At 37.2% G+C, this 70,353-nt stretch overlaps 1 protein-coding gene and 1 non-coding gene across 2 annotated transcripts; one reads left to right on the plus strand and one right to left on the minus strand.

Moving 5' to 3' along the window:
• Positions 1-34,766: 34,766 nt before the first annotated feature.
• Positions 34,767-38,299, minus strand: LOC107779222 (uncharacterized). Its single transcript, XM_016599597.2, has 6 exons — positions 37,518-38,299; positions 37,272-37,425; positions 36,884-37,060; positions 36,712-36,795; positions 35,707-35,788; positions 34,767-35,389 (listed from the first exon to the last, which is right to left on the minus strand). Exons 1-6 carry the CDS (start codon positions 37,841-37,843, stop codon positions 34,935-34,937), a joined length of 1,278 nt encoding a protein of 425 aa, XP_016455083.1. The 5' UTR covers positions 37,844-38,299; the 3' UTR covers positions 34,767-34,934.
• TRNAS-AGA (transfer RNA serine (anticodon AGA)) lies at positions 37,143-37,224 on the plus strand. The gene has a single exon. It is a non-coding gene; the product is annotated as a tRNA-Ser (tRNA).
• Positions 38,300-70,353: the final 32,054 nt, after the last annotated feature.

Genomic DNA, 70,353 nt, shown 5'->3' on the forward strand with positions numbered 1-70,353 from the left:
GCCTATATTACTTCCTAACTGAACAAGACTGTTAGTTGGCTTTGCAAACACACAGGGCAAGTTCTAGACATCCGCTGACATGCACAGACAAATCTCAGACATACGGTGGCACACAACTCACTTAGGACCGGATCTATCCCGATTCTCTAGTCAAAGCAGTTAAGCAAAGTCACAATCAACAAATTTATGGCACTTATCTATGAGCTAAGGCACTTACTACTCTCAAGGCACAACAAAGTCAAGAGCAGTTATCTCCATTTAACACTATAGCACAAGATTTCCTTATTCCTAACAAAAGAAAAACTCATTACACCTGATTCAAGCAAAGCACTTGAAAATGAACCGCGGCACAAAGAAAAAACCAATGGGGATTTGTTACACTGCCTAAGTAAAACAAAATATTTTTTCTTCGACTTTGATCCCTTAAGAAGACAGCCAAGGAAATCCATCGTCGGGAAAAGTCAAAAAAAATTATTTTTTTTCAACCAAAAGAAACGGAAACAAACACACATGTACATATTTAGATCCCCACCCCACATACTAAATTGTGACATGTCCTCATGACACACAAATAAAAAAGAAAGAGGTAAAGAAAACTCCCCTAATTTACCTAGTCGACGTTTGAATCGAAGTCGAGATCTATTTTCCACGCCCGACCCAATGCACACATCAATGCTGAGAGCTTCTTTTACGCCTTCTTTGGGTACACCCCACACTTACCCATTTTACTCTCTCCAAGTTTCTCCTTTAGGCCCCCATTGATCCTTCCATCTTGAAGATCACCCTTTCCTCCCCTACTCTGAGCATGAGTGCCTTCCCTCTCCATGTTCACCACGATGAAGTCCACCGGAAACACAAATTTGTCCACCCGAACTAGCACATCTTTCACTATTCCTTCACGTATGATTATGCTCTGATCAGCCAGTTGCAAGGACACAAGTATCTACCTGAATTCTCTAATATCTCCCTTTAATTTCTTAAAAATAGACAAAGGCATAAGATTAATAGAATCACCTGAATCACACAAAGATTTTTCAAACTTAGTACTTCTCAAAGAGCAAGGTAAAGTAAAACTCCTCGGATCTCCATACTTTTGAGGGAGCTTAATTTGAAAAATGACACTACAATGCTCTGTGAGCTTGACAGTCGATGTCTCTTCCATTTTTTTCATTTTAGACAATATCTCCTTCAAAAATTTAGCATAAACTAGAATCTGTGAAATCACCTCTGCGAAAAGTATATTCATATGCACATGCTTGAGCACTTCTAGAAAGCGGCTGAATTATTTGTCCAACTTCTCTCTTCTTTGCTTCTGCGGGAAAGTTAGAGCATGCATATATTTACTTTCTTCAGTCTCCTCATTTATTACATTCTCATTTTTCTTCTTTTTTCAACTCTACTCTTCCTTTTTCATCAGACCAGCATCTACCATCCCTGCACCTTCGTGAATGTTGTTAGTTTTCTACTCCTCCATAATCTCCACATGTCTTTCAATCAACATATCCCTTTGTTTTGCCCTAGGATCCTCTAATACGTGCCTACTCCTTAAAGACACTGCATTTATTATCTCTTTTAGATTTCTTTCAGTTTCAGCAAAGAGAGTTCCTGGAACCTGTCAGACAATAGATTAGCTTGTTGCCCCACCTTTCTTTCCAAGTTTCGAATGGTCATGCCCTGTTTTCTGATAGTTGCACCATGGGTTTCAAGCCTCTCATATGTCTTAATATTAAAGGCCTTCATCAGATCTTCCATGCTAGACTGATTTGACTGTGGATGATGATATTGTTGCCTATGCTGATTTTGAAATCCTGGAGGTCCCTGTACCTAGGGTCTAGAGTTATTTTGTTCCCTTGCGTTTGCACTACCACCTAGTGAACTCCATGAAAAATCCGGGTGCCTCTACCTCTTAGAGTTAAATTGTTGCCACTTTGGTAGTTGCCTCGGTCAAAGATCTCCACAACATTTACCATTTTATCTACAGTTGAGGCCTGACACTCATGCTTGGATGAACCATTCCACAGAAGTATAAATTGATGATAGTTGGCTATGGACCTTAGCTAAGGTCAACTTTTTTATCTCTTTGGCGTCTAGCTGGGCTTGTACTGATGTGTTAGAATCCACTTGATGAACTCCAGCCAATTTTCTTCTCTCATTACTCTCAGCAAGCCATTGGTTAGCATCTTTAGAAAGCTCATCAAGAATCGTAACAATCTCCTCACGAGTCTTTTTCATTAAAGGACCTCCAACTGCAGCGCTCAGAGTTCGTTGTAAGGAAGGTGTCAGTTTCTAACACTTTCTCACTATCTCTTTGATTCTTTGCCAAGCCTCAAAAACTGTTTCAGTGTCCTTCTGGCAGAAATTGTGAATTTCCCTTCTGCATTTCACTATTTTTGCAGCTGAGAAGTATTTGTCAAGGAACTTTTTGGTCATATTTTCCCATGTCCTGATCGACCTAGAAGGTGTTCGCGATTTTCTCAAAATCCATTAAGTGAGTGTTGGGATCTTCATTCAAAATATGACTAGTCAAAGATAGTATAGTTAAATTTTCGTCTCCACAAGGATTAGATTTAAACAATGCTATAGTAATTTCTGATTTAACTGCTATTTAGGATGACCAAAACTTGACCGGATTGATTACAAACTACGATTAACTACTAAAATAAAGCAATCGACAATTGACTGCAAAGAACTAGAGATTAGCAGAATTGGTTTCTTATCAATGTGAGGAATAATGTGTTAATACCCAATTTTTCCCTCATATATTTTTCAAATAATACGCACACTTTCAAAATACTAGTTTTGCATTATTATTAATTTACAGGAATTACACAAGCATTTCTTATAATTTTTCATAATTTTAGAGTTTTTAAACTAATTTTTTCTTGCATTAATTTACATAATAATTCAGTAATTACTCTTTTAAATTAATTGTGTTGACTTAATCACCTAAAATTATTATTTGCATCCCTAATACATTTTTAAAATATTTTTACCCCATTTTTTATATAATTACAATTGTATTTTAGGCTATTTGCATAAATTTGCAATAATAGCCTATATTTTGCATTCTTATTGCAATTGACATTTTATTTAGGTCAAAATAATATTTTACATTTTTTATAGTCTCCTATTATTATTTAAAGTATTAATTTGCATAAATAGAATTTTTATATATTTATTTAGTTATTTTATTAAATTATTTTCCTATTAATTTCTATTTTTAAAAGTTGGCCCAATTTCTTATCAATTTTCGGACCAAACCAGCCAAATACACTAACCCAATAACCCCATCCCAAAGCCAACGACCCGGTCATAACCCATTTAACTAACTCGACCCAACACCCCTTTAAAATCCTGGTTATTGATCTCTAAGATCAACGGCCCACATTTAATACCCCCTTTTAAATCACCCAACCCCAAACCTTAATCTCATTCCCTCTAAACCCGCCGCCCTAGAACTCTCCCCCTCTCTGAATAACCCTAATTGCCGCCTCTTTAAACCCCTATCCTAATCCCTCTTCTAATGGGATTTTCCTCTTATCTCACCATATTTGTGTGGTTTCGCTGCTGGTTGATTCTCCATGGTATCACCTAGTACTTGCCTAAACATGGCAAGTACTACCTCTCTGATTCTGTTCGAATGAGTCATATTTCTTGAATATGGACCGTATTTCGTCTACACGTTCGATTCTACACTGTGTGAGTCCGATTTTGTTTGGATTCTGCTGATTTACACTTTCCCTAAAAGAACTAGGGTTTACAGATTTTCTCTCTTAAATTGATTTCAAATCGATTTGCATGTTTCTTTTCCTTGTTTGTTGTTTAAATTATTCTGTTTCCTTATATGTTTGCTCGATTTTTGACTATTATATAAACCCCCTCATTTTCCCTTTTGGGACAGACTTGAAAATCGATTTTTACTAAAATTTGTGGGTTTTGCTACTCTCTTGCTTGGTATTCTCTACTGGCCGGCTGAAAGCCAAGGCCATTAGCATCTTGTTACTTAACCCGTTCTTGGTGCGAGCACTACCCGGAGTTCATCGAAGCTCTTGGGAACTTTGATGCATTAGGGATTCTAGGTTATCTGTGGAAACCTATTCTTTACTGATCTTCACTTAACTAGTGAGTCACCATACTTTGCAATTTCATTCATAGGCATCTATGGTTTGTATACATTTGCACTCCTGAAATTGATCAGTTCAATATGTTTTCTGGATTGCTTTTATGTGTAATTCCGCTTGCTTTCCTCAACTCTTTAGGTCTCTTTAACCTTTAGGTTCAAGCATGCCTAGATCTGGTTCTATTAAGTTCTGACTAGTCAATGTGTTAGAAATTATTATTGTTTGGGACTCTTATACTTGTTATCATATTCTGGTGTTTAATTTAATCTTTTGTTATCAATCATGTTACTTGAATATGCCTCACTTGCATAATTTACGTCCTTTAATTGACTAGTTGATTGAGTTCAAAATCATGAATATGTACACCCACTGTATGGCACAAGCATGTTTCCCATCATATTCTGAATTTCTGTGGTAGTTTGCTTATCTAACATGTTTGACTCTCCTCTCTATCAAATGCCTTTAGAATATTTAACCCCTCCCTAATTCACCAGTAGTTAAAATCTATTTTTCTCATGTCTAAATGTTGTCTTATTGCCAAATTAGCTTGACTATTCCATAACATCAAGACTTACACTTAGCATGACCTGGACCTTCTTTAGGTAATTAGTCTACTGTGTCAATGCTAGAATACCTACACGCATTGTTTAACATGAGTTTACTTCTCACTCTGTTCTGAATTTTTGTGATGCTTATCTTGCATACATAATGTGTTTTAATGTTAAAGAACCTTTTTCCCTCAAATGTGATCCTGCTTCCCTGCTAATATGCCCCCAAGTGTGTCTTAATCCTCTATTCCTTCAGTGATTACATGGCTTGTCATAATGTGTGTTCCTATCATGTTTTAATGTAGTCTTGTCTTATGATGAGAGTTAAAATATTGTCTTACGATATTAAGATGTATATTTAGCATAAATTGGACTTCTTAGGTCTCAACTTGTTAATGTTAACTTCTGTCAAACCTATTCCTCCTCTAACTCTCTCTCAATATGTATTTGTTATGTGCTATTTTGCTAAATGTTGAAGTTCTCCTGACCAAGTCCTAGGACCTGCTTGACTGGCTATTCTGTATGCTCAACTTGGCTATGTCTACTTTAGGATATGAATGTATCTCCTAACTTCTGTCCACTCTCCTTACTTGCAACTTATGCTATTCTGAACTCGTCATTCTTAGCGGGCCGAAAGCCAAGGCTACCTAGGTTCTATTGTTGGCATCCCTAGTGTGAGCACTGCTCGGGGTCCAATTGAGACCTTGGAGAACTCTGACACACTAGGTCTTGGTCCTTAGTCACTCCCTCAATCTCAAAACTTTTCCTATCCACTCTACTCCCCATGTTATGTGCTTTGTACATGGATTGGTTGATTTAAATGGTGCAACACTTGGTGCTATGGTTGAGTAAATTAGTTCTGAACTCTTCTATGGATCCTTGAGTTGTGTATTGAATGTGGCTCTTTGTTGAAGCCTTGGGTATGTTGCGTAAGAGTTACTGAAGGCCCGGGCAATGTTGGGTATTTTTATTCAAGCCTGTTGTAGGCCTATTATCACTAGTATGTAACATTTGTACTTTTTACTCATTATTGGGCATGTAATAACCTTTTGTATAAATAATTTGGGTATTAGTAAAAAGGGAATGGGTAGAATTTGATATCTACATGCACAATGGGCAAATAACGTGCCTATAGGACTTGACAATGTGTTTGCTATATGTATTGTTCGATTACATTAGCACTGTAGAGATCATGATATTAGGAGAAGCACACACACTACTTGTTTACCATTAATCATGAGTTCAGAAGCTATGTCTACTGCTACGTTTTTATAGACAGCATGCCTATAGGAAGTGAGCATTCTGCATGACTACTTTCAAATGCATTGGACACCTGCCTATAGGAACAAATGACAACGAATTTTCTTTCAATTCACTTTAGTTATTCACTAGAAATCATGCCTATAGGATTTTGATCACTTCATTCGCTATTATATTGCATTGATCACTAGAAATCTTGTTTATAGGACTAAGCATAAATAAAGCGAGTTCTTATCATCAATTGTTAGAGATCCTGCCTATAGGAAATAATTGCTTGTTAATTGGTTAACATTATACTACTCAAACACTATTTCTGAGCGTCACTGTTAGGAAAATCTAGATAATTCTGGGACTCTTTCCGGCAGATTCTGTTATATATAATTGCGTAGATCACCTGGGTATCACATATGGGATTGGTAACTTAAAACTGTTAATAATTAGCTGGTAATCCTGCATCATTCCGCCTATAAGCAATATCCTGCATCTGAAATTCACGTGTATACTTTGATCGTCTAGAAAGAATGTCCATAGGTTTAAGATTTTGGATTCTGCCAATTCCTAATTGATATATGTGTTTGTGTGCACTTGTTGCTTAGGTGTGGAGGTCAATGTGAACCTTTAATTGCATCTATCTGAAGTCTTTGGATGTTTTGATTGTCGTCTAGCTTTTACATTTTTGAGCAACCTAGATAAGGTCTAGAACCATCCAAATAGAGGTCCAAAACCTCCTGGACCATAGGTATGGGACGAGTAATGCACGCATAGGGCATGACTTAGAATTGAATTAAAGCGCTTTTAGGTAAATAACTTTAACATAGTAATCGGGTAGCAGTAGATGATAGTCTGTGCTCACTGAACAATATGAGTTACACCCCATTTTGAGTGAGTTACGGAATATTATTTATGTTGCACGGAGTGATCCTTTAGGCTAAAAAACTTAGGACCCCCCATTTTCTTTCCTTTCTACTAGAATCAAAAATAGTTGTACCCATCTGTTCAAAATCTTTTTTTAATAAAATTCTCAAATTTTGTGCCTCTCTTCGTTTATTTGATCACATAGACTAATTCATATAATATAAGTTCAGCCAGAATGCACAGTTGTGGACCTCGAGGAGTGTCTAACACCTTCTCCTTGAGGTAACTTGAGCCCTTACCCGATCTTTGGTGATGTAAACTAGTTGAACCAGAGTCATTTGCAAACATGTGACCTAACGCATCTTAAAAATCATTAGGGGGAGACTCTTCACTTTTAATACCTTGCTTAAAAGAGTTGTCATGTGTCAAAACCTGATTTCGCGAGAAAAAGGGGCGCGACATAAGGGTCATGACAGGATATGTGCAAGATAGTTGTTTGGTATTTAACTCTAGTTTAATTCACTCTAATGTTCTGTAGTCTCACAAATTCACTTGATGATTAGTTCAAACATGTAGTCAAGACTCCTCTCTCGATTAAATCTTAACTCTACGAGGTGAACTAATATAAGCACTATAAAATATCAAGCATGTGTTAATGGATTAGTCTTCAGGAAAACGTCTCTCGGGTATTCTCCTAACTTGATTTAAGCAACAATTCAACAAGATCTTTCGATTAATTAAGAGAATCACTGAGTTAAACCAAACAAAATAATGCAAAGATAATCACTAAAATATTCCTCTTTCTATTTAAATAAACCGGTGAATAAAGTTGCAACAATTCAAAGCTCCAAAAATGAATTCAAGCAAAGAACTAGAGTTAAAATCCACAAATATTTATACAAACACCATATCTGTCAAACCCTTAGGGAAACTACTCCATAATCATAGAGGAAGTCATCACAAATATGATTAAAGAGTAAGAAAATATCAATCTACATTACAATCCAAACTCCCATATTGAATTGATGGAAAGATGATGAAATCATGTGTCTTGTAGCCTCCAATGCTATACCAAAGCTCCCAAGGTCAAAAGTCCATTCAAAAACGTCTTTTTGGTGTACTTATACCATGTAGGGTGGGCCCAGGCGAAGCTACCCTTTCCAAGTCAAAACAGGAAAATACTCTGAGAAAATTGTACAGGCGCGCCATGCCATGCGCCGCCCCATGCGGGGCGCTAGTGGGAAAGTTCAGAGAGATGATTCTGACAGAGTAGAGTTTTACATCTAGACTTGACTCTCGACCCCGAACGCGATCTCAGCTTAATTCCTTGGGCGTTTACTCAGACTTTGAAGCTTCAAATTGTTCGTTTTAGCTCCCAATTATCTTTTTAAAATCGCAATCATTTCTTGCAAGGCATAAAATACGTAATAAGTGCGAATAACAATTATTTAAGATCAACCACAAGTAAAATGCAGTGATTTGAGTGCAAACTACAAACTATGATTAAAATACGGGTTTCAGCCTACCATCAACATCTTAACTAAAAGATATGTTCAATTAGCTCGAACAAAACCCTTCGGCCCTTGGCCGCATCTTAACTAAAAGGTACGTTTGACCAGCTTGAACAAAACCCTTCGGCCCTTGGCCACACCTTAACTAAAAGGTACGTTTGACTAACTCAATCAAAACCCTTCGGCCCTTGGACGCATCTTAGCTAAGAGGTATGTTCGACTAGCTTGAACAAAACCCTCCAGCCCTCGGCCACGCTTTAACTAAAAAGATGTACATTCGACCAGTTTGAATAAAACTCCTCAGCCCATGGCCACTCAGCCCGCTTGAGTAAAATCCCCTAGCCCCAAGACCATCGCAAACCAGAGGGCAACAAAAAAGGGAAGAAGTACAGAAGCAAAATACACAACCACAGAAACAAAATATGCAAAGATTTGAAAGGTACGTATAAAGCAAAAGACAACTTTGGTATTCAGATAATGATCCTTTACAAAGGCGCATGAAGACTCCAACAAAAAAAAAGAGAAAACTACAGAAAAGTTAAAACAAAAACAAGGGCAAAAAATCTAGTGACTACACCAATTTGGTCTCCATCACCTTCATCATCCTCGTCTTGGTCATAAGCAGAGTCACACTAAGCACTATCTTCGAACTGGGGGAAGCCTCTTTCATTATCATCCTCTGCATTAGGCTGAGGCATGTCAAAGTCATAACCAGAGACCAACCGAGCTTCACGAGCTTTAACTCGAGCCTCCTCCAAAACTGCCTCGAAGACGAAGCCCGTCTAACCCAACTCTCGGATCACGTCTACTCGAGCTTCGGCAAGGATCCACTCCTCGTACTACTCATGCCGGATGGCCGGAAACTCAGAGGCATTAGAAATGGAGGGTTGTATGAGCAGTTTGGCATTCTCACCCTCCACAGAAGAAATTCGCTAAAGTATCTCTCTCTCTCTCTCTCTCTCTCTCTCTCTCTCTCTCTAGCTCACCAATTGTCTCCTAGAGCCTAGCCTCCTTAGCTTCAGCCGTCGATCGAACATTGTCCTAATCAGCACGATGACTTTTAATCGCTAACTCAACAAGAGCATCCCTTTTCTAAGCTTGTTTTTGGGAGGATTCCGCCTCCTCAATCAGTTGTTGCTTTCTAGCTAATTCTCCTCTAAGCCTATCCACTTCGAACTGACACTCAGTTAACTGATCTTGCAGTTGGTTGATCCGACTTTGGAGGTCGTGACATTGGGCTTCTATGCCCTTACTTAGCTCGAGTTCCTCATCTTTTTTCTTAAACACCCCTACAAGAGCACGGAGTCACTCCAGGAATGCGAGAAACTCTTCGTCTTTCTTCCTCAGTTCCTCTTTATACAACCCTCAGAATGCCTCATACTTTGTCCTTATTTTGTGGTAGATCTCCTTTAGCCTCTTCTCTCTCTGCACACTCTCAATCACCAGGATGACTGTTTGCATGTAAAAGGAAAAAGATTAAGCAAGGTAAGACTTGAAAGTGAGCTGAAACAAGAAAAAAAAAAGAAACAAGAAAATTGAAGAAAACAAGTTACCCTAAGAGCAAGACCGGCGATGCTCTTGGAAAGAGTACTGTCACTCAGCTCCCCGAGAGTCCGGTGAGGCATTAGAACAGAAGGGGCCAAATGCCTGAACCTCATCCTCTGTGTTCTTGAGAAAGTCATTATTCATTGTGATCGTGATTGTCCTCGATCCCACCTTCATTCTAACTTCAATTTGAGTTGTCACACTATCAATAATCTCGTGATCTTCAGGGTCGAGGTCGAAGTCGGATTCATCGCCAATAATTTCATCCCGCTCATTGTCCTACTCGACGGGCATCTTGTCTTTCCCCTTGTCAGTAGGGGAAGTTTCCTGAACTGGTTCAGAAAACAAAACCTCCCCACACTCAGGACGGAGACCATTATCAGAGGTATTCATAACGGCCTCATCCTTTCTAGGTCGCAAGGAAGCAAAAACATTGACTTTCTCTAACCTAGGCACCTCTGGGTCTGCCTCAACACCTCCCTCGATAAATGTCATCGTGGTATCTTACAAAACGACATCGTCCTCAAATAAGTCAATCGTCGCTAGCACATAAGCTCCCCCATCTGTGGCCTTCATCTTTTGGGGCCTCAGGTCCGTTCTAGGCGGGGAAGTCTCCTTGTCCTCAACATAGGAGGGAGAAAAGGGAAGAGTGGGCATAGCAGTCAAAACAGAGGTAGGAGTAGAGGAAACAACACCTATCCTTTTCCTGAAAGAAGGTGTCAGCACCATGATCCTTTTAGCAACCTCCTTAGTCAAGGCCTTAAGAAGTATAAATATGAGCATAGCAAGATTAACGAGTATAGACACAACACCGTCTAAAAAAGACGTACCGATATTATCTTTCAGAATGAGAGCCAATTTGTACTTCTGCTAGAAGCTCGACCAATCTCGGATTCCTACAGTGCAGGAAAAGATCTTCCTGACCGAATCAGCAAGGTGCGCCACTAATTGAAGACTCTGAGCAGTAGCTACAAAACAAGAAAAGTTAACTCACGAACTCAAAACGTACAATTGCATGAGAGAACAAAGATAAATGAAAATACTTACAAGCACGATTCCAAGTCTAAGGGAAGCCCGTGACATCGGCCATGACGGACTCGGTCTTGACAAAAAAGATGTCGAGACAGAATTGTCGACTACGCTTGACATCCATCTTAACAACCAGGGATTTGCTTCCATTATGTTGAATGTTCAATGTGCGCCAAGAGAAGTTGGGAATGAATAGGTGCACCAAATACTGCAGAGTGATCTCAACGTCAACCAGCTCGACAAACTTAGACAGCATCTTGATTACCTTGTAGACTAAGGGCGCGATCTTAGCCGAACAGACCCGGTAATAGCGGTAAAATTCCTCTACCAAAAGGGGGAAGATAAAATGAATAGCCAATGGTGAAGGGGTAGGCAAAAAGAATGAAGTATCCGACGGTGAGTGTACACTTCATCATCACCAGCGGGTACGAGCTCCACTTGGTTAGGAAAGCCATACTTAGCCTTGAACTTCTCCAAAAGCTTGGTCATTAGAGATGATTGGAAAACCTCAACCACCACCTCCGACTGCCATTGCAAGTCTGATTTCGCGTGGGGTTGTGAGGAATAATTTATTCTACCAAGGAAAGAGCATGTGATTCAACAGCAGTGGTGGCGTCTCCTCCGAGAATGGAGGCTGAACAGCCAGTGGGGTAGCCAGAACCTCCTCATTCGTACTAGAAACATCTCCACCACGAACATCAGAAGGCGAGTTAGACATGATTGTGAAGTTTGGAGAACTCAAATAGGGAAAGAGTTGAGAGAATGGAAGACAACTTTAGGAATAATGAGCAGAGAAGGTGTTACATCTCGCGTTTTAGTACGTTAAAAGTTTTGTCTTTGGTTAATTGACGTAGACTCGTGGATGAGATCATCTTGACGTTAACGTATTTACGCTATTTATAACAAGTGATAAATAAGTGTTATGAAGGATAAAGGGGTACACGGATTAAAGAAAATGAGTTTCGTTGAAAGTGACCTATTTGGAATAAAATATGGGTCGAGCAATAATACCCGATAATTATGAACTAGTACCATGCAAGGTACCATATGACCACGGTAGTATAATATATAAAGCATATATGAAGTATTTTAAAAAAAATAGAATTTTAAGTAATTTGTGGTAATTTTTAAATTATACGGATAATTGATTAATTACCGGGTAACATAAAATTACCCAGTTAACTAATAAACGGATAAAAATAATTAATATCCCACCCCCACCCCACATGGCAAGAAGCCACAAGATTAGAAATGACTAAATAGTTATGTTGGCCAGATGGCTAATTATCAATGTGACCAAGACATTACATTCAAGTCTTAGCAAATAAGACTTGTATCCTGTAAAACATTAATCATTATCCACAAGTAAGATACATGTCCAAGTCTTCAGAAAGGAAACAACAAGGAATTCTTTCTTAATTGGAAAGGTTAGAAGCTAAGAAGTCTTCATTCAAGACAACAAATCTGTTCTTGGTTTTGAAACCAAGAACGTTGAGCAGAAAATATTTCGTCCAAAATTTCATTTTCAATCCAAGCCAAAAACGCTAGAAGCAGAACAAATTGGTCCAAGATTTCAAGGAATTCAAGTGTAATTTCATTCATATTTCGCAGAAGCAGATTCATTCAAATAATTCAAAAGGCGGGTATGTTAAGGTCCTCCCTTCTTTCTTTTGGCATGGTCCAAATTATACTGAAGAAATAAGCAAACACACAGTTTTCATAAATTACACTATTCATAGAAATAGGAGGGGTGTTTATATTTTGATTCCCCATGAAAATATTATTATCTTCTGTTCATGGGTCTCAGAATAATACGCAGTTGGAAAAGTTTATCCGTAAAGAATATTGAGATTATTACGTATTTTTCATGCATTTCACCCATTTATATATGTGTATTGACCCATGACCAGATGGCGTTATATACGCGTATATATGTAAATATATGTATATGGGATATGGGAAAAGGTTACGGCATTATATACGTACCACCACCTGATCAGCTGGTATATGTTGATGATGTTGCCCATAGTGGCCGAGACGATATGATGGGATGCCCTCAGTGGCTTGATGATATTATGTACACCCATACCTATGCATGGCACGATATTTATACGCACGTGCATGACATTATAAACATTTCAGAATTTACAAAGTTATTCAGTTTTAAAGGTATTCACGTATTCCATGTTTCATCTATGTCTTTTATGTACTAATTTTCATGCCTTACATACTCAGTACATTTTTCGTATTGATGCTCTATTTCACAGGGCCTGTGTTCCATGCCCACAGGTGCAGGTAGGCAAGCTGACGGTCCCCCTTCTTAGGATCCCTGATCAGCGAGAGTTGGCGTGTTCCATTTGATCCGGAGCTGCTTTGATTTTGGTACGATACGTTTGTATATATATATATATATATATATATATGGGTATAACGTGGCTCGGTCCCGTCTTTGTACAGTAATGTTTCTATTAGAGGTCTGTAGATATTATGTCTAATTGGGTTGTATGTGGCCTTATCGGCTTTCAGTTTTGGATGTATAGTTGTCTATAGCAGCCTTGCCGGCTCGCCCACTATATCCTGCATGTATACGTACATATGCCTTGATGGTAGGTTTCTTTCACGTGTGTTATTTTTGTAATGCAGCAGATGTTCAGGTTCATATCTTAGACACATGCTTAGAGGTGTTTGACAGGTAGGACTCAGGCACCCGTCGCGGCCCATCGGTTTGGGTCGTGACAGAAGGAGAGTCTAAGAAGAAGATGAAGAAAACTTTGGCAATAGGAGGAAAGAAATAATTCGAGTTGCGGTGATCATCCCTACTTTTTAAGGAGGGACCTTGGGATTCGAAGTAACTGGTCATGATTATAGCCAATCCACGAGCTACACATTTCCTGATGTGATGCATCGGGAACTGACATCATCATGATGACTGATGTCACGTCCTATCCACGTCAGGTTCTCCCCAAAGGTCACCCGGGAAATTCAAAACGACAATAGTTCAAAATATGCGGCCACACCAGTCATCTGCCTCTGAAGATGACCACGACCATTATTATCCACTTATCAAGCCCGTTCCTGAGGATGATCGCGATAAGTGGAGAGACTAACTGTATGGGCAAAAAGCTTTATTTTATGTGTTTGACTCAGTCAAGACGATAAATCCTTTGAAGGCTGTGATGTGTCGACGTTATGCCAAAAGGTCGTGGTCAGGTGAGGAAGATAAATCATTGTTAAGGTCGAGATGGTTTAACAGAAGACGAGGACGATCATCCATCATCGTAGTATCTTACACAATGACCTCGTCCTCAAATAAGTCAACCGTCACTGGCACACTAGCTCCCCTATATACGACCTTCCTCTTCCGGGGCCTCGTGTCCATGCCAAGAGGGGGAATCTTCTCATCCTCAACATAGGAAGGAGCCAAGGGAGGAGCGGGCTTAGCATTCAAAACAAAGGTAGGAGTAGAGGAAACAACACCCCTTCTTCTCCAGAAAGAGGGTGTCGACACCAGGTCCCTTTTAGGAACCTCCTTGGTGGGGCCTAGAAAGAAGTATAAAGATTAGCACACTAGATTAACGAGTATAAACACAACACCGTCTAAAAATGACGTACTGATATTACGTTTCGGAGGGAGAGTGGGTTCCTTTTCCATAAGCTCGACCAATCTCGGATTCCTACAGTGTAAGGAATGACCTACTTGACCCAATCAGCAAGGTGCGCCACCAATTGAAGACTCTGAGAAGTAGCTGCAAAACAAGAAGAATTAACTCACGAAGTCAAAACGTACAATTGCATGAGAGAACAGATAAACGAAAATACTTACATGCACGATTCCAAGACTTAGGGAAGTCCGTGACATCGGCCATGACAGACTCGTTCTTTACAAAAAAAAAGAAGATAAGCCTAAATTGTCGACTACCATTGTCGTCCATCTTAACGACTAAGGATTTGCTTCCATGATGCCTAATGTTCAGCATCGTGCACCGATAGAAGTTGGGCATGAACAGGTGCACCAAATACTGCAGAGTGATCTCAACATCATCCAGCTCGGCAAACTTGGATAGCATCTTGATTACCTTGTAGACCAAGGGCGCGGGCTGAGCCGATAGACCCGGTAATAACGGCAAAATTCCTCCACCAAAGGGGGAAGATGAAATGAATAGCCAATGGTGAAAGGGTAGGAAAAAAGAACATAGTACACGACGGTGAGTGTACACTTCATCATCACCGGTGGGTACGAGCTCCACTTGGTTAGGAAGGTCATACTTAGCCATGAACTCCCTTAAATGCTTGGCCGTTAGAGAGGATTAGAAAACCTCAGCCACCACCTCCGGCTACCTTTGCAAGTTTGATTTCACTTCGGAGTTGCGAGGAATAATTTCTTCTACTGAGGGAAGAGCCTCTGCTTATAGTGGTGGCATCTCCTCCGATAACGGAGGCCGAACAACCAGTGGGGTAGCCGGAATCTCCTCATTTGTACCAGAATCTTCTCCACCAAGAACATCAGAAGGCAAGTTAGACATGATTGTGAAGTTCGGGGAATTCAGAAAGGGAAAGAGTTGAGAAAATGGAGGAAAACTTTAGGAATAATGAGCAGAGAAAAAGAGTGTGAGAAAAAGATGAAGAAAATTTTGGCAATGGGAGTAAAGAAAGAATTCGAATTGCAGTGTCATCCCTACTTTTAAAGGAGGGACCTTGGGATTCGAAGCAACTTGTCATGATTACAGCCACAGGAAAAATGGCAGCCAATCCACGAACTACACGTGTGACGTGATGCATCGGGAACCGATGTCATCATGACGAATGACATAACATCCTATCCACGTCAGGTTCTCTCCAAAGGTCACCTAAAAATTCAAGACGACATAAGTTAGAAATATGCGGCCCCGTAATGCCAAGTCATCTGCCTCTAACGATGACCACGACCATTATTATCCATTTATCAAGCTCGTCCCTGAGGATGACCTCGACAAGCGGAGGGACTAACTATATGGGTGAAAAACTTCATTTTATGTATTTGACCCGTTCAACGGCGATAAAGCCTTTGAAGGTTGTGATGTGTCAACCTGAACCCAAAAGGTCGTGGTCAGGTGAGGAAGATAAATCGTTGTCGAGGTCGAGATGGTTTAACAGAAGACGAGGACGAGCATCCGCCTTCGGTACGAAGTGATGACCAGTTATAGGATTTCGATTCCCTAGAGAATATTCTTAACGGATATTCTTTTTTGTTGTACTATCTAGGGTTTTGTGACACATGTGCTCTTATAAATAGAAAGAGATGTAGACCAAATGGGGGATCAGACCTTTTGTAAAGAATATCATCAACATTTTCGGTGCAAGATTCTCACTTTATTGAATAGAAACGAAGCTTGACTTTACACTTCTTTTCATTTACTTATCTCTCCCGATCCAATAACACTATGAATATATATTTGCTTGTCATCATCCATCATTGTTAGAGAGTATATTTGAAGACTTCATCTTTATCGGGTAATCTTTGTCTTATTTACTATCTAAAAGTCATTTATTATTATTTGTCGCTACCTTTTACATTTATTAGTCTTTATTGCTCCATCATTGCTCAAAGATAGTCTTATGTAATATTATATGCCTTGAAAGTGTTAGATCAGTCATTGAATATTGATATTGACTATAATTAATCATATTTTTCTATAAATCTAATTGCATAAAAATCAGATCTTTCTATTTTTGTATTGTATTATTATTTTAAATATTATGTTTGTTTTGATTGTTTTTTAAATTTAATTATATCGTATCGTTAAATTCGTCGTTACATAACGACTAAAGTACCACTTTATGGAACAATCGATTTGATGTGGTCGCATCGCTCCTTCTTTTTTTTCTCTTATCTTGCCCTTTCATATTATTAAATAATTATATTTTATCATTTACCCTACATTTTCTTTATAATAATTACATCTCGTACCTTATTTTTTCTCTATAATTTGGTCCGATCTTATACGCAGATCGAGAGTGAGACACTCTTTCGCTTAACAATAGCAACTAACATGCTCCAAAAAAGGGGTAAAAGGACACGCTTCCATCCTCAAACCAGGAAAAACATGACATGTTTCTATGCGTATTTCCTTTTATACCCATTATTATTAAATGAATAATAACTAGAACTAAACAACCTCCAGTTAAATCCAGAAGATATACATCATGTCATGTCGTTTAACAAATAATAATAGACCCAAAATATCAACGTGTTAGTTTTCGAAGTTCCTTGGCCTACCCACCGGCCATCTAAGTCCAAAGTTGCATACCAATTCAACGAATTGGTGAATAGTGGAAATTTTCTTTCCCTATGTCCACTTCCAGATCTTGCCAATTTTACTTGGGAAAGGATCTTCTATTTCTTTAATCCACCCCCTATATATACTCCTCCTCCTGCGTCCTCTTTTCTTCGCACACAAAGTTGAAAACACTCGTTACATAACCAAACCTACAAAACAATACTTTCAGTTTCGTCTTGTTAACTCCATTTGTTTTCCAAGTTAGAAGCAATTAAACACCAACGATGTTGATGTCTATATTCAGTTCCTTTGATGTTCTCTCTGCTGAAGTTTTTGGGCAAAAAGTGACCTCTTTTTGGGCAACTAGTACTGAAACAAAACAACAGCAAAAAGGGGTTGGCCCTCTTGTATCAGATCGCAAGACTGGTGGTGTTTCTCCGCCGTCTACTTCCTCAACCGGTGGTCTGAAGAAGGGCGGAGAGGCATCGCCGCTGCCGTCATCTTCGTGCCAACAGAAGCAGAAGAGGCAGAGGTTTGCACTGGAATTGGATGGTGTCCACTGTTTCGAGACTATCATTCCCTATTAATTTTTTTGAAAAAAAAACTAAAATTCTAAGATAGAAATTCGTTATTCTTGTCTAGTCATGCATGTACTCTGCTGCGGACCAGGATTCTGTATATGCTAATCACCAGCGATAAAATTCGGCATGTAACTCTTTGAAACTTAATGATTATGATGACTTATCATCAAGTATTAACAAAAAGAAGTTCTAAAGAAAAAGAACGCACTAAACGGGAAGATCGTTCAAACGTAAAATTATAAAAGTCTTACTAAAGGAATTAAGATTAAGAGTATGTATTACTAAAAGAATTAAAGAAAGTCTCAAACTCTTAGTTTCCATTGCCAATTCAAAGTGATTGTTAAAAAAGATTGTGGGAGAAGATTGTATTTTTCTATTTGTGGTAGGGGTGGGCATTCGATATTTAGGTTCGGTATTTAAGAATTTCGGTTCGGTATTTCGGTATTCGGTTTATCGATTGTGTATATCAAATACCATACTAAATTATTTCGGTACGGTTCGGTATTTCTTATTTTAGTTCGGTATAGTTTTGGTACGGTTTCGGTTTAACCAAGACCCATTCAGATTGTTTAATTAGGGTTTTTAAGAACCAATTGAGGCTGGTAAATTTACACTAGTAATAGTTCTGTCACTTTCTAGTTTCTAATGTAACTGCAGGTCTGCAGCTAAGCAAAAGCTAAAAAGGCTAAAGAAGCCATTAAAAATATCATTTTCTAGCCATCTATAAATAAATAAAAACCATGGCCCATTACTACTCAAGTCCACAATTATTTAGATCTTTCCAAACTAGGCTATTTTAACAAGTGCACAATTCTGTGCAATATGCACAATTCAAATTTCAAAATTCAAAGGCTCAAAGACAAAGATGCAACAGATGCAGCACCTAAATAGCTAATCTACTGGTTGCAGTCTAACCAACAGATGCAGCAGCTTAACAATATCTTTCCAACAGATGCAGTAGCAGTCTAATGTAACTGCAACTAAGCCAAAGCTAAAAAGGCTAAAGAAGCCATTAACAATATCCTTTTCTAGCCATCTATAAATAAATAAAAACCATAGTCATTACTACTCAAGTCCACAATTATTTAAATCTTTCCAAACCATGCCATTTTAACAAGTGCATAATTCTGTGCAACAGTGCAGTATGCACAATTCAAATTTCAAAATTCAAATGCTCAAAGACAAAGATGCAACAGATGCAGCACCTAAATAGCTAATCTACTGGCTGCATTACCAATTAACATATGCAAAAGCAGTCTTAACCAACAGATACAGCAGCAGTCTAATCAACAGATGCAGCAGCTTAACAATATCTTTCCAACGGATGCAGCAGCAGTCTAACCAACAGATGCAGCAACAGTCTTAACCAACAGATGCAGCAGCTTAACAATATCTTTCCAACAGATGCAGCAGCAGTCTAACCAACAGATGCAGCAGCAGTCTTAACTAACAGATGCAGCAGCTTAACAATATCTTTTCAACAGATGCAGCAGCAGTCTAATGTAACTGCACCTAAGCAAAAGCTAAAAAGGCTAAAGAAGCCATTAACAATATCATTTTCTATCCATCTATAAATAAATAAAAACCATAGCCATTATTACTCAAGTCCACAATTATTTAAATCTTTCCAAACCAGGCCATTTTAACAAGTGCACAATTTTGTGCAACAGTGCAGTATGCACAATTCAAATTTCAAAATTCAAAGGCTCAAAGACAAAGATGCAACAGATGCAGCACCTAAATAGCTACTCTACTGGCTGCATTACCAATTAACAGATGCAAAAACAGTCTTAACCAACAGATACAACAGCAGTCTTAACCAACAGATGCAGCAGCTTAACAAAATTAACAATAAAAATAATAAATTATCAAGGTGCAACAGATGCAGCAATCTTACCGAAATTAACACTTAACAGATGCAGCAGCTGTAGCAGAATTAACTTAAATAGAGAGGGCATCCCTCAACAAAAACAGTCTTAAATCTTAATTCTTAAATACGGATTTCAGGAACACGCGCAAGACAACGCTTAATATGCTTCCTTAAACCAATTGTTACATTCCTCTTTGGATTAACATTATAGACTTGACACAATGTTTGCACTCTACTTTGCGAACTTATCTTCTTTCACCTCAAAGTGTTCCCAAATATCGAAGCGTACTTTAGGAGCACGGGGCATGATTGCACTTGAACCTAAAAAAAATATAAATCATAAGTTAGAATGGAACAACAACTAATTTCCTAAGTTTCCACACTGAAATTCTTTAGTGCAACTTGAGGAGGATGTGTTTGTCCTTGAACTGAATCAAAGCACCAAAAATGAAACAAAATGGAAATAAATAACCAAGAAAATAAATCCATGATATACCCTTTTGGATTAAAAAAAAAAAAGAAAAAACATCAATAGCAAGTCAGCAACAATAAGATTAACAAGACTAAACAAGAATGTTTTTAAGAAAAATAAAATTGGTAGAAACAAGAATCAGCCATAGTAATTGAGTGTATATGAGAAATCGCAAGTTCGCCAGTTCGCTAGAAAGTAGAAATCGCTAGAAAGTACAAACATACCTTTGAAAATTGAAACTATCGCAAGTTCGCAACAGCAGCGTCTTCGTTTGCCCAGAATTTGTGAGGACTGAGGACTGAGGATCGCCTAATCGGAGCTCGGAAAGACGGAAATCGCCTAATCGGACTGAGAAATTGAGGAATCGGACTGAGGAATTGAGGAATGGAGCATCTTCGTCTCTTCGACTCTTCGTTTGCTGCTTTGTCTAATAGCCTAATGCCCTAACCTAATGAATGATGAAAAAATTAACTTTAGACAGGGTGGGCTGGGGCTTTGGGCTTAGGCGTTGGGCTGGGGAGTTCACTGGGTCAATAAGAAAATTAGAAAAATGTCTTTAAAAAAATCGGTATTTCGGTATACCGAAATTCCAAATGTCTAATACCGAGGACCGTACCGAAATACTGAAATACTAAAATTGCAATACCGAATTAGACCGAAATACCGAAAAAATCGAAACCGAAATACCGAATTAATTCGGTTCGGTTCGGTTCGGAATTCGATTTTTCGGATTTTATGCCCACCCCTAATTTGTGGAGCGGTAAGCTGCAATTTGAGGCTTTCAATTCTAAGGAAGGAATTTACAAAAAAGAATAAAATTAATTAAGTTAACTATATTTTGTATTAGTACTAAACTATAATTGAATATTAAGAAAAGAAGAAGATTAAAGTAAAAATAAAGTAATTTGTTATTAAATAAAAATTACATTGTATTCAAAGAACTAAAATAAAAAAAGGAGACAGACTGAGGAAAGCTTTGGATAGTTTCGAACCCGCGTCACCATAGCGTAGGAGAGAATTTAAGTGCCCAAAACAACCACTTCTTCTATCAATCACTTTGTGTTTGGGGCACCATTAAAATATTTAAGGGGTCCCGTGAATAAATACACACATATATAATATGTATATACAGAATTTTTGCCGAAGCTAACGGGGTCACGTGACCCCTCAACTACCAACCTAGGTCCGCCCCTGCTCTGCTGTGAATTCAGGAGGGTGATATACAATTCATTTTTTCACTTTTTCCCCCTTCTTATTTGTGAGATGAGATTGAGGGAAGACTATATAGTATTCCGGTAATATTATGACTGGATTGTTCATGTGCCAGATTTCTTGCAACTTCATTATCTAGTAATTGTATGTAAGGTGAGAACACATATAAATACTAATCCGATCCCTTCTTTCCATTTTCTGTAGCACTCAAAAGAATTACATTTTTTTTATATTTAGAAATATTTTAATTTAAATTTTGTATTAAATCATTAACGAAATAGCCATATAAATATTTAGATCACAAATTTAAATATAAAAAAAAAAAAACCTTTAAAAGCAAATTTTGGTACAAAACCTCGTTAAAGCTTACACGGTTGGAACTTTAGGCAAGCTAAATTAATTTGAGTTTGAGCAAATAAATCTAATAATGTGATGTGAGGTAATTGGTAATGGTAAATTCTTCTGATGTTTACAACAAATCAAGGAATTTAATTTAAGCAACTAAAATATAAAGTAACAATCCTATCATTCAATCATGATGAAAGACATGTTCGTAGTGATTAATGTTTATGAACGAAATATATTTGTATGATATGACGTAAATATCGAGTGTGAAAAGTTTTGCGATCAAGAATACAAAAAGAGGGACCTTTTGGTTAACTACCTTGTCAAATTAGAGAACCGAGAGTACGGTTATAGATTTCTGGTTTATAAATTGAAAAATTCCGACATTCAAAATAATACGGTTATAGAATCAGATAATGTTGAGTTCTTTAAAAATATATATCCATATAAAAAGGAATGTGAGTTGATTGGTGAAGGATCTAAACGACCTCGGGAAGAAACAAAAGAAAGTACATTTAATCAGGAGGATCCAAGACGTAGTAAACGTCAAAGAACGTCTACTTCATTTGGACCAAATTTTGTGACTTTCTTATTGGAAAATGAGCCTCGAGCATTTAAAGAAGCTATGTCTTCTTCGGAATCATTGTTATGAAAAGAGGCAGTCAATAGTGAAATAAAATCCATATTGAACAACTATACATGGGAATTGGTTGATCTTCCTCCTGGAAATAAGCCTCTGGGTTCTAAATGGATTGCTAAGAGAAAAATGAAAGATGATGGCACTATTGATAAATTTAAGACAAGACTTGTAATCAAAGGGTATATACAACGAGAAGGTTTTGACTACTTTGATACATATTCCCCAGTTACAAGAATTACGTCCATACGGATGTTAGTAGTATTAGCTGCAGTGTATGGTCTTGAAATTCATCAAATGGATGTTAAGACGACCTTCTTCAATGGAAATTTGGAGGAAGAAATCTACATTGAACAACCTGAAGGGTTTGTGATTCCAGGTAAAGAAAAGAAGGTATGTAGACTTGTTAAGTCCCTTTACGGACTAAAACAAGCACCCAAACAATGGCATGCGAAATTTGACCAAACAATGTTGTCAAATGATTTTAAGATAAATGAATGTGATAAATTTGTGTACATTAAAAATGTTCCAAATCACATAATCATTGTTTGCTTATATGTGGACGATATGTTGATAATGAGTAATGACATTGCCAACATAAATGTTACTAAGTGTATGTTAACTAGCAAGTTTGATATGAAGGACTTGGGAGTTGCTGATTTATTTCTGGAGATTAAGATCCATAAGACTTCTCAAGGTCTGGCATTGTCACAATCTCATTATATTAAGATAGTACTTGAAAAATTCAAGCACTTAGGGTTTAAAGTTGCAAAGACTTCAGTTGATGTGAATCTTGCATTAGCAAAGAACAAAGGCCAAAGCATATCACAATTGGATTATGCTCGTGTGTTCGGATGCTTAATATACATCATGAATTGTACATTACTAGATATAGCTTGTGCTATAAGTAAATTGAGTCGATATACGAGCAATCCAGGTCAATCTCATTGGATGTCAATGAAACGAGTTTTGGGGTATTTAGAATATACCCATGGCTTTGCTTTGCACTACAGTAAATATCATGCGATGATTGAGGGATACTGTGATGCAAATTGGATCACCGATTTAGCTGATTCGGAGTCCACAAGTGGATATGTATTCACTATTGGTGGAGGATCGGTATCTTGGAAGTCGTCCAAACAAACTTGTATTGCCTGCTCTACAATGGAGGTTGAGTTCATAGACTTAAATAAAGCCGGTGAAGAAGTTGAATGGCTCCGGAATTTCTTGGAAGACATTCCATTTTGGCCTAAATTGTTGGCATCAATATGCATATAATGTGATAGTAGATCACGCCAGTCGCTGCAAATATAATCCAGTCTAAAAGTCCGTAGTCGAATCCCACAGAGAACTAAGGCTTAGGTATATCTGTTTAATATCACTAAAAAGACAAGTTTGAATAATTTTTTAAATTATAAGGATTGAGATTTATATTTCTAACTAATTAACTAGCAAATACTAGAAAGCGGTAAAATTATCAACTAAAGAGACAAAGGGTTGGAGACTAAATTAAGGAGGTCTAGAGTTATGATTTTCCCAAGTGTCGAAATCCTTCTAGCTATGTTCCCTATAATTTCTCCGATGTATTCCCTACTGATCGTGAGCACTTTAGGTGTCGTAATTCTCTCTCGAGCAACTACAACAATTTACTAGATATATTCTCTCGAACTACACTAGTTGGCTTTATCTAACCGCTCATTATGACCACGTCAAGGCTTTGTTATTTCTAAACCTACCTTTAAACCCGTTGTATTGATTTCTCACATACGTTAGGAGTGGCGTTGTTCAATAACCACCTAAATATGCATCCTTTCTCAAGCAACACATAATAAATAGGCACAGTCAATTGATGGTCATTCAATCAACATCAACAAACACGTAGTTGAACAAGTAGATAAATCCAAAGGTTAAATTATATTAAAACATAATAAGAATTCATCCTCCAAAAGGTTCTATCAAAACCCTAGATAACAAATTAGTTATTCATAACAGTATGTAAAACTACAATACTAAAAGTCATAACCAATAATGAAAATAGGAAGAAGAAAGTGAATAACTCGTAGAAGAATTCTCCGTTTTGCTCCTAGTGTGTTCTTGCCTCCTTAGGTCGAATCTCCAGTCTCATTGGCTTCCTTAGGTCTAAATTATATCAAAAGTATGTCCAACTTCTTAAAATACAATTTTTCCATGTATATATACCAAGTAGGGTCGGGCCCAAACAATTATACCTCCTCCTACGCGAAAAAAGACAATTTTTCAGGTCTAGACGCTCGCGGTCGCGGTCCGAGCGCGTTATTTTCCCAGTGTACTGCCTCAGTCCGCGTCCAGGTACGCGGTTCCGGTTTCTACCATATTTTTCGCCTTGTTCAGTTTGGAATTTGGAAAAATGTAAAACATAAAGTTGTAGCTCTTTGAGTTAGCTTTCCAACCATATATTGTATAGCCCAAATGGAGTTTCGGATCAAAGAGTTATGTCTATTTTATTAGACAGTACACAATATGCCTACTCGAGTCTTCGTTTGTTCTTAACTATCAAATTTGACCCCCGAACACGATCCCGGCTTAATTCTTTGGGCTTTTACTCATACTTCAAAGCTCCAAATCACTAGAATTCATTCCATAGCATCTATATATCTCGGAATCACTCCTACAAGGCATAAAACACACCATTAGTGCAAAACACTAGCGATTAAAGATCAAACTCAATTAAAGTACAGTAAATTAGAGTGTAATAAGCGACTAAAATACGCAATTATAGCCTATCATCAATTGTCAAGAGGCAATTGGAAGGGCTGGGAGCGTTATGTATAACGGTAAATCTCGTCATATACGACAAAAATATAAAACCGTTAGGCAATTACTCTCCAGAGGAATTATCACGATTGACAATGTAAAGTCAAGTGATTATGTGTCGGATCCACTTACAAAAGGCCTAACTAGATAGGTAGTTGAGAAATCATCAAGGAAAATGGGACTATGACCGAGAACTAGTCATAGTGGCGGTAACTCTACCTAGAAGACTAGAGATCCCAAGATCTAGGTTCAAGGAGATCAAACAAAGTTATTAATGACGGTTCAACATTGTCGACTAAATCTTTGGTCCATTCTCGTGATGAGACAATGTTCAGTACCAAGGATAGCGCATTAAGGCTTTTTAATGATTTTTAAATTTGATACGGGTATATCAAATAGTGTATCTACGGGATGACACGTTTAGGAATCACCTATGCAAGTGTGAAGTGTTAGCCGCTTCAAGAAGAACTTTGTAAGGCCATTTCTCTACACACTTATGAAATCAGGCGGTGTTCATGGCTGAAACGAACATAACAATGAGAACCAAAGACGGTTAAGGGTTAGTTGTGTGACTTATGGTTGTCTAGGTATACACCAAAATTCGATGGTTCAAAGATATCAAATCTACCGATTAACCGAGTATATCCGACATAAGTTCACTATGGAAAGTTCAAAGGGAAACCTACTTATCTAGATGCAACTAGTCCTTGCTTGCGAATCACATAGTTTTTCATGCATATTTCCATGATATAGCTATTCCCCATTCATGTGGGGATTGTTGGGGTTTTAAGTATATTAAATGCTTAAAAGAGGGTGAATGTGAAATGGAGGAAAATAAAAATTTTGAGTGAAATTTTAAGTTTTCCCCCTTGATGAAGGAACATTGTCCCATATTGGAAGAGAAAAAGGTTTTTTATGGGTATATAAGCAATTTCTTTTCTTCTAGCTCTTAAAGAGTTGAGAAGAAGGCAAGCCTCGCGTCGTCGTCGTCGTTGTTTGCTCGGCTTCGGATTCGGATTCGTCGCTCGCTCCGCTCGGCTTCGGTTTCGAATTTGGATTCAGTCAATTGATTGATTAATTTTTTGGACCAAATTTATTTGTTAATAGTAAAATATTAACAGAAATATTATTAAATATTCGTTTTAATAACAGAATATTAATATTAAAATAAATAGTAATATTAAATCCAATCAGTTTTTCATTTTTCAGTTGTGTAACTGAAAATTAAACTACCCTCTTCAATTTTTCCTCTTTATTTTTCCCTCTTTATTACTGAGTAAATAGCCATTTATGTTAAGGCATTTATGCTATGGCCGTTTTCAGGGGCGTACGTAGAACTTTTTGTAAGCGGTGTCGAAATTTAAAGTGGTGAACAAATTACTACAATAAATATGGGAGATAAGAAATAGAGAAGAGCAACACCGCCAAACCCTATCACTTAGAAATTACAAGTTATAGAGGATGAGATTTTTTTCGTAGTTACTGTTTAAAATTCGTTTATCTTATTGTAAAATAATTACCTTTTAGAAGTTAAATAGTATTTCATTATCACTTATGGTGCCACGGAAGAGGACACAGTTCTATTTTTTAAAGAAAAAGAAAAAAAAAAGCAAAAGAAACGCATACGAAGTATTCGAACCGCAGACCTCGAAGTTGCAAGTGAGGAGCTTGACCATCAGACCAGGCACTATCTTTTCTTCAGCTGTGCCATATGATTGATATGTATACCTTTTGCACAATGTTTATATGTGTAATAATTAAAATTTTCCTTGGACTAGGGTGCATCCGCCCCTGGCAGTTTTGTATAAACAATCATTCTGAAGAGTTGCACCTCTTAAGATTTCAGCCCAACTATGGCTATAAATACAAGTCTATTCTCTTAGAATTTTCATACGATTTTCTGAGTTTCTCCTCCTTCTTCTGCTTACTTTTAACATCAAACAAAGCAACAGTAAGTGTGATTTGCTACCGAACTTTGTGTTCGCTAAAACACTGGGGTTTGAAGTACCACTACACCAATGTGTAATTTGTTCTATCCTGAGAGGAAATAATTCATAACCTTGGATACTAGGAGGGGATTAAATTCCTTAAGAAAACACTGTGAATTCAATGGGCTCGAATTGATTTTTATCTCTTTATATTTTTTGTTTATATGTTATTCTGTTTTTTCCGCAATTAGTTTACAAATACAGCATTGTAACATAAAGCACTGCAGCTTGTAGTTTCAGGTTTTTAGCTTAACATATATAACTACTTTGTTAAAATGCTGGAAATTAAGTGGATATTTGAATTCTCATTGTTGAGGAAAGATCCTTACTTGCACCATTACGTGTATTTGCTAAGTGCTAACAGACAGGCCAAGTCGAAGTAATTCTAACCTCCTATGCCGAAGTCAATATTAATTGCTTTTTGATCTTTGAAGTTTTGTTGACTACGAGACCCCATATACAATTTGAATAATAGTCAACTTTTCAACTCATTGATCAGGTCAGCAATACTTTGATTTCGTTACAAAAGAAAGCCCCACCACCCCACTAACATGGAGTTGGTCCTAACCTATCCATAGAAGCTGACATGCTCCAAAACGGGGTATAAATTATAATAGTAGTAGTAGAAAGACAAGCATAACCATATGCTCAAACCATAGGAAACAAGACGTGTTTCAGCATTATATAGTATTTCCTTAATAAATTAACCTTTAGTTAATATTAAAATCTTTTTTGGTCCAAAATAGAAAATAAAATGTACTCCCCCGGTTCTATTTTATATAAAAACAATATTACCTTAGTTCGTTTAAAAACAATGAAGTGTCTTTATATTTGAAAAATAAATTAACTTAAACTTCTTATTGTATTCTTAATTTTTTTTATTAGCTATACATATATTATGATATATTTAAAGATCATAACTTTAAAAAATATATTTTTTTATTAAATATCATTAAATTAAATTATTTCATTAATTAAAACGGAAGAAATATTAGTTAGGAATTAGGGGAACTTCCTAGTTAAATCCACAAGAAAATTATAAATATCATGTTTGCAATAATAGACTCCAACAACACGTGTTGATAGGAGAGTGGTAGTTTCCAAGTTCGATCCACCAGCCTTCGAAGTCCAAAGACTTGCGAACCAATTCAACGAATTATACATTAGGGAACGATAATGGAAACTTCTTTTCTCCTCAATCCACTTGATTCCATATGTTTCCAATTTTACTTGGGAGAAAGATTCCAAATTTTAACCTCCTCCCCCCTTATAAATACACCTCCTTCTCCAGCTTCTTTTCTTCGTAAACAAGTTTTAGCATCCCTTACACTTCTTACCATAAACCAATCAATTACTTATTTCTTGCGTTACCTACTTTAATTTCTTGTGTTATTTGTTTTCTCCGAATTAGAAAAAAAAAAAAAAAAACAGCAACTATAATGATGTCAATATTCAGTTCTTTTGACGTTCTCTCTGCTGAGATATTTGGCCTTAAGGTGAATCGCTCTTGGGCACCGGCCAGTACTGAGAAGAAACAACAAGAACAAGGGGTTTCGCCTCTTGTATCCGATCGCAAGAACGAGGCTTCTCCGCCGTCAACTTCTTCAACCGGTGGACTGAAGAAGGTCGGAGAGGCGGCGGCGGCGTCATCTTCGCGACCACAGCAACAAAAGAGGCCGAGGTTTGCACTGGAATTGGACGGCGTCCACTGTTTCGAGACAATCCTTCCCTATTGATTTTCTTACAATAATTCCAAAATTGAAATTTTTATTTTATTTTTTTTTTGTTAAAATTGATATTGAAATTCTTTGTTCTTGTCTGGTTGTAATCAACCATGGGCATGTAACCGTAAATTCCGTTGATACAATTTATTATCTGATATTCTATTATTTTGATTCACTTTTTTGAGTACTTTATTTCATATATAATTTTTTTTTTACCTTTGTTTATCTTTTTTCCCGATCAAATACGGTTAAAGAATCGCTTCAACCACTAATGTATTCAGAACTAGTATTGAAATATAAAAAGTAAGGAAGACTGTTAGAAAAGTGGGAAAAAAATTTAGTGCAACTCAAACTAATTAACCACGGAAGCTAATTTTGACATAAATGGAGTCCGGGGTAATGATTTGGTAAAAGTTGGCATTTCTTCTAAGGTCATAGATTATACGGGAAGAATATGCTAAAGTGGATGTTATGTTATGTGCCAAATTATTTGTCTTCGTAAGGAATTCTTCACTAAAAACTGAATAATTCAAGAAAATATGTTTTTTCCTATTCGAAACAATAATACCATTGTATAATAGTAAGTTCATGGATGTTGTTGCAAATGTCGCCTCCTCAATATTTGCAGAGTTTTCCGGAGTTACACTTTAGTCCTAAAGATTATAGTCGCTTTTACTTTTACTCATGAAGTTAGCTTTTTATATATTTTTCCCTTTCTTTAAATACTGATGTAAGGCACCCTCACGAGGATGTTGAATGAAAAATCAAATTTTATCTTCTTGTTTTTCTCTGTTTTCTTTTCCTTGCTTTCTTGATTCATTTTCATGGCTTTTTCCATTCGGGAATCGCTACAGATGTATTGACAGTTATCTTTATTAAATTAAAGATATTTTTATAAAAGGTTTGTTCAATTACAAGAGAACAAAGAAGCAATCTAATGCATCGTCCTCTCATGTCAATAATTACACCTCTTAATTTTTTTTAATATCATTAATAATAGAAGTATTTGTCTCAAGTATCTTTTATTTAACTAATACTTCACTAATTGAAACAGTACTAGCTAAAAAAAACTAGTAACAAAAATTTTTTTTGTTTTCCTGAAGTATCAAATATTTGGAATAAATTAATGTGATGACTCGATAGATTATCTTTAATTTTGACCTTCATTTCTGTATTCCCTGACCTTAAATAGTTCCATTTAGCATTTCTCAATTTTCGTGCACAATTCGTGTCTTAATTCGGGAGGTTTTTAGGTGAAAAATTGATAAGAATGTGAAATCATGGTTTAAAACTTTGAGTTGACTTCGGTCAATATTTTGAGCAAACGGACTCGGATCGGTATTCTGACGGTCTCAGTGGGTCCGTATCGTGATTTGGGACTTGGGAGTATGCCCAAAATTTATTTGGAGGTCCCTAGCTAATTATCGTCATTTGTTGAAAACCAAAAATTTAAAGGTCTAAAGATTCAAAAGTTTGACCACAAATTGATTTTGTTGATATCGGGCTCGGATTGCAATTCTGAGAGTTGGAATAGCTCCATTATGTCATTTGGGACTTACATGCAAAATTTGAGGTTATTCCGGATTGATTTGATATGTTTCGACGCAATTTATAGAATTGAAAATTTCATAAATTCATTAAGTTCGAATCGAGCTGCGATTTGTAGTTTCGACGTTATTTGGTGTGATTTGAGACCTAGAGTAAGTCTGTGTTACGTAATGAGACTTATTAGTATATTCAGACGAGGTTTCGAGTGGCTTGAGTGAGTTTTGGATCATTTTTGGTCAAGAAGGCAGGTCTGGTTCTGGTGCGTCGCACCTGCGAAATTTTGAGCGCAGATGCGTGGCCGCTCTTGCGGAATTTTTGGTCACTTCTGCGACGTTGTCACATGCTTGTTCCTTCGCTCCTGCAGAAATTTTTTGCGCAAGTGTGCAATCGCTTCTGCGAAGGGCGAGCCTGCTTTTGCGAGGCAGACCGCCTCTGCGTCACTTGGGCGCGTTTGCGATGTCGCAGGTGCGACATTTTCTTGCACAGGTGGGGATCTCTGCCTTGCAGGCTGGCTTCGCAAATGCGAGCCTTTTCTCGCAAATGTGTGCTTGCAGGCACGCTCATTAGTCCGCATGTGCGAAAGAGTCGGGCAGAATGCCTAAGTTCGGGAGTTCGACACTTTTGTTCATTTTTAGAGTTTTAGACCTCGATTTTGGGCGATTTCAGAGGGATTCTTCACGAGTTTGAGTTGGGTAAGTATTCTTTATTCGAAATTAGTTATATTTCTTGATTTCATACTTATTTACAGCATTAATTAGTGAATTGAATGGAAGAAAATGAGATTTTTGTAAAATCTTCCAAAAATAAAAAATGAGGATTTGAAGGGCGATTCGATATCGGAATTCGACAATTTTTGTATGGTTGGACTCGTATCATAACGGGTGTTCGAATTTCATAAATTATTGTTGGGTTCCGAAGTGTGGGTCCCGCATTGACTTTCTGTTGACTTTTTAAATTTTGTTCAATAATGAGTTAAACTAAACTCATTTCATTCGTGAGTAGTTTCTAAAACTTATTTTGAATCGTTTGATCAATAATTGACTAGATTTGAGGTGTTCGGAGGTCAATGCGCGAGGCAGGGCTTATTGGAATTTTGAGTTGATTGCGAAGTGAGGTAAGTGTTGGGTCTAACCTTAACTTGAGGGAATAGGGACCATTGAACTATGTGCTATGTGAATTTCATGTGTAGCGGTATATATGCAAGGCGACGAGTGTACATACGCCGTTAATTACTTGTTTCCATGTCTACCGTATTTCATTAATTATGTTATTCCATGTCTTGATTGTCACGTGCCTTAACTGCTTCTTATGCCTCAACTTGCTACTTGACATTTATTATTCTCGCATTATAATATGTAAATTTCTTCTATGTTTCTATGTTAATTGATAACTCCCTTAATTGTCATTGTACCCTTTAACTGCCATATATGTAACTTGTTTTGTTGCTCAGTATTAATTGTCGTCTTTCATGATTTGGTACGAAATTCTCTTCTTGATTTGTAGCTTTCATATTCGTTAATCGTTTGATTCGAGTTGTTAAATTGATTGCACTTGTTTATTTATTTATGGATCGGGTTGCACGCCGCAAAAGGTGAAATAAGGGTAGATTTATATTGATACGATGGGATCGGGTTGCGCGCCACAACAGGTGAAATTCAAATAAGGGTGGATTGATATGGTGAAATAAGGGAGAATTATTATATTGACTATGATTATATGGTGGGATCGGATTGCGGGCCGCAACATATATTTACTTATTATTATTGATATTTACATGGTAGAATAAGGATGGATAGTGTTGTACGGTAGGATCGTGTTGCGCGCCGCAACAATTTATGTGTTTTGTACCCCTTGTTGAATTATGTTGGCTTCGTACTTCCGTGCGAGATTCTGAGGATTGGTATTTTTGTATTAACTGGATTTCGAGGATTGAGTTATTTTTATGAGTTAACTATTTTATTTTCCCGTATGTTCCTTTCCCTGTCATTATTTTTATACACTGCGTGTAGGTTATTATAAGTGGCCCGCCTTAGCCTTGTCGCTACTTCGTCGAGGTTAGGCTCGGCACTTACAAAGTACATGGGGTCGTTTGTACTCATACTGCACTATGCACTTCTTGTGCAGATTTTGGAGTCGGTCCCAGCGGCGGTCATTAGGTTGCTCGGATTGACTATTGGACGGAAACTTGAGGTACAACTGCCCCACGTTCGCAACCCTGAAGTCCCCTTCTACTTTATCTTAGCTGCGTATTTTCATTTGGACAGCTTTACTTTTATTCAGACCTTTATCTGTATTATTCTAGTAGCTCGTGTACTTGTGACACCAGATCCGAGGTTGTATTAGATATTTCAGTTGTTATGGTTTTCCGCACTTCACTTCAAATTTATTTTAGTTATTTCGGTTTCTTTATTATTATTTAATATTATCCGTCAAAAATGGATAAATCATTCTAATGTTGGCTTGCCTAGCAAGTGAAATGTTGGGTGCCATCACGGTCCGATGATGGGATTTCCGGGTCGTGACAATTAAATCTCATTGGGGGATGCAGTTTGTGTAGCACGCAAAACTTACTTACAAAATGGGGAAATTCTTTTTTCCTTTCTCTGGATTATGGAGACGTTCGACTCTTGTGATTATCATTTGGATCTCGATTTACCCTTTGTCATCTGCTCAATTATCTTATTGTTGACGTTATATTAACTCATGATTTGTAGCCTATAGATTTTTTAGTAAAGAAACGCAATCATAAGTAGCGAATTGCTGTTGCGTTTGGATCTCTTTCTGCATACAGCTGCTAAACTTTCCAAGGATTAGAATATAAAAAATTGGTTTCGTGGAGTATTAAGAGAAAAGTGATATGATCCGTGATTAATTAAGGACCCCGTAAGCGGACAAACTTATCTACACGCAACCATATTAAGCACAGAGTAAATCTAATGTGTTAGTTAAGCAATATGCTCTCTTTAATATCATCAACTTCTGAAAATTTTGGATTTACTTGCTGTAATCTCTATGAGAAAGGGTCATTAAACATTTTTTATTTGAAAGATACTCAGTCCTTCTCACTTTTATTATAATGTCAAGCCTTTCAACCTAGCAGAATCCGAACTTTGAACTCACACATTTCAAACAAGTTAAGAAATTTTAACAGTCATATCAAGTGTAAGGATAAATTATTCCTAGAAAAAGATACAAAGTAAGCAAAAGTTAAAAAGCCACAAAAGGGAACATGCTGTATTATTTAGCCAGTGCACGCTAATGTAATTCCACTAGTATTTATTTTATACCCTTCTTGGAGTTGAAATTATGATTTCGCGATCAATATTATCACTTGGTTTTGCTTCCGGCACTTTATTCTTTACTTTTCTCGTCTGTCAAGGCAACTGATATTCCTTACCTTTGGCTTTTATTCCTACTGGCTCGTGGCTTATGGAAATGTGGGAAGACAATATATCTAAGCGTACCTGCAGCTGTGGCTGCTGTTTTTTGTTTTGATCTCTTGCTGATCAATGCATGGCACTAATTAAGCATCCTTCATATGAGAGCACTTGCAGCTGTAGCATGAGGCGGAGCCAGAATTTTAAGGTTATGGGTTCACGATTCTAATTGTTTTACGTTACTGGGTTCTAAATTAATATGCTATACATATTTAATGATTTTTTAAAAGATAAATATAAGGTTCGAACCAAAGCTACTTGGTGTGGTCGAACCCGCTCCCGACACTCTAGCTCTGCCCCTGGTTGTAGCTGTTGTTGCTGGCGGAGGCAGTTGGCTTATTTTTTTTGGTATCGATCGTAGCAGGGGCGGATTTATAGGGTAGTTTATCGAGTACGTGAACCCATGCATGGTCTCTCCATCAAAATAGGTATTTTATGTATGTATTTTCTAGAATTAATCTAATATTATCTGTTAGCACCCATGATCCACAGCGGTTGAATGGGGCACTTGGTTGAATATTGAGTTATTTACCCAAAGGAACAAAGATCAATTCCCACTTAGTATTTTTTTTTCCTCTTTTGTTTAACGGTGCACCCATGTTTTAGAAACTCTAGATCCGCCTCTGGATTGTAGGAGCAATACGCTTGTACATTAATGAGGCGTATATACTCCATACATACTTTTGATTTGCCTCCTTTCTCTTAATCATTTCTGAAAGTACAACATCCTGTCATAATGTATATAGTCGGGTTGTTATTCAACTTAATTAATGTAGGCACCTGGAGATAGATACTTGGCACCTGCTGTGGTTTTGGTCACAAAACTAAAAGAAGATGCAAAATCACAAACTGAGAGGGTGAGGCTTAGTCTCTGCAGTTTCGGGACACTTGTAGGAAATTAATCTTTTTGGTGCAGACCATGTTGTGAAAGTTCATCCATGTACCAAGAGATTTCTTGCCCTATAGTATGAACAGTGCATTCATATAGTAAAAGAACTTCTTGGGAGTCTTTGTAGTGGTTAAAAATCAAAGGTTAGAATAAAACAGATGATAACACCTGTATGCCGCGCTTCGATTGATCAATAACACTCTGCTTGTATTACATTTAACAATCATTGCTTGTGCCGATCACCAACACTATGCTAAAAGGAAAAGAAATAGGTTATGTACAACAGAAACATGGTATAAATGAGATTATCGGTCATGCCCTTGGACTTGCTCTTCTTCCTATATTTCCAAACCTTTTCGCTACATTAAACAAAAGTGCCTTGGGTATGATTCCTCGGTCAAGGGTACAAGCAACAATCAAAGCGCCACCAATGATAAGTAGCTTTGGTACGTTTATGCCCTCGGATTTTGCAGGTGAAACCTGTACTTCAGTCCCTGATGATTCTTCCACATCACCTTCCATTAACTTCAAGTATTCTGGATCAATTTTTGTATTAACTTGGGCCATAAAAGCACAGCGAGAGATTTTCATGTTAGATGCTCTTGATTTCTGGTAGGACCGGAATCCACGCTCAATCTTCCTTACAAGTCCCCACATACCCTGCCTTACCCCGAATTTCGCGATTTCCCATGGGATGCCCATATCTTCGTAATGGAAGAGAAGCACCTCGCATGCAGTCAGCTGGCCATTTCCTCTCCTTGATTCCACTGTTTCATGCACCAAAATGGATTTCAGAGGCGTAGAAAATGACAAATGGGATCAGAGGATCATGACCTTTAACAAGTCTCAACTCTAGTTAGCGATACTCGCAAAGAAGTTGAAAATAAACTGCAGGAAATACTGTCCTGCTATCCAACATATCACTGTGCATCTTTTCAAAATTGAAAAATGATGCCGGAAGTTGTCTATCCAATTAGAATGTGCTTGTTTGTTCTGATTCATAGATATGATAACTAATTGGGAAAGCAAAAACATGAAAACTGGAAAAGAAGGAAGCTAAAAGAGGAAAGTGAGACAGTCATACCTGCTTGTATGTACCAACTTGAATAATACAGGTCAACACGTCTTGGTTTATCCTTCCTGGGAACACTAGGACATGGTACCCCCTGGTTAACAGAAGGAAAACTGATAATTAGAGGGGAGTTCCAGATATAGAAATATCAGCATAGCGTTAAACATACGAAGGAGAATAAAGAAAGCATGTGGCAATTCATTCATTTCTCTCCACTGTTTTTGTGTGGCGGGGTGGAGGAGAGGGTGAAACATGTTTTATGGCAGAGAGAATTGAGGCCACTAGGATGTGGTAATGTCAAAGGTCTGTAGGAAGTTCGTTAACGCTGGCATAGAAGGAGAATATTTTTTATTTTTCAGCTCTCTCTAGCTCTGCCCATGCTCGATTCTCTAATCAAAGTCCAAAGAAGGATTTTGTGAAAATTAGAGGATCCCAGAAGTAAGCTGCTGTCAACTACATTCTTCACAGCACTATTTTGTTAATATTCAGTATCAAAAGGAATCATGGTCTTGTGACTCTTCACAGCATAAGTCTCAATGCCACAATAAGTACGATCTAACAACTAGATAATCTGATAGTTGGACTGCGTAGAGAGACAGGAAGTTTCGCAACAGCTCCTCCGGAGTTTCTGAATTACTCAAAGCTGCAAAGTGGACTCTGCAGCTATTGATATCAGGCAACAATCTGCTTAACAAATTGATCCATTTCTTTTGTCCTAGACGCTTCATTTATGGAAGTAACTCAAGTAAACAGCACGTTGTTTCAATAATCTTTTAAGACTTGAATCACACTCATGGAAAGAGGCAGCCTCTGTAAGTGTAACATGACACCAACTTAAACTTAGTAAGTTCCCATTTCATGTCAGCTGACAACGAAGAAATGAAGAAATGAAGAATTGAAACATCAACCACAACAATAACACCTTAATCCTACCAGGTCGCTCCGTTTAAACTCATTTGGATACAATATTATACAAAATAAGAATAAAAGAGGGGGGAAAAAGTCGAAGTCCTGTACCTTTGTTACACAATAATATGACCTTCCTGACTCCCATATTCGACGACCAAATAAATATTCTCTGTCACTGCAGAAAAATGGGAACTGCACAAAAAACATTTGATGATTTAACTATTAGCTAAACAAAATTCTGAGAATGCAGCAAAAGCGTACATACGTTGCGTCTTCTTACCTTTCGAACCCAATGCACTATCATTGTTCCAGTTATGGGGCATTCCTCAATAGTTTCTGCATGTACAAGCATGTCATCCCACTTTAGCCGAAACTCATCATCCCAGAAAAAATCCCTCAACAGTTCAGGTGTTGCATCCTCATACACAGTTCTGCTGCAATATTCAGGGGGGCCACTCTAGCAAAAACAATATAGAAAAATCAATAAACAAGTCAGGCAAAAGAGACAGCAATATAATGAAGTATTAGTCTATAGCAAAGTGGTCGTGCCGGAGTGGTTATCGGGCATGACTAGAAATCATGTGGGCTTTGCCCGCGCAGGTTCGAATCCTGCCGACCACGTTAATTTTATTTATTTTTATCAAAAAAAGAAATGAAGCCTTTACTACCTCAGGATCTCGCTGCCACGCTTGATAACTCATAGTAGGCGTAGAGCCATCCATCATGTGTTTCCACGGAGGGCCTCCGTCTTTCCTCTCAACAAGATGCCATAAATGTTTCAAATCTTCATCTGTTATTGGTAATGTATTCAGCTGCGATGGACTATACAAAAAAAGACAAAACGCAAATGAGTTACCCCGTCCAATCTACTTAACAAACCAACGATTTGATCAAGAAAGTAGGAATTAACTTACCCACTCTCAAATTGTTCAATTTCTGAGGGAGCATCCACATAAGAACCAAAACTAGGGGTATGAGCCTTAGAGGAATGAAAGCTCTTTGTTTCGGTTAATTCCAAGCTTTTAGACGGTGAAGGAACCAAAGCAGTGGGGGAAGAAGGTGCTGAAAAATCAAATTTACAATTTTTCCAGCTAGCCCATTTGGGTTTCCAAATCCAACCAACCGTAATACCTAAAAGAAAGGCAATCCAAACTGGACCAAGAAACATCATAATCTCTATAAATACTGCCCCAATCGTCGGTCTTTCAAGTATCTCCATAAATGCCTCAACTAACACCATATCTATAGCTTAATATAATGAAATACAATCGATGAATCGATTATGTACAGGACCCAGAAAGGTCAAGGGAAAAAAAGGCAAGGGAGGTATTAATAAGGAAGAGAAAAGTTGAGGCTATGATTTTTGTAATAAGATTGAAAAAGACGTGAAAGGTGGAGCATTGTATTCTGGAAATTACGGGTATTCTTGATTTGATATGGGAATTTGTTCCGGTCTGAAGAAAATACTGCACCGCAGCAATTTACCTTGAGGAAGAAAAGGAGAGTATTAGTAATGGATAAAATGCGAGAATGGGGGAGCATTTGATATTTTGTTTTGGATAAGAAGAACATATGCATCAGCACATTTGTTGACTGGTTACCAGCTGGGCACGGTAAGAATGGAAATCTCATAGGGAATAGGTACTGGCCGTTATTTGCTGACTAAACAAAACTAAGGACGGTGCTTCCTATGTCTGTGTTGTTTCAGTTTTGCATAATTCTAGATTTTGCGGTAGTTGTGGTTTCTCGTTTTCCACGTTCAATTGTTTGGTTGTGGAAACGCTGGAGGGCTCGTTGTCATTCACGTAAATTGGGTGCCTGTGTAATGTTGTGTATAGAAGTGGCAAACGGGCGGGCGGATCGGATATGGTTCGGATCGAAAATGGGTAATAAAAAAACGGATCAAGTATTCGACCCGATCCATATTTAATACGGATAAAAAACGGGTTAACTGGCGGATAATATGAGTTACCCATATTATCTATGACTTCTTGTATATGATCACTTTTGGGAGAATTCTTAGTCTTCCTAACTTGAGGAACCCCCAATTTGAGGCTTTGCAAATAACATATACCCATTTTTTTTTAAATTTTTAACTTGTACTCACTTTTTAAATAACTTCAGACCAATTTCTCATCCTCATTCTCCTCCTTCGTTTTCTTCTTCTTCTTCTTCTTTCTTCTGCTGCTACTGTTGGTGCTGCTATGGAACTTTAGTTCATGAGATAATTGTCATAAATATGAGTAGTAACTTTCAGTTCTGCTGGTTAAAGTTTTTAGCCATTAAAATTTGTCATTATGCATTTACATTCAAGAACTAACTACTTCTGTCTCATACTAGGGTTGTTTCAGCCACTACGATTGACTACACTATAAGAAACATAACTGAAAGTTACAGTGGGGCATATTTATAGAACAGAAAGATTGGCATATCCAGAAAGCGGTGTCTTTGTTGCAGAAATTTTAGCTAAGATCAACTTGTAGTTTGATTGACATGTATAAGAGAGTAAGAATGGCGCCTTGTGGGCGTGGTGCATACCTAGCAACATTGGATCCGACCCACATGGCTAAATGAACTAAATAACTTCAGCTCTAGATCTGAAGTTCGCCAGTTACAAAACAAAAACTTCAGCTCTAGAGCTGAAGTTCGCCAGTTAGAAAAATAAAAAGTTCAGCTCTAGAGCTGAAGTTCGTCAGTTACAAAACAAAAACTTCAGCCGTAGAGCTGAAGTTCGTCAGTTACAAAAACAAAAACTTCAGCAATGCAAATAGAGAACAAAAACTCCAGGCCCGTCTACTAGAATGCTGAAGTTTTGCGTGATTGTCTTTGCTACTTCAGCCCTGTATGCTGAAGTTATGCGAAAAAGAGGGTACGCTTGCAATTTTTTTTGCAAAGCGGGCACAAGTTAAAACGTGACACAAAAAGTGGGAGAATTCTTAGTCTCCCTAACTTGAGGAACCCCCAATTTGAGGCTTTACAAATGTAAAAGTTAGACTCATTGGTTATCCATTGGTTACTCATTGGTTATCCATTTTCTAAATGGATAATATGGTTCTTATCCATATTTGACCCATTTTTAAAAAGTTCATTATCGAACCCATTTTTTAGTGAATAATATGGATGGTTAACTGTTCTCTTTTAACCATTTTGTCACCCCTAGTTGTGTACATGATAGGGTGCAAGTCCAATCACTTACTGCCAGATAGACATTTTCTTTGTCCATTTTATTTCGAGTTTAAAATTACAAATTCAATTTATATACTGAAAGTATCAAGCAAGCATTGGAGTTTCCTCACTTCAAGTTAAAAATAACTATTTTGATTTTTTAGAACTCTCTAGGGTGAACATGCTCACATTGGTCCCTAAGCCCTCAGGAGGATCTAGGATTTTTGGAACATGGTGTACAGCTAAAGAAAAGTGTACAAAAAAGTATTAAGTAGAAATTGATCTTTATTCCTCTAAGTAAATAACTTAGTATTTAACCAAGTGCACCATTTCTGGAGCATAGGGGGCAATGGATAATATTTGATAAATTCTAGCAAATATGTACATAAAATACCTAGTTTAGCAGAGAGATTATGGGTTTACGTGTCCCATATTTTGGACAGCAAATTCGCCCCTGGCCATGATAAAGGAAGATGATTGCGGTAGAATGACGGTCAGTGTAAATGCCTATCAAAATAAAATGTCATATCTATAGAACAATAATAACTTATAAGAAATATATGAGAGCGAAGGATATTGCCTCTAAAGTTTAACATATCCATAAGATAAATATCATATAGATGCATATGCTAATAGTATAAGATTAAAAAATGACATACATTTACCATAAAGTGCAACTAGCATACATTGAGGATAAAATGGAAGAATATCACCTAAGATGGTTTGGCCATAGCTGGCGTCGTCCTCTAGATGCATCGGTCAGTTAGGTGAAACCTGGTGAATGAAGATATTAAACATGACGAGATACACCGAAAATCCCATGGAAAAAGTTGTTTTGAAAGACTTACAAGTTCTTGGAATCAATGCAATTTTAGCGAAAAATAAGAATATATGACGTCTATATTCATTATTTACTTTTTCTAGCCATATACATAAATTATACATTGAATATACACGACTATATACATATAATACATAAATTATGCATATATTATATCTTTACTGGTTATTTTTAGTTTAAGCAGTTGGGTGGGCGACTATTTGGGTTGATTCTTCTATATTTTATTCATGTTAATGTGTTTACTTTAGATTCTATACTTTTTAAGAGTCTTTTTGTCTTATTAGAGATTCTAATGCACGTAGAAAAAGAGAACCTTTAGAACTCTTTATTTTTCATAACGTTGTGTCTATGCGATATGTTAAAACGGAGGATACGATTAGTAATGGGGTCCATCAAATCAAATGGTCATTTAACTATTCAAAATTACCTAGTGAAATTATGTTTCTTTTGTTTGTAAAGAAAAGTCACTTAACTAAGGGGTTCTACTCAAGAAAGCGCCCGCTTATTAAAGAATACACCTAGGGAGAACAACACAATTTTAGAGAGAGAGAGACTCTAGCCACTCTTTACAACTAAGACTAACATACTTGCACACGCTTCCACCAAGTATGACCCTATCACCACTCTCTGCCATGGAGCCTTTGCGCCATATTCCGTCGGGACCTCCTAACAAGCCCTCTAACACAAGGGACCAAAATGGAAGACGTAACCCTTCATAATCAATTCGTTAGGGACGCACTTGAGGATAAGAGATTAGCCACCACAAGCACTTACAACACTGACTATCTCTTAGACGACGCCCCACCAGAGCCACCAACAATAAACGATCCCATTGCTCTATCTCAAGAAGACAAAGATGGATTATACCATCCATGGCGCTTCTCTGTTATCGTCAAACTATTCGCTAGACGGATTTCACACCTGACACTCAAATCCAAACTAAATTGTCACACCTCCTTTTTCAGCTACGCCCCCAGCTAAGGGACGTAAAAGGGAGTTTTTTCAATTAAAGGACAATCGAAACGGGATTTTATTTAAAGATTCAGAGTCGCCACTTGAGAGATTTATGGTGTCCCAAGTCACCGGTTGAATCCCGAATCGAGGAAAAGAATGACTCTGTTTAATAGTCTGCGCACCAGAAATTCGGATGAGGAATTTTGTTAACCCGGGAGAAGGTGTTAGGCATTCCCGAGTTCCGTGGTTCTAGCACGGTCGCTCAACTGTCATATTCGGCTTGATTATCTTATTTTATGCACTTATGAACCTATGTGCAAATTTTAACTGTTTACCGCTTTTGTTATTATTTATTCAAAGAATTGCAACGTCGTGAGAATGCATCTCGAATTGCGCCACATAAATGTACCCGCAATTTTCGATACGTTCCAGCTTCGTTGAGATTTGGATTTGGGTCACATAAATGTGCACCCGAGTTTAGGAAGATAACATTATTAAATACGCGCCTAAAGATACTAACGCATTGTTATTTTGAGAAAAGCCGTAAAGTTCGCTATGCGGCCTGTCTCGAAATCTAAGCATTTGAAATAACTGTCCGTTGAGGGCCCCGCAGTTTGTGTATTCTTGTTTGTCGAGGCCCGTCTCATTCATTATTTTTTAAAGGAATTTGCAACGTCATGGAAATGCATCTCGAACCACGTCACAATCAATGTACCTGTGATTAACGACACATTTCGACTTCGTTGAGATTTGGATTTGGGTCACATAAATGTGCACCCGAGTTTAAGAGAGTAAATTATTTAAAGCGCACCGGAAGTGACTTGCGCGTTGTTATCTTTTGGGGAAGGCCGTAAAATTTTGCTAAACGGCCCGTCCCTAAGTCTAAGTATTTTTAAACAAATTTTTATTGAGGGCCCCGCAATTTTGTTTTTTTTTATTATTCGGTGAGGCTCATCTCATTTTTTATTCAAGGATATCCTAAAGCGACTATGATTTTCTATTTATTGGTCTCTAAAAATAAAGAAAAATCCTAATCAATTAGCATTAAAAGTTCGGGCTTCAAATTCAAGTCCGGGTCCAAACAAAAGGAAACACCTTCTAGTTTGAACCTGCTACCTAACTTAAGGTCCGCCGCCTGCCGTTGTAAATATTAACAAACCAGCTACCATTTCGATCCAGTTCAACTTTAGCTTTATTATATGAATTGGATTATTGGAGTTAAACTATGTGGAATACAAAGCCATTTTTGAGCTCTTTTTACGGTTTGTTGAAAAATGCATCAATGCTAAAAACTGACATCAAGCTAACATTAATCACTAACATTCGAGAACTAACATTAGTTACTAACATTATTTACATTGCTAATTAAAATGATGTTATTTACTCAAGTGAACTCGCGATTTCAGAATTAGACCTATTAAACCAACGTGCTGATTTTCATAAGCTATTTGAACCTGTTTTGTGACATAAACTATTTGAAGCTATTTCACGACTACTGAAAAAAAGAATTAACTACACTATATTTCATAACTAGTAATCACAAACTAAGATTAATTACAATTGATATTCACATGTTTGTAGAAATAGATTCAACAGTCCAGTTTATGCATTTCAAAATCATTCCAATACATACTATGAAATATCAAGTGAACTACTGCTTATACCTCAAATTAAACACAAAGAAATAGTTATTTTCATAAATCCATTCCAACAACTCTTTACTTCCTTTCCTTTAAATTTGAGAGTTGTAGAACATGTACCTGGATAACGAAAATACAAGAAGATGAAGGAGCGATCAGCAACAGTAATAACACAGCAACGCAGTGACAGAACAACCAAGTGACAGATTAAAATGAAAGAACCAGCAGAGTTCCAGCAAACCCAATGAAAACAATAGCCAATAACCAATAGCAAACTCAGGAAGAACCAATTGAAACCCCAGAAATACCAAACAGCACACCAATGAAACAACAACAATACTAGTTCTGATATTCAGCAGTAAAAGAAGAGACCCACTTTTCTGTTTCTTAGCTCTCAAACACTGCACCTTTTGATTAAAAACCAACTTGTTTTTTACTCTCAAATTACTGAACTTTTAAATGTTAAAAATCCAGCCTAGACTCTAAGAAAAACTGGAAGAGAAACGATTTTCTTCCTCCAAAAACCAACCCCTCCTTTACTGCCTATCAATGACTCTATTTATAACCCAAAACAGGTATGGGCAACATATTTTAATCAATCCTTATTTAATCTTTTCATACCATTATGTTTTGTTCCTCACTCTTGCATGCCTTGTTCCCCACTATATTAAACAAATGTATTAGTTCCCACTACCACATGTTTTGTCTCCTACTATGTATTAAATAATGTATTATTTTAATATTATTAGTACTTAGTGGATAGAGCACTCAAACTAATCATTTTTTAAAACTTAAAATCCCGAAAATGCCCCTGAAACTACTGAAATTACCATTCTACCCCATCAGCCATATCCAATCCTCCTAAGTCAATTAACCAATCTTAATTGAGAAATCCTAACAAATTGGCTAATTTAAACACATGAAACTAACTCTCAATCAATGACATTAAGACAATTCAACAAAGTCAGATTCATATCCAAAACAAACTTAGCAGAACAAACAGGTAAATCCAAATCACTAAACGCAATCATCAATTGAACTCAAACTAGATCAAACCACATCATAACAAAGATGAATGATTCAGAACAAAACTATATGGAACTACTACAGTCAGATTTCAGACTACGATTGATACACAAATACATGGGCTGAAATGACACAATTCTAAGTTAAACCTGTACAAAAATGTAGGAATATTGAAAGTATATCGACATTAAATCGTAGTCTATATTCCTGGGTTTGAATTCAAACTAATACAAACTAACAAACTAGGGTTCCTACATTTAAACCAGAACTAACAAACTTCAAACAAAAATGAACATGAATTATCTATAATACAAACAAAGACCTGGGTTCGTATTCAAACTAACCCATCGGAACACAAACACAATCAGAGAAAGAAGAAAAAGAGGGGAAGACGAATTTGCTGAATGAACTAAAAAGAAAAGAGAACGGAAACCTATTAGTTTAAAGACCGGGTTCGAACGTCGACCTCGACACGCCTGAAGAAACCTCGACATGAAGGAGTTCACTGATTTGTGGTCGTTTGGAGGAGCTGCTGGTCGACGTGAGGTCTGGTGTTGCAGTTGGTGACGGGCTGGCTGTGCTGGTCCTGAGGCGGCGACTGTGAGTAGTTGGTCTCGAAGAGAGGTCGGGGTGAGATCGTTTGGTCGTTCAGCTAGTCCGGCGGCTTGGAGAAGATACAACAGCGGCGTTGTATTTTAGGGGTCCTAGGTTAGAGGTCTGTCGCTGCTTTCTTTTGTCCTAGGGTTCCGCCATTTTAGGTTGAAGATGGAGGTTCAGCTGGGGACGATGAAGACGGGAGGGCAGTCATGGGGGGTGGTCGTTTGGACGACGATGACGAAGAAGGCAGCCATGGGGGGTGGGCGTTTGGATGAAGATGAAGAAGAAGGGCAGCCATGTGGTGGTGGGTTCAAAGAAGATGAAGGAGGAAGGGGCAGCCATGGTCGTTTGGGACGAGGGGTGAAGCAGCAGAGGTGAAGCAGCAGCAACAGCGGCGGCGCTGCTTGCCGCCAGGTCCGCTGTTCGTTAGGGACGATGGGGACGGGGTGGTTGTTTGGATGAAGGCGGAGGAGAAGGCAGCCATGGGAGGGTTTGTTTGGAGAAGGAGAAGAAGGGGGCGGTTGTTTTAGGTTTTTTTTGTATATTAGGGGTTTTTTAGAAAAAATGAAAATGAAAAATGGAAGAAGGGGGGGTGTTTGGGTTAGGGGCGGACCGGGTCGGTGGGTTTTTTGGGTTGGATAAGGGGTTATTTGGTTTGGGCCTGGTTGATTTAATTTAAAAGGTGGCCCAGTCCGATTTTCTTCTTATTTCCACTGCTTCTTTTTCTTCTTTTATTTTTCTTTAAATAAAACTAAAATTCTAAAAATCCTAAATTAGCCTATTAAACTAAATTAATTTATAAAAATGCTAATTAACTCTTAATAATAATTAACACACAATTAAATAGTAATTATGATAAAATCACACAATTTGGATATTAAATGCTAAAAATGCAATGTACATTATTTTTATGATTTTTTGTTCTTGTAAAACAAAATTAATTGCTCCTAATTGTAGAATTAAATCCTAAATGCAAATGCGACATATTTTTGTATTTTTTATTAATTTAACAAATAAACATTCACGGACAAATACAAATAATTAACCAAAAATGCCACGAAAATTCTTAAAATTGCACACAAAGGAAAATTGTTTTATTTTGAATTTTTTTTGGGGAGTAATTCTCACATAGGGCAAAAATCGCTCACATAAATGAGTTGTGGAAACCTGAGGAAAACCTCATCCTAATGAGATTTTTTCACCAACAAAGTCAACCTAGAAGAAAGCATAACCAAGGCTTTTCATGGTGGGCCTTAGTTCATTTATGACCAATTCCTCACAGTGCGTAGATGGGAACCAAACTTTGTCCCAGGAGCAACCCTCCTAATCTCCACTGCTATTTAGATATGGCTTCTTAGTTACTAATAAATTTTTATGACCGTGAGATCCTAGAAAAAATTGGGGCAAGGGAAGGCCGACTCCTTAAGGTGGATTCTTGCACCTCCTCGACCTTGAGAGGAAGATACGTCAGGCTATATATCCAAGTCCCACTAGAATCACCGGTTATTAATATGGTCACTATTGGCTCCCACATACAACCAATCATTTATGAAAACAAAGACATCATGTGTACAGGTTGTGGGAAAAGTGGTCATACCACGAGTGGATGAAACTACTAAACAATACCACTCGCCAAACAACCAGAGAAATCCTCACCTTACCAATCGCCAACCAAGGATGAGGATGGTTGGAAAATGGTAAGATTCACCAAAAATAGAATAAGGCAACAACTAAATAACACTGCACTCCAGGAAGGGGGAAATAAGCCAAAGGCATCTAGGTAAAAATATTTGATGTTGCCTCAAGTAAATTCTTAAATACTCAAACCTTTCAATATTGGGGTAAGTTCACACCTCTTACAGGTACTGGAAAGAGGAATCAAACTGGTAAGAATGAAGTGGTATTTCCCACGACCCCATCCCTAAGAATTCTAATGACTTTCTGACACCGCCCTAATTAAAAGAGCATCTAATTCAGGAAGATACCCCTCCTCAACCCATAGGAATAGATGCCCACACCAAAAGCGTATCCAACATTACCCAAATCCAAAACATGGTTGTGGAGCCCGCCAAAGACTACTGGCCCAAAAAAGGCCCTAAAGACCACACATACTAGCACAGAATCACACACGAGCACTCGACCTCCACACCCCACTTCCTCTTAGTTCTCTCATTCTCCCCATCTATATCTACCAACACCGACTCTGGGATTACCCCTAGATCCTTACCAAATCGGATACCTATAACAGATAATCATCATATTATTGCAGATGAAGTGACACCTACCGTCTCTTCAAACAAATGCACGCCCCAGAATAAATCTTCATTTTCCAATGTGTTCAAGGCAAATACCTTCTTTATTACCACTTTGGCTAATAACCTAACCACTTTCACTTCCGATAACAACAATAACACAATCTCCTCTGTCAAAGCAAGAAAAAAATGGAGGAGGAGCTAATACCAGAACCACCGACAATAAACGACCCCATTGCTCTATCTCAAGAAGAAAAAGCTAGATTGTACGATCCATGGCGCTTCTCTATTATCGTCAAACTATTTGCTAGACGGATTTCACACCTAACACTCAAAGCCAAACTAAATGAGCTGTGGAAACGTGAGAAAAACCTCATCCTAATTGACTTGGAATGGGATTTTTTCATTGTTAAATTCAACCTAGAAAAAAGCATGACCAAGGCTCTCCATGGTGGGCTCTAATTCATCTATGGTTAATTCCTCACAGTGCGTAGATGGAAACCAAACTTTGTCCCAGGAGCAACCCTCCTAATCTCTACTGCTATTTGGATACGAATTCCCAGTTACCAACAAATACCTCTATTGACACTGGTATCAACACCCCTACCACCAAACCACACCTCAGGTTCGTGGTTGGATATAGCTATGTAGGGACAAAGCAAAATCTTCAATCTAAAGATCAACTTAGTCCCATTAGTAGTCCATGTGCAAGACCCACTCTTCCTAGCTCAATCAATAATGGTAGGCCTCAACCACGGCCTAGAAACCTTTGGCTACCAACTATGGCTAACAACTCTTCTCCAAGCCCAGTACTCGGCGGGGACAAGGAACCTATCGACGAATGAGTTTAACATGTTGATGAGCCAAGTGTGCCAAACTATATTGTTCTTCCCCAAAATCTCTGTAGAGAAATCACCAAAAACTCTAACCTTTCTCCTTTGGCCCCCAACATCGATCCCAAAGATGGGGCCAGTGATGTCCCCATCGGTGGCACCAATCCCAATGATGCTGATGGAGACCATCGACTCAGTGCTCAATCAAACCCTAGACTTACTGAAGGAGTCAAACCTAGACCTGGAAGAAACATTAGCAAGCCTAGGGGTCCCAAAAAATAGTCTTCTTATTGGAATAGAGCCAGAGGATATAGTTCAAAAAGTGGCTCAGTGAAATGCTTATCGCGCTCTGCCCAAGAAACCTATCAAACTATAGCCTAGATCTCCAGTGCACTAATTGCAAAACTTAGGGTACTCCACATCACTTCTAAAACCTGCCCTAGGGAGGGAGAATCTGAATGAACTGGCCAAGAGAAAGGGAAGGGTGTCAAAATGAAGATACCACACAATCAGAAGCTCGTAATGAACTTCATTATATGGAATACTAGGGGTGCTAACAGCTCCAAGTTTAGGAGACACTACTCCTATATGGTCAAACTCCACAACCCAGCCATGTTTTTCCTCCTAGAGACTCGTATGGCTGACCATAAACACCTAACTAGTGAGCTGCAGTTCAATGCCCAGATTCAATCCCCTGCCGCAGGGCAATCTAGTGGAATAGTGGTCATGTAGAAATATGACCTCATTAAGCTTGAGGATGTCTCCACAACCCCTCAAGGTGCTCATGTCATGGTTAAGGTACACTCCCTTCCCGAATTCTTTCTTTTCACTACCATCTATGCTAGCAATACTTTTAGTTCTGGATCACTTGATAGACATAGCATCTGCTTTCAAGGGCAGTTGGTTAGTAGGGGTGATTTTAATAAGGTCCTTAATGCGAGGGACAAGTTTGGTGGTAATAACATCAGTACTAATAGAGCCAACTATTTTTGGAATTGTATTAGCAAGTGTAACTTGATAGATTTAGGGTTCAAAGGTAGTAAGTACACTTGGAGAAATAAAAGATACATTATTAAACAAAGCATCATCATGGAAAGGTTAGATAAATGCCTAGCCACTAGCAACTGGATTGACTTATACCCTGAGGCCAATGTCACTCACCTCCCCAGGACTAACTCATACCACTGTTCACTTCTACTCTCTCTCCACAATGACCAAATCTACCATACTATACCTTTTAGGTTTGAAACAATATGGTGTGGTCACTTGGACCTACCCATTATTATCCAACAATGCTTTACTAGCAATGCCACACTGCCTCAGGCTACCCTCAACTTTAAGCATCAAGCCCTCAAATGGAATAAAGAGGTTTTTGGCAACACCTTTCATAGGAAAAAAAACATCATAGCTAGGTTGACTGGCATCTAAAAATCTCCACAATTCCCCTTCATAGGTTCCTCCAAAATCTACACAACCAACTCCAAAAAACTATTCAAACATCCTCATATGTGAGGAGGACTTCTAGAAGCTCAAAGCCATAATTAACTGGCTATGTGATGGGGATGCTAACACTAGGTTCTTCCACACATCCACCATCAACAGAAGAAGGAGAAATAAAATTCTGTCTCTTACAGATGAGGTGGGAAACTGGATCCATGACCAAGAGAGTATTAAGGACAAGGTACAATCATATTTCAGGAACATTTACACCACTGACCACACCTGCACCACCCTTAGTAACACCTAAAGAACTCGTGGTACAACACCCTCTCAGAGGAAGCCTCAGGGAACAATTAAGGACCCGTTTGGCCATAGATTTTTCCAAAATAAATATGAACTTTATTTGGAAAACACATGTTTGGCCATATATTTTGCCTATATTTTGTCAAAATCCCAAATCTCAAAAAAATCCCAAAACATGTATAATAATATACATGTTTTTCTAAAATAAAGTTGGAAAATATGTTTTAAAAATGTATGTCCAAACACATTTTCATCTTCAAACCAAACTTCACTCAAATCAGATTTTTCAAAATAAATTTGGGAATCTATGGCCAAAAGCTAGCTAAGACTTAGTGAAATCACCAATGCCCTAAAATCCTTCAAAGCATCAAAGCCTCTGGCCCTGATGGCCTACACTCTATCTTCTACCAGAAGTACTGGAACATTGTCTCTCAACAGGTTAATGCCTTCTGCAACAAAGAATTCAACACAAAGGTAATGCCCCCTTAAGTGAACTCCACTTACCTTTATCGTATCCCAAAGTGTGCCAACGCTACCATGCTTAAGAATTTCAGACAAATAGGGTTTTGCAACACAATTTATAAGCTAGTCACAAAAATCATTGTCAACACACTTAAACTACACCTTAGCACTATCATTGGTCCCAGCTAGTCTAACTTCCTCTCCAACAGGAGAGCTTCTGACAATGCTATCATTGTCAAGGAGTACATTTCCCATTGTAACAACACGTGGGGGAGAGGTTCAAATATGATCCTCAAAATTGACCTTGAAAAAACCTTTAACGGGCTTGAATGGTCTGTCATTAGGAGCACCCTCAACTTCTACAATTTTCAGGAATGCATGATCAAGCTCATCATGTTCTGAATCACTTCGGCATCAATCTCCATCCTAATGAATGGAAACAGGACAAACCCCTTCCTCCCTTCTAGGGGTATTAGATAAGGGGGCCCCCTCTCCCCTTACATCTTTATAATGTACATGAACAGACTCTCCATACAGATTGATCATGAAGTACACTTAACCAATTGGACCCCCATAACCATCAGTAGGAGTGGAACTAAAGTTTCCCACATATTCTTTGTTGATGACCTCACCCTATTGCTAGAGCCAACATAAAGAACTGTGATCCATCACCAAAACGTTAAATTCTTTCAACTCTGTCTCTGGCCAAAAGATTAATATGATCAAGTCCAAAATGAACTACTCCAAAAACACCTCCAAGGAAGACATGGACCTCTTTTCTAGTATCCTAGGCATTAAGTCTAGTGCCAACTTTGGCAAATACCTAAGATTCCCCATCTTTCACAAAAGACCTACCCATGGAGATTTCCAGTTCATTATTGACAGCATAAAATCCAAGCTGACTGGTTGGAAAACTAGGTTCCTAAACATGGCAGGGCGTACAACCCTAGCAAAAGCTAGCATTGCCAGTATCCCCAGCCATGTCATGCAATTCATCAAGCTCCATATCTCCACATGCAATAAGATTAATAAAACCCCAAAGGGATTTTATTTGGGATACTACAACCGAGAAAGGGAAAATGCACATGCTCAGATGGGATATCATCACTAGACTAAGCCCCAAGGAGGTCTGGGTATCCAAAAATCTGAGCTAAAGAACAAGACTTGTCACTCAGGCCTTGCATGGAGGCTCCTCCACAAGCTTGATACATTATGGGCTAAATCCCTCATTGCCACGCACTGTAAATCACATACAAATTGGAGGAAACCTTCTTCCATAACTTGGAATACATCCTTGAGGGCTTGAAAATCTGCAATAAAGCCTCTAAGTGAGTAGTCAACAAAAGTAATAGGTTGAACATCCTCACTAACAGCTGGATCCCTAACATGGGGTCCATTGACACCATCATTAGTAGCCTAAAGTTAAATGGAGAGGATAACTAAAGGATATCCTCCATATATAATAATGGGACTTGGAACCTATACCACATCTCCTCTCCCATTCCTGAGTCGGTGTCTCTCACCATCAACAACACCCTCCTCATTATAACTCATGGAAAGAAGACAAACTTATCTGGGGGCTCACTACTGATGGTATATTCTCCTTTAAGTCAGCTTACTCTCTCCTAAACCCCAAGTGGAACACACACTCTGTCCAAGAGACCACTTTCAGCTGGATATAGAAACTAGAAGCCCCTAATAAGATTAGATTTTATACTTGGCTACTAGCCCACAACACGTTGCCCACCAATAAGTATCTTCGTAATATTGGCCTCCAAGTGAGCCCTTCATGTTCAGTTTGCAACAGCTTAGAGGAATCCATAAACCACACCTTTTTCTTCTGCGTCAATGCCAAATCCTTTTGGAACAACCTACGCTAATGTGCTACAAATCAATCAATGCCCCTACGCTTCATGCCTGACTCTTGGAATAACACTTGTACCATGTTAAGGGACAAACAATTCAATTTACATCTAATGACACTTCCTTTTACCCTTCTGCTTCTGGAATATTTGGCTAAACAGAAACAAGAATCTGTTTAACGAAATGAAAGAGCATGTCCAAACCAATACTGTCATTGCTCAGGCTATGGACACCTCCTAGCCAGGAATAAACCTCAGAATCAATGGACTACCATAAATATCAAATGGGAACCACCTGACATAGGCTTTTTTAAGCTAAACAATGATGGCTCCTCCCTTGGTAACCCAGGGGTAGGGGCATACAGGGGTCTTAAAAAATTACTCGGGTGACTGGATCATTGGTTACATGAAAGGCTTCCCAACCACAACAAACAATTTAGCTGAGCTCATTGCCCTGTTTGAAGGGCTAAAGCTAGCGACCCAGCAAAACCACACCTCATTGGTCATAAACATTGACTCACGTGAGATCATTAGGATGATAAAATATGGTCACTTGCCTTATGACAACATTATTTGTGAATGCAGGTCCTTGATAACACAGTTGGGGAGCCTAGCCATCAGCCATTACTTTAGGAAGTAGAACCAGGTGACAGACCTCCTAGCAAAGGAAAGAGCAAAGAAAAAGTTTTTTTGATAGAACTAGAATTTTGGCAATTCCGGCAGTATTTGTCAATGATGCACTATGGATAGACATCCTAGGAACTACATTCAATAGAAAAATATTGGTATGTGATATCACTAATACTGTTGCAAATAATGTTGGCCATCTGGGCAGCCACTCTAACATGCTAGCCATGTAATTATTTTGTTAATGAAGTATCTGTTTATTTAAAAAAAAAAACACTTAACTATTTTTTATCACTCTGAAGGCCACTCAACTAGATTTCTCAAATTTTTGGTGGCCAAATACCTATTGATTTCTCAAAGTCACTTCTCTCTTTTTTAAAACTCTGTGCCCAGTCAAATGGGTTCACAAAAATATAACGGAGGGAATACTTTTTAATATTATATTTTTTTACACTATATTATGAACTTGCCTATAAAATAAATCTTCTTTGTAAAGTAAAAAAATAAAAGATAGTTTTCAGGCATATATTGAACAAAATAATTGAGCAAAGTTTTTAAGCATATATATTTATATACTATAAAATAGCTATATTTAAGATATTTTTTTTATTACATGCACGAAATATGTCTTTAAAAGCTTTTATTATATTTCATTCTTAATTGTGTAAATTAAATTTTGAGTTTTTTTTAGTAACAAAACTATTGATACGAATAAATTATTCTAATTAATTTTTTTACTATACTCAATTATTTTATTCACCAATTTCAGGTGCTTAAACTCTTATTTTATAACTCAAACATAATTTTCAATATACTATATTTATTTAATTCAAAAACTTTACTCATTGAAGCAAGATACACGCGCAATACACATGCATTAAGACTAGTTAGATAATAGTTTAAATAGAGGGGTGCAGAGATTGTGTTAGCTTTAGTAGCATTTGAAAGATTGGACCAAATTCGCTATGAAATAAGCGGCCCAATTACAGTTTCCTACAGTTTGCAGTCTGAGACTAGAAATTATATATTTTTTTTAAATTTCTTAGTTGCGACTACTATGTACTTCTTCAATTAACTAATTAACTAGTTAGGAGTAGGGGTATCCGTCGGTTGGTGCAGTACGGTATTTAGTTATTCAGTTCGGCATTTTCGGTATTTGATTTCTTAAAATGTTATACCAATACCATACCGAATTACATTCGATATGGTTCGACTTTTCTCCTTTCGATTTCTATTTATTCAGTACGGTACTTTCTATTTATTTGGCTTGAATATTAACTAATGCATAAAGTCATAGACTGTAATATTCTTAATTAAAGTACTCAATGAAAACACTAAGCTCACCTGACTGTTGACAAAATCTTTGTCCACAACCGTCAAGTATCAACTAAGAGAAAAAGGTATATAAAGGAATACATTTGATCATCGGAAATATCATGTTACTTGCTTAGAGTTAATTGTTGAAATTAGAGAATACAACAAGAACTAATCCAACATATGCAACAATAATACATGAATAATGGAGTAAGAAACACTCTAAAACCGATTGAAACATTACGTTAAACTATTTGGCAACCTAGAGAGTAAGAATTAGAATCTGCATCCTCCCTTGTTTCTCCATTTTTCTAAAGAAGTACATGGGCTTTACTACCAACCTCAATATGAATGCCAAAGAAAAGTATTGTGTAACTTAGTATGTTAATTAATAATATCCTTAATGTATATTTGGTATATATTTCGCTACGACATCGGTAATTTCGGTATTATTTTTGTAAATACCAAATATCATACAAAATACTAAATTATTTTAAAATTTTAAATCAAAGACCAAATTATCGAATACCATATATAAAAATTTTTGATTTCGATACTGTAATTCGATATTTACCATATTATACACAACCTTAATTAGGAGTACTTATACGTATTAGTTTCTTTGAGACATTTGCTATATTAAGCCGGGTAGTGAAGCCGTTCTTTTCTAAAATTCCACAATAATGTAAAATTCAGTAGTAGTTTTTGTTCATGTTCAAAAGGAACAAGTTGCAATATCCCCAATTCATGAATTTAGGAAATACACTTGCGGTTTAAATATTTTATCATTAATTTGAGGGGTTCAAAATTTTAAGTGCCTAATATTGAAAAGGCACAACATTTGGTGAAAAGATGCATCCAACCTTTGTTGAAAGACGTATTTTTATAATATTTAAAAATGAGCAATAGATAAATTTTCACTCTTTGTAAAAATACACATCCCATCACCAAAAAGACACATTTTGAGTTTTCGTGACTTCTGACATGTTTAGCTAAGGTTCTTCAAAGATCAAAAGTGTTTTTTTCCTCCTAAAGTATTTATTTTCCTCGTGGCCAAGTTTTTTTGAGAAAAAAGTTACTTTTTAGAAAAAGCAAAATTAGTTTTTGAGAAGTAGCAAAAAGTAGCTTCTTCCCAAAAGCAAAAGCAATTTTAATTATTCTTCTTACCAAAAATACCCTTGACATAATATGTTATATACCAAAATAACCTTACTTATTTTAAATCTATTATGTATCAGTATTTCTTCTTACTTTTTGGATAGCTTTAAAATATATAGTGACTTTAGGGGTGAGAACTTTTATATTTGTTGAATAATTTTTAATATATTTAAATCATATTATAAGAATTAAAGAACTTTTTAAATTTATTTTTATATTTTACTTAAATAAACTGAAAAGATTTAATTATCGTCTTTAATAACAAAATTTTGAGATTATTTACTTACTTATAATATTAACTATTAAGTAAATCTATTCATGTTTTATTCGTAATTTGCTACTTAAAGTACTTTTTGAAAATCTTGGCCAAACACAAATTATTGCTCCAAAATATTTTTCAGAGTAATTAGTCAAACGCAAACTGTTTCTCTCAAAAAATACTTTTTTCCAAAAGCACTTTTGGAAAAAATACTTCTCCAAAATAAACTGATTTTTCGGGTTTGGCCAAACATGCAGGAGTCATCTTTGGCTCTCCATCTTTTCATTCTTTACAAGTGTTCTGCTCATTCAATTTAATTCCTAAAAAGTAATTGAGAGATTTAAAAGTTGTCCATAATTTCTACTTAAACACAAAATTAATTTTTTGAGTGATTAACTTGAGCATAAATTTGAGCTTCTTGAATGAAGAATTTCCGAAGTAGAAAAAACTCTTAACGTTGGGTTATAAGTGCTATTGTACTTAAGGCTGTTCACGGTTTGACGGAAAATCGATCCAAACCGAAAACCAAAGCAAATTGATATTTTTTTTGATTTGGATTGGTTTTGATTTTAAATTTTAAAAATCGGTAATATTTGGTTTGATTTTGGTTCTATAAAAAATCGAAAATTAAATCGAACCAAACGATTAATTATATACAAAATTTAATAATTATTTATATACAATATAATATCTTTTTCTAAATAATTTTAAATATTTTATGCAATTTAATTGTTATTTTGAATTTTGGTTTATCCTACTTATATCTTAAAAGATTGCCTAAGCCCAAAACAATAGAAATCGGCCAATTTTCTTTTCCTTAAGAGACTTTAATTCTCTAACCCTCCGCACATACTTTTGCCTAACAGAAGAGTTAAAAAAAATCCTACCATAAGAATCTCTCTCTCTCTCTCTCTCTCTCTCTATATATATATATATATATATATATATATATATATATATATATATATATATATATATATATATATATTAAAAGCAAGAAAGTTACCATATATAATTGACATTATGGTTAAGCCAAGTGGCAAGCTAATAAATGTCAATAGTATATGGTGACTTTATTCTATATTTGACTATTTTAGTTAAATACAAATATAATATATATATATATATATATATATATATATATATATATATATATGTGTGTGTGTGTGTGGCTGTGTAAGGGAAAAATCGCCTTACCTTTTTCTTTCTTTCTTTTTCTCTCTTCTAAATACGTAATCTATATATATATTAAAGCAAGAAAGTTACCATATATAATTGACATTATGGTTAAGCCAAGTGGCAAGCTAATAAATGTCAATAGTATATGGTGACTTTATTCTATATTTGACTATTTTAGTTAAATACAAATATATATATTTGAATTAAAAGATAATTTTGAATTTATATATAAAGTTCTAAAATTCAAATTTAAATTAAAAATAAAATTTATCTTTTTTTATCATGTTATCATATGCAATCATGTGAGGAACTTTTGTTATTTTTTCTAATTATTTAAATACTACTTCGCCTCTAGCAACAAAAAAAACTACTCCATATAACTATAAAACTCTTTCACATTTAAAATCCTATAAGTATAGTTCTTTGAAACACTTTAGCTAGATTTGAATAAAAAAAAATTCTTTTGAAATAAATTTAATATATAGGGTACACGTCTATGTTTATCTAAATAACAAAAAAGAGTTTACAAAATCAATAAAAGTTTACTTACATATATAATAAAGTAAACATACATGCTAGAGAAAGAAACATCACAAAATCAGTCAACATTAAAAAAAAGTTATTTCTTTTTTCTTCTTGAAGAATATTTGTTTGAAGAGTCAATTTGCATAAATGGACATCAAACAAATAACAAAACTTTGGTTATACAATTGCTATCATTAATTTCAGTTTAGCACATTCAAGGAATTGAAGGGTAGAAGCTGAAACCCCTTTATTTAGCTGTAGCCAGGCCAATATTGCAAGGATATAATATTTTTTTAGTTGAAGAATATTAGTTTTGAATCATAAGATTATGTGAAAGGTTTTTTTTTTCAAAATCAACAAGAGAGAAATTGATTTCTAATTGATAGTTTCTATAGCGACTTTTAAGTGTAACAAAGAGTATATATAAAGAAAAAATTGGTATGACATAAAAAAAATTTTAAAATGTAAACAAATTATTTCGAAAAAACTCTTTACTTTTTTTAATTCAAAGATAATAAAAAGATAAGATATTTTTGAACATTAGTAGAGAGTTTTATAATTATTTATAATAGAAGTTATATCATGGATAAACTCAAAAAACTGAAATCTTAAGGAATATTTACATAATATCCGGCCATATTTATTGTTTACTTTTTATAGCTAATATAAATAGATATATACCGATAACACACGATTTGTGATGACCCAAAAGGTCATCACTTGTTTCTAAATTGAATTCTGCGTTCCAAGGCTTTCTAAACCTCTTTTAGCATCACTTGTGTCATCACCCCGATAACACACGATTTTTATGACTTCGTTGTATTATTCATGCCTTGGTGAAGATTTCGATTTGTTGTGTAAAGTTGTGGAAAGAATTGTGACCTATGAACATTGAGGAGCGTTGGCTCCGGATGTATAATGAATTATGAAAGTATAAGTAATAATTGAAACTCTAGAGCATTGGCTCGAGCTGTGAAGTGAATTATGAAGTAAAAGTGAGAAAGAGAAGAGATCATTATGTTTCCCCCTCGCCGGGCTATTGTTGAGTTGTGGTTCCCTTGCATTGTGTTCTTAATTGATATTACGGATGCTTAGGTTGATGATTCTTTGTGATGGGTGAGGATTATGGTTATAGCTGAAGTAGTTAGGTGTTGTAACAAGTTTGGTTATAGCTGAGGTAGTTAGGTGTTGTAACGAGTTTGGTTATAACTGAGGTAGTTAGGTGTTGTAACAAGTTTGGTTATAGTTGAGGTAGTTAGGTGTTGTAACAAGTTCGGTTATAGCTGAGGTAGTTAGATGTTGTAACAAGTTTGGTTATAGTTGTTTCTCCCTTGCCGGGACGCAATTACTTATGCTGTCGAATCCCTTACTGGGATAGCGTAGACCTTATTGATCCCTTTGGGACTCTTGTTATGATTGTTGTTAATATTATATGTGGATCGGGTTGCACGCCACAATAATATTATATGTGGATCGGGTTGCACGCCGCAACAATATTATATGTGGATTGGGTTACACGTCGCAACAATATTATATATGGATCATGTGGATCGGGTTGCACGCTGCAACAATGACATATGTGGATTGGGTTACACGCCGCAACAATGATAAATGATATGGATCGGGTTGCACGCGGCAACAATGTTGTTATATATTGGGATCGGGTTGTGCGCCGCAACAATTATTAATACAAGTGTGTTTATTTTGGATATTAGTTTCTTCTGTTCACTGTGAAACCCAAGCTGCCCTTAGCCTGTTACTCTGGATTTACTGTTAATACTGGTATACCCCCACAACATATTTCCCCTTCCTATCTTTACTTGTTTATTCCTGTTTTACTTTCCGTTGTATATTATATAACTACACAAGTTTATTTGGTAGTCTGGTCCTAGCCTCATCACTACTTCGCCGAGGTTAGGCTACGCACTTACCAGCACATGGGGTCGGTTGTGCTGATACTACACTCTGCACTCTTTTGTGCAGACCCCAGTGTTGTATATTTTGGACCGCAGTGGAATTGCTGATTCTTGTTCATCAGGAGGTCCGAGGTAGTCCTGCAGGCGTCCGCAGGCTCTGGCGTCTCCCTCTATCCTTATTTCTTGTTTCATTTTCCCTTTTATTCAGAAACAATGTACTGTTATTTCTTCAGACTTTGTATGTAGCAATCTTAGACCGTCTGTGACACTGTGACACCAGGTTTTGGGTGCTTTAGGTTCTAAGAGTTGTAATAGATGCAGATTTCAGATATTTAATTGTTATCTTCCGTTTAATTATTTAAAGTTCCGCTATTTTCATGTTATCGTCCTATATTTGTTTTACAGAAATAATTGAGTAATGAAATAAGTAGTTAAATGATTGGCTTGCCTAGCTCACATTAGTAGGCGCCATCACGACTCCCGATGGTGGAAAATCCGGGTCGTGACAAGTTGGTATCAAAGCTCTAGGTTACATGGGTCTCACAATTCACAGACAAGCTTAGTAGAGTCTGAGGGATCGGTACGGAGACGTCTGTATTTATCCCCCAGAGGCTACAGAGTTAGGAAAAGTTTCACTTTTATGCTTCCCTATCGTGCAATTTTGTTCTCTCAATGCTAAATTGAAACCTCTACTTTTGTCCTTTCGTGAATGGAGAGGTCATGTACCGCTTCTTCAGCCGAGCAGCAGCACAGACCGGTGATAGATCAGCTACGTCTTTGGAGGCTTTGTGGAGGTTGGATAAGTTTTACCAAGCTCTTTACTACTAATTTCAGCGGTGCATCTTCTGAGGATCCCCAGGATTATCTAGACAGCTGTCATGAGGTTCTCAAGAACATGGGGATCGTGGAGACTAATGGGGTCGAATTTTGCTACTTTTCGCTTGTCTGGATCCGCCAAGACCTGTTGGAGGGATTATTGATTGGCTATACCAGTTAGGTCATCAACTTTTACTTGAGAACAGTTCACACAACTATTTTTGGAGGAGTTTCTCCACGTTACTCAGAGAGAGGTCTATCGGTGTACGAAACGAGCCTTGTCTACGAAGCAGAGCGACCTCATCTTGCTTGCTTGCGTCTCCGGCAGGGTTCTATGACTGTTACTCAGTACGAGATCAGATTCATCGACTTGGCCCGTCATGCTCTTATAATACTTCCCACTGTGAGAGAGAGTGATGAGGTTCATTGAGGGACTCGTCTAGCCCGCTTAGTTAGTTGGAGGTGGAGGTAGAGGTATTAGAGGTAGAGGTAGAGATGCTAGAGGTGGAGGTAAAGGTATTAGAGGTGGAGGTGCATGTACTATTCTGGTTTATGGTAGAGAAGCTTTGATTTTATTTTGCGTCGTATCTGGTCATGCTTAGTGATTCCTTAAGTGCCCCTATTTATGTGTCTATACTGGTGGGTGATTCTATTATGATGGATCGTGTCCATTGTTCATGTATAGTGGTGATTGGAGGTCTTAAGACTCGTGTAGATTTGCTTCTTCTGGACATGGTTGATTTGATATCATATAGGGGATGGACTGGTTATCACCTTACCACATGATCTTGGATTGTCATGCCAAGACTGTGACCTTATCCTTGCCGGGTTTGCCTCATTTAGAGTTGAGAGAGACTCATGGTCATTCTACCCGTAGTGTTATCTCCTATGTGAAGGCTCGACATATGGTCGAGAAGGGGTGTTTGGCCTATTTGGCATATGTTCGTAATTCTAGTACTGAGGTTCCTTCTATTGATTTTGTGCCCGTTGTTCGTGAGTTTCCTGAGGTATTCCCTTCAGACCTGCCGGGTATGCCACCCGACAAGGATATTGATTTCTGCATTGAATTGGCTCCAGGCACTCAGCCCATTTCTATTCCGCCGTATCGTATGGCCCCGCCAGAGTTGAAAGAGTTGAAGGAGCAGTTGCAAGACTTACTTGAGAAGGGTTTCATTAGGCCGAGTGTTTCGCCTTGGGGTGCGCCGGTGTTGTTTGTTAAGAAGAAGGACAGATCGATGAGAATGTGTATTGATTACCGGCAGTTGAACAAGTTTACAATCAAGAATAAGTATCCATTACCAAGGATTGATGATTTGTTTGATCAACTTCATGGTGAAAAGGTAGTTTCGAAGATTGACTTGAGATCTGGCTACCATCAGTTGAGGATTAGGGCATCTGATGTCCCTAAGACAACTTTCCGCACTCGGTACGAGCATTATGAGTTATTGGTGATGTCATTCGGGTTGACAAATGCCCCAACAACTTTTATGGATTTGATGAACCGAGTGTTCAGCCCTTATTTGGATTCGTTCGTGATAGTCTTCATTGATGATATTTTGATTTATTCCCGCAGCCGGGAGGAGCACGAGCAACATCTTAGAGTAGTTCTTCAAACCTTGAGGGATAGTTAGTTATATACTAAGTTCTCGAAGTGTGAGTTCTGGTTGAGTTCAGTTGCATTCCTGGGTCATGTTGTATCAGCGAAGGGTATTCAGGTTGATCCGAAGAAGATTGAAGCAGTCAAGAACTGGCCTAGACCAGTATCAGCTACAGAGATTCGGAGTTTCTTGGGATTGACAGGCTACCATCGTTGGTTCGTAGAAGGGTTTTCATCTATCGCAACCACGATGACTAGGTTGACCCAGAAGGGTGCCCAGTTCAGATGGTCGAATGAGTGTGAGGCAAGCTTTCAGAAGCTCAAGACAACTCTGACTACGACACTGGTGTTGGTTTTGCCCACAGGTTCAGGGCCTTATATAGTCTATTGTGATGCATCTTGTACTGGACTTGGTGTAGTGTTGATGCAGGATGACAAGGTCATTGCCTATGCTTTGCGGCAGTTGAAGATTCATGAAAAGAACTATCTTGTTCATGATTTGGAGTTGGCAGCCATTGTTCACGCGTTGAAGATTTGGAGGTGTTATCTGTATGGCGTGGCATGTGAGGTGTTCACGGAACACAAGAGTCTTCAGTATTTGTTCAAAAAAAGGAGTTGAATTTGAGGCAGAGGAGGTGGTTGGAGTTGTTGAAAGACTATGATATCACCTTCTTATATCATCCGGGAAAGGCCAATGTGATGGTCGATGCTTTGAGTAGGAAGTCAGCCAGTATGGGCAGTCTTGCTTATATTCCGGTCAGTGAGAGACCGCTTGCTTTGGATGTTCAGGCTTTGGCTAATTAGTTCGTGAGGTTGGATGTTTTTGAGCCCAGCCGTGTGTTAGCTTGTACAGTCGCTCGTTCTTCATTATTGGAGCATATCCGTGATCGGCAGTATGATGATCCCCATTTATGTGTCCTTAGAGACACGGTGCTGCACGGAGGTGCCAAGCAGGTTACCTTAGGTGATGATGGAGTTTTGAGATTGCAGGAGTTTGTGTGCCTAATGTGGATGGACTCCTAAAGTTGATTTTAGAGGAGGCCGATAGCTCCCAGTACTTTATTCATCCGAGCACCGCGAAGATGTATCAGGATTTGCGGCAGTATTAGTGGTGGCGGAGAATGAAGAGAGACATCGTTGCATATGTGGCTCGGTGTTTGAATTGTCAACAAGTTAAGTACGATCATCAGAGACCCGGTGGTTCATTTAAAAAGATTGAGCTTCCCGAGTGGAAATGGGAGCGGATTACTATGGATTTCGTTGTTGGACTCCCACAGACTCGGAGGAAGTTCGATGCAGTATGGGTCATTGTTGATAGGCTGACCAAGTCAGCGCATTTCATTCATATGGCAGTCTTCTATTCTTCTGAGAGATTAGCTAAGATCTATATCCGGGAGATTGTTCGCCTTCATGATGTGCCCGTATCATTTAGGATCGAGGTACGCAGTTTACCTCCCGTTTCTGGATGGCAGTTTAGCGAGAGTTGTGCATACGGCTTGAGTTGAGCACAGTGTTTCATCCTCAGATGGACGGGCAGTCCGAGTGGACTATTCAGATTTTGGAGGATATACTCCGAGCTTGTGTCATTGACTTTGGAAGCTCATGGGATAAATTTTTGCCTTTAGCAGAGTTTGCCTACAACAACAGCTACCAGTCGAGTATCCAGATGGCCCCTTATGAAGCTTTATATGGTAGGCGGTGTCGGTCTCCGGTTGGATGGTTTGAGCCGGGAGAGGCTCGGTTGTTGGGTACGGATCTGGTTCAGGATGCCTTGGACAAGGTCAGAATTATTCAGGATAGGCTTCATACAGCTCAGTCCAGGCAAAAGAGTTATGCTGACCGCAAGGTTCGTGATTTGGCATTCATGGTCGGTGAGCGGGTATTGCTTCGAGTGTCGCCTATGAAGAGTGTGATGAGGTATGGGAAGAAGGGCAAGCTTAGCCCTAGATTCATTGGCCCGTTTGAGATCCTTGATCGAGTGGGGGAAGTGGCTTATAGACTTGCATTGTCGTCGAGCTTATCAGCCGCGCATCCAGTGTTTCATGTGTCCATGCTTCGGAAGCATCACCGCGATCCATCCCACGTGTTAGATTTCAGCACTGTTCAATTGGACAAGGATTTGTCCTATGAGGAGGAGCTGGTAGCTATTCTAGACCGACAGGTTCGTCAGTTGAGATCAAAGAGTTTTCCTTCTGTTTGTGTCTGCCGAGGCATCGACCTGGGAGTACGAGTCCGATATGCGAAGCCATTATCCCCATCTTTTTCCTGACTCAGGTACTTCTTTCTTCTGTCCGTTCGAGGACGAACAGTTGTATTAGAGGTGGAGAATGTGGGACATCACTTGTTTCTAAATTGAATTTTGCATTCCGAGACTTTAAAATCTCTTTTAGTATCACCTCGATTTACATGCGCAGTTCGGGTGGTAGCCGGAAAGCTTATATGTGAAAATCTGTGAAAAATGATAAATTTTGACTATAAAATGAATTAATTTCACTTCGGTCAATATTTTGGGTAAACGGACCTGGACCCGTGATTTGACGGTCCCGGAGGGTCCGTAGGAAAATATTGGACTTGGGCGTATGCCATCAAATTCCGAGGTCCCAAGCCCAAGAAATAAATTTTTGAAAGAAATTATTTTCTGAAAAATATAAAGGTTTTTGAAAGTGAAATGTCATGTGAAACTTGTGGTATCGGGCCCGTATTATGGTTCCAGAGCCCGGTACAAGTTCAATATGATTTATATGCGTTGTCGGTAAAGTTTGGTAAGAAACAGAACCCATTTAGTGTGATTCGGACCTTAATGCAAATTTGATATTTAAAGAAGTTTTGAGAAATTTCATCGATCTTGAAGTTTAATTCGATATTCATAATGTTATTTTGGTGATTTGAGTACACGAATAAGTTCGTAGGATGTTTTTGAGGTTGTGTGTATATTTGGTTTGGAGTCCCGAGGGCTCGAGTGAGTTTTGGATAGGCCACGAGGTGCATTTTGAAATTAGAAAATTGCAGGTTTTATGCTGGTGTGTTTCAGACATTGCGAAGCCTGTCTCGCAAATGCGAGCCGTGCATCGCAAATGCGAGAGGTGGTCTGGGCAGCCTTCTTCGCAAATGCGACACCCGCCTAAATCCCCTACAGTCGCAAATGCGACTTCGCAGTTTCGATTCACCCTTCCCATTTCCCAACCCAGCAGAGGTCGGGGTTCGCAATTCGCAATTGCGAACCCCTGTTCGCATTTCCCATACCTGCGACCTGCAACTTTATACTTAGACAAATTTAAACCCATTTTCCACATCTTTTCAAAACACAAACTCCTTTGGGCGATTTTCCAAATTGATTGTAAGTTAATTTTAACTCATTTTCTTCAATCATTAACATCTTTTAACATGATTTAAACTTAAAATCAATGATTTTCATGGGGGAAATTGGGTGTTTTAGGTAGAACCTAAGTTTTTTAAAAATTGGGGATTTAGACCTCGATTTGAGGTCCGATTTCAAAACAAATTATATATTTGGGTTCGTGGGGGAATGGGTAATCGGATTTTGATTCGAATCTCGGGTTTTGACCATGTGGGCCCGGGGGTGATTTTTGACTTTTTAGGTAAAACTTTGGAAAACTCATTTTCATGCATTGGGGTTGATTCATTTAGCGTTTATTGATGTAATTAAGTAACTTGTGGCTAGATAAGAGCGAATTGGTGGTGGAATCAAGGAGTAAAGCTATAATTGAAATGTGAATTGTTTTCGTGGCATCGAGGTAAGTGTTTGGTCTAACCTTAGCTTTAGGAATTAGGAGTGAGTCCTATTTGCTATTTATTTCTTGTTGAGTACGACGTATAGGCATAATGGTGAGTATATATACGTTGGTGTCGAGCATGACCGTGGGTCTTATATTGTGATTTTTATGACTTCGTTGTATTATTCATGCCTTGGTGAAGATTTTGATTTGTTGTGTAAAGTTGTGGAAAGAATTGTGACCTATGAACATTGAGGAGCGTTGGCTCCGGATGTATAATGAATTATGAAAGTATAAGTGATAATTGAAATTCTAGAGCATTGGCTTGAGTTGTGAAGTGAATTGTGAAGTAAAAGTGAGAAAGAGAAGAGATCATTATGTTGCCCCCTCGCCGGGATATTGTTGGGTTGTGGTTCCCTTGCATTGTGTTCTTAATTGATATTACGGATGCTTAGGTTGATGATTCTTTGTGTTGGGTGAGGATTATGGTTATAGCTGAAGTAGTTAGGTGTTGTAACAAGTTTGGTTATAGCTGAGGTAGTTAGTTGTTGTAACGAGTTTGGTTATAGCTAAGGTAGTTAGGTGTTGTAACAAGTTTGGTTATAGCTGAGGTAGTTAGGTGTTGTAACAAGTTCGGTTATAGCTGAGGTAGTTAGGTGTTGTAACAAGTTTGGTTATAGTTGTTTCTCCCTTGCTGGGACGTAATTACTTATGTTGTCGAATCCCTTGCCGGGATAGCGTAGACCTTATTGATCCCTTATCGGGACTCTTGTTATGATTGTTGTTAATATTATATGTGGATCGGGTTGTACGCCGCAATAATATTATATGTGGATCGGGTTGCACGCCGCAACAATATTATATGTGGATCGGGTTACACGTCGCAACAATGACATATGTGGATCGGGTTGCACGCCACAACAATGACATATGTGGATCGAGTTGTACGCCGCAACAGTGTTATTATATATTGGGATCGGGTTGTACGCCACAACAATTATTGATACAAGTGTGTTTATTTTGGATATTAGTTTCTTCTATTCACTGTGAACCCTAAGTTGCCCTTAGCTTGTTACTTTGGATTTTCTGTTAATACTGGTATACCCCCGCAGTATGTTTCCCCCTCCCATCTTTACTTGCTTATTCCTGCTTTACTTTCCTCTATATATTATATAACTACACAATTTTATTTGGTAGTCTGGTCCTAGCCTCGTCACTACTTCGCTGAGGTTAGGCTAGGCACTTACCAGCACATGGGGTCGGTTGTGCTGATACTACACTCTGCACTCTTTTGTGCAGACCCCAGTGTTGTAGATTTCGGACCGCAGTGGAATTGCTGATTTTTGTTCATCAGGAGGCCCGAGGTAGTCCGCAGGCTCTGGCGTCTCCCTCTATCCTTATTTCCTATTTCATTTCCCTTTTATTCAAAAACAGTGTAATGTTATTTCTTCAGACTTTGTATGTAGCAATCTTAGACCGTCTGTGACACTGTGATACTAGGTTTTGGGTGCTTTAGGTTCTAAGAGTTGTAATAGATGCAAATTTTAGATATTTAATTGTTATCTTCTATTTAGTTATTTAAATTTCCGTCGTTTTCATGTTATCGTCTTATATTTGTTTTAAAGAAATAATTGAGTAATGAAATAAGTAGTTAAATGATTGGCTTGCCTAGCTCACATTAGTAGGCGACATCACGACTCCCGAGGGTGGGAAATCCAGGTCGCGACACGATTATACACATATTATATATGGATTATATATAAATTACACATCATACAATTTTTTAATTTAAGTGGTCGAGTGAGCACCAATTTAGGCTGATTAGATAAATCCAAAAGAAAAATATGAAATAATTTCAACCAAAGAGTAAAAATATAATTAAAGTTCATATGTAGACAATATTTTATTAAAACTCATCATTTTATAGTGAAATAAATTAAGTTTTTGTAACAAAAAATATAATGACATAAAAAATAAGATAAAAGAAAATAAATATTGAAAACAAATGCTAGAAAGATCTAAAAACGAGAAATAAAAGATGACAATAAATTTCTTCTTATGTTTCATCTTTGTTGAATATAAAAAATTGGAAAGTTAATCTCATCGATTTCAAATATTTTTTTTCCAACTCAAATACATAGATTATAAGATAAGGATATCTTAGAATATTTTTTTAATTTACATTATATATCGTTTTTAAAAATCACTATTACTAACAAACTGATATGATATTCGAATTTGAATTGGAATGCAATTTGAGTAGTTTGTATTGAGGTTAAGCCAAGTATGGTATAGAAAAATAAACTACTTGACAATTTTAAGACAATATATGCAATATTTTATAATAATAATCAACTAATTTAACATTTAATGATTTAAAGAACAAATTTTTTGTATATATAGGGTATTAAAAATTCAAATTCTGGGGCTAGAGATATCGATAATCTTAAAGTAGAGTCATACTGAAATAAATCCGTCCAAAGAATCATTTAAATTTTAGATAGCTGATTAAAGTAAATTTTATAACTAATGATAATATCTTCACTTACATCATTATAAAGATAATCAGATCTGCTTAATAAGTGCACTGTACCATTAGTCAAGCCTAAGGTAATATACCAGTTAGGTACCTTTGAAAGGATAGGTTTAAAACAAGTAGTTAAAACTACTGAAAAGACTATCACTGTAGATAGTGACTTTATTAATCTCATCGTCTACCTTTAGATCACTAGTAGACGCATGCTCTAAACTTAGATGGTTAGCTCTAAATTCACCCAACTTCTGAACTAGAAGTTCCTCAATGTCATCAAGACTTCTTAATTTAAAGTCTTTTACCTTAGGAGGTGGTTGGATACTTGTAGTAGTGATTTGCTCTTTACCTTTAGTATCCTTCTGTTGAATTTTTTGGGCTTCAGCTATAAACTTGTCCAATTTCTCATGAATTTTAATAAACTGTTCACCCAAAATACTAACATACATATTGGTAATTGTTTTGAGTGAGCATAAAACTTTTCTTTATGAGAATCCTAATAGGAGACACTCATGGTTTATTAAACTCTGTTCTAATATGAATAGTCAACAAATTCCAAATTGGTTCTTCAAATGGTGAAAATTATATGGTCCATCATTAGAAATACTTCCTCCTTTATTTAAGAGTTTATATACTCAATGAGTAGACATATCTCCCAAAATTATTTCCTTACAAAAAGATAATATCTTTCACGACGGTATTGCTGCTATGTATTTTTTAATAGAATTTTCCATTCCTTGGATAATGAAATGGGATCTAGAAAATGGTTATACCAGTGAAGGAATTCCTTGCCTTCAAAGGATTGTTTATAACAAGTTCTGGACCAAATTAGTTCAGACAAACCAGCAAGGAAAATTATTTGGTGAAGAACTAATTCAGCAAATCAAGGATAAAATTGATATCTATGTCAAACAAGAAAAAACGGATATTAATGAAGGTGAAATAAGCCCCTTCCAACAGGTTACCAAGAAGCTCCAAATGAAAAAGGGAGCTATATCCAAGAAAGAAATCCTCGCTTCATATTTCGAGGAAATAAAGAAAGATCTTGCCAAAAATTTTGAAGCAAGAATTGGGGATAATATATTTATGACCTCCCTGGCAACCACTTCAGATGAAGAGGTCTATGTAGCAGGAGAAGCACAAAGCACTTCTGTCACAGAAGTAAATATGGAAGAAATTGAAGACTTTCTTGCAAAGCTAAAGGAAGTTACAGAAGAATCTTCTGCAAAGAAAAATGACAAAAGAAAAGATAAGGCATGAAGGACGAGAAAGCCCCATAAAATAAATTATTGGGGTAATAAGGACAACTTTAATAAAGTGACGGACCCCTCCATTATTGAAAGAAATCTACTTTTATAAAGTAGTTTGTCCGGTTTTGATAATGTAGGATTCCTTTTTATCTTGTCGGCCATACTTGTAATTATTTTGTCGGTCATCTTACTGTTTTAGTTTTGTTTGTTTGTTAGTTGATCCATTATATAAGGATCATTTCAGTTTTTGAGAAGGGAGGCATTAGCCAACGCTCTGACCTCTCTTTAGTTTCTCTCTCTTGTACAAAACTCTCTCCTTTGTAATATTTTGAATTTTGAAATAAAATCAAAAGATCACTTGGCCATAAACAGGTGGTCTCTGGTACTGTTCTACTCCTTCCCTCTTCTATATTTGTGGTACTGTTAGCCTAAATGATAGGCTAAACAGGTAAGTGTTAAACTTAGTATTCAAGGTTTTTTTACTAAGCATGTTTTTGTAACTATGAATTTACTGTATCACCCCGATGAGGTTATGGGTTAAGAACTGTATAGTCCAGACAGTTACCTATCTCGACAGTAAACCTTGGTTAGGCCAACCTAACCGGTGGTGCTTGGACCCGTTTAGGCAGAGTGACCGTTGAAGGGTTGTGAGGAGCACCGTGGTTTAAGGTTCACCCAGAGGTTAGTAGCTAGCCAGGGTTGAAGTTCTTGTAATTCATTTCCTGAGCCTCATTCGGAAGCGATCCCATACCCCCTTGGTATCAGAGCCATACCAATATTTTAAGACAATATATGCAATATTTTATAAACTACTTGACAATTTTAAGACAATATATGCAATATTTTATAATAATAATCAACTAATTTAACATTTAATGATTCAAAGAACAAATTTTTTATATACATAAGGTATTAAAAATTCAAATTCTAGGGCTAGAGATATCGATAATCTTAAAGTAGAGTCATACTGAAATAAATCCGGCCAAAGAATCATTTAAATTTTAGAAAACTGATTAAAGTAAATTCTAAACTAATGATAATATCTTCACTTACATCATTATAAAGATAATCATTATTATAATATATATAAAGTTTTATTTATTGAAATTTCAAAATAGAAATATTTTTTGAAAGATAAAATCATACCAAATAAGAGTTCAAATCGTAGTATAAGAGTCACGTCGTAATCAAAGAATCGTTTATATCGTGTCAACCTTTGTGCTTTGCCATAAATATGAGTTATTATTTCACTTTGTGGTTATTTTAGGTTCTAATGACACCTATGGGCATAGTGCAAAAATATATTATCACTACGAGAATTGAGAAAATGTTAGTCTTTTTTCATGTAGTGTTTCTTAATTAATATATGACGATTATTTATAATTATTTAGAAGGTTTAAATGTTAAGGTTATTTACATGTGATTCAAATAACTCAGATATTTAACATGGCTACTGTCAAATATCAAAAT

This window comes from Nicotiana tabacum, chromosome 6 (assembly GCF_000715075.1).
Source record: "Nicotiana tabacum cultivar K326 chromosome 6, ASM71507v2, whole genome shotgun sequence".
In the NCBI taxonomy this organism is placed as follows: Eukaryota; Viridiplantae; Streptophyta; class Magnoliopsida; order Solanales; family Solanaceae; genus Nicotiana; species Nicotiana tabacum.

What these genes read in the sequence shown, in the direction of transcription:
- LOC107779222 (XM_016599597.2), bottom strand. Translation starts at nt 37,843, where the DNA reads ATGGTGTTAGTTGAGGCATTTATGGAGATACTTGAAAGACCGACGATT. An exon ending in TAGTGCATTGGGTTCGAAAG is followed by an intron (nt 36,796 to 36,883) that starts GTAAGAAGACGC and finishes TTTTTTGTGCAG; the next exon opens with TTCCCATTTTTCTGCAGTGA. An exon ending in CATATTATTGTGTAACAAAG is followed by an intron (nt 35,789 to 36,711) that starts GTACAGGACTTC and finishes TCTGTTAACCAG; the next exon opens with GGGGTACCATGTCCTAGTGT.